The sequence below is a fragment of the Pinus tabuliformis genome, chromosome 6 (genome assembly GCF_031772625.1).
Source record: "Pinus tabuliformis cultivar Carrire ecotype Pingquan chromosome 6, CPIR1, whole genome shotgun sequence".
Classification (NCBI taxonomy): Eukaryota; Viridiplantae; Streptophyta; class Pinopsida; order Pinales; family Pinaceae; genus Pinus; species Pinus tabuliformis.
In genome coordinates this window covers 2042860175-2042932263 of record NC_142292.1, presented here as the reverse complement: position 1 = coordinate 2042932263, position 72089 = coordinate 2042860175, and the positions used below count along the sequence as shown (strand labels likewise).

At 37.6% G+C, this 72089-nt stretch overlaps 1 pseudogene across 1 annotated transcript; it reads left to right on the top strand.

Annotated features, from left to right (window-relative positions):
• Window positions 1-27469: 27469 nt before the first annotated feature.
• Window positions 27470-29570, top strand: LOC149267449 (uncharacterized; annotated as a pseudogene). Its single transcript, XR_016253102.1, has 3 exons — window positions 27470-27657; window positions 27783-28066; window positions 28555-29570. The product of XR_016253102.1 is annotated as an uncharacterized LOC149267449 (transcript).
• Window positions 29571-72089: the final 42519 nt, after the last annotated feature.

Genomic DNA, 72089 nt, shown 5'->3' with positions numbered 1-72089 from the left:
GATCTAATGTGAGATGAAGAATTTCATATCATGAAACCCTGCTAGGAACATTGATGCATAATAATGACAAACTCTAACCTAGTATGAAGTGAATTTTCTTAGGTACATGGTTTGCCCTAGAATGATGCAATGTACACATATATCAATGAAGCCCTACATGCCCATGATGCCTTTGAAGATGCCATAATCTTAATAAATAAAGAACACAAGTGAAGAAATGCTCATCTTTCAAAATTGCCTAAAAGATTAAAAATATGGAGTCCCTAAACTTTGTCAAAATCATAATGATAAATTCTGCTTCAAAAAGCTTAATCCCCCATTTTCTTGACATTTGTTTTTCTTGACATGTCCCTTGTTCGTCACACCCACACTAATCTTCCAACTAGGACACCTTTCTTACAAGCACAAGAAATGCTCTAGAGTCTAGTGTCCCATGTTTCCAGCACCGGAACCAAAAACTAAGGCTTTGGAATTTGCAAGAATGACACCAACAATAACAACTAGAAAGTTAAAGCGTAATGCCCCATAATATTGGCCATCTCGTTACCACAGGTCTAACTCAACTAATGGTCATAGCTCATCATCTAATCAAGAACACTCACTATTGACTTTACACCAGAATCAACGATGATGTGCGACCATAAAAAGTATGCCATAAACCATAACATGGAAGTACATCATCACCATCCATATTCATCAAAGTGCAACGAAGAAAGATGTAACAAAATACCATGCTTATTAACATATACACAGCAACTACAAGAATTTTGATGGAACAAAGTAGGTTATCAAACATTTAGAACAATGCTCCATTCAATATCCACACAATATGGCAAGAACCCTTCAATAGCATGCCAAAACTAAACAATGTTACCACTTGTAACAACCCAAAACTAGAAACAACCCTAAACTATTCAGAGCGCAAGTACTTGTACACCACTACCTGCTCAATGGCAATTTAGATAACCTTTACAACGTTCAGTTACCCTGATGTACACGCATCTTTCACATCCAAACTAGTAAGTAAAGCAGAGTCGTTTCCAAAGAAACGTTACAATGAGTTCGAAGCTCTCTTAAAACTTCCAAGTTTAAAATGAATATCACTTTACATTTGACCAAGTCAAATAATATATCTAAAATGGGGATTAATAACTCACCAACCAAGTCAAATAATATGTCTAAAAGGAGGATTACTCGCAGTACCATATAATTCATCTTTAGATCCTGTGTAATGCATAAAGAGGTGGAATACTATGTTATGGAGCCCATGTACTATTATCACAATCATCACTTTCACTTATATTAAGGTGTCAAGGTTATTTCTATATTATATGTTAATTAGAGTGTAGCAGTGAGTAGCTTGATTAATTCATACATCCTGAAGCCTTATGAATAATTGTATAGCTATGTTTTTATAGAGATGTAAAATTGGTTGTGTGAATGGCCTAGAGATGGCCTGTGCTCATGGTTTTTTGGAGCCAAGGCTAGTTTACATATGACATCACTATGTTTTCACAATCATAACAGATTATATCAGTTCATTTACTAAATGAACTAAATTATGGTGCATCCAGAAACCAGATTAGTGTGATATTAGAAATTTTATTCATTAGATTTTAAATCCAGAATGTTTCAGTGTAATTCCTTCTGGACCTATTTTCACAATCATAACAGATTAAATCAGTTCATTTACTAAATGAATTAAATTATGGTGCACCTAGAGACCAGATTAGTATGATATTAGAGCTTTTGTTCATTAGATTTAAATCCAGTGTAATGCCTTCTGGACCCTCTTTGGTATATGGGTTGTTATCTATGTAATGTCCATAATAATTGCAACTTTTACAATAATACTGTCTTTCCTCCTCCTCACTGATTGAAGAACAAGGATCCATTAAGCTGCCAATATCCTCCATAGACAAGATAACCGCTTAGCTGTATAGCTAGTTACACATATCAAACTAGTAAGTAAAGCAGAGTTGTTTTCAAAGAAACATTACAATGAGTTCGAAGCTCTCTTAAAACTTCCAAGTTTAAAATGAATATCACTTTGCATTTGACCAAGTCAAATAATATATCTAAAATGGGGATTAATAACTCACCGACCAAGTCAAATAATATATCTAAAAGGAGGATTACTCGCTGTACCATATAATTCATCTTTGGATCCTGTGTAATGCATAAAGAGGTGGAATGCTATGTTATGGAGCCCATGTACTATTATCACAAGCATCACTTTCATTTATATCAAGGTGTGAAGGTTATTTCTATATTATATGTTAACTAGAGTGTAGCAGTGAGAAGCTTGATTAATTCATATATCCTGAAGCCTTATGAATAATTGTATAGCTATGTTTCTATAGAGATGTAAAATTGGTTGTGTGAATGGCCTAGAGATGGCCTGTGCTCATGGTTTTTTGGAGCCAAGGCTAGTTTACATTTGACATCACTATGTTTTCACAATCATAACAGATTATACCAGTTCATTTACTAAATGAACTAAATTATGGTGCATCCAGAAACCAGATTAGTGTGGTATTAGAAATTTTATTCATTAGATTTTAAATCCAGAATGTTTCAGTGTAATGCCTTCTGGACCTATTTTCACAATCATAACAGATTAAATCAGTTCATTTACTAAATGAATTAAATTATGGTGCACCCAGAGACCATATTAGTATGATATTAGAGCTTTTGTTCATTAGATTTAAATCCAGTGTAATGCCTTTTGGACCCTCTTTGGTATATGGGTTGTTATCTATGTAATGTCCATAATAATTGCAACTTTTACAATAATACTGTCTTTCCTCCTCCTCACTGATTGAAGAACAAGGATCCATTAAGCTGCCAATATCCTCCATAGACAAGATAACCACTTAGCCGTATGGCTAGTTACACAGATCAAACTTTACAAAAAAAACTCGTTGAAAAACCATGGTGCTTTACAAGCCTTATCTTCCCAAGCATATACTAAAAGAATACAATTTTGTATAAATATAGTGAAATATGCTACAAATTACAATGACATTTGAAAAACTCCATCACTAACTCTGCTTTCCAAAGCAATGGGTGTCTCACTTGGAGGAGGCTCACAACACAAATAGCCATGGAACTGCTATTATAGCTCTGTTCCGAAGAATAGATAACTCTTGATACATAATATAGCCGAAAAGGTATAACAATAACCAGATCGTTCTGCAGGAAAGTGATCTAAGGTTAGACTAAACATCTGAAAACAAATCTAATATATTCTTAGTGTGAACAAGACTTTATTAGTTATGACTTCCACTTGTTGCACCTTGTCACCATCCTATACGAACCAGCTGACTCCTTGATCAGAGAATCTGTGAGATGGATTTCCAAACAAACTTGGAAAGGCTGATTTTATTCACTTTCATGGACATCAAAAGACAACTATAACTGCAAGGAGATGATGATTCTGCCATAAAAAATTAATAATCAGCTCAAGATTGCGGTCGATTGCCACGCAAACTACTAGGTGATGCCTGGCGATTAAGTTCCTAGAAACATGAAGCACAAAACAATTTAGAGAACTGATATTGTAGCATGTACTCTTTGCTTGAGTTTAAGTGTTGTTTGAGAATTCTAGGGGGTAGCTGCAAACTTTCAAAATTTTGAGTGCATTCTTTAACTCAAAAATTCAAGAACAAAAAAAGCCCAAAGCAGAAAAATATCAAGGTCAAATGTCACAATTTGGAATGAGCTTGATTAGCATACCTCTGAAAAAGTCCACGTTGTGTATAGGTTGACTTCACAATGGTTTCCCACAGTAAGCCAGTCTCTTCTGCTCTCACAAAATTCAATATCTTTCCATCATAGCTCTATTGTGCTCTACAATAACCCCCCAATTCATATAAATTTTTATTTTCATAACTATAATATGGAATGGGTCCCTTTTCATCTAAAATTGGTATCAACTTATTTTTATCTAAAAAGGTCCGAAACGAAATAATACATTATAAAACCTTTTTGATAAACCAATTAATCAGTCTTATAATAAAAATGAATAATCTTTTTATCATTGCGATAAAGCGATCGCAAGATCGCATATCGCAATGACAAGGGAGGCCTGACTTAAAAGACCCATTGATTTTCCCCAACGCGACAATGCACAAAAGGCTATCGGATATTGGGAAGGCAAGCAATCATAGCAAAGGGCCCCTCTTCGCTCCAATGCGATATCGCTATCGACGATCGGGGATATACCATGCCTGCATCTAAAGCCCTCGCTCAAAACTCCCGATGCGAATTGGCGATATTGCTATCGGCAATCGGGGATTTCGAAAGGAACCAATATAACAACTTAAGCTTTCCCCCGATCGCCGATTGCGATAAAGCTAAGAGCGCAGATTTCAAAAAAGATTGGTAAAGCTGGGATATTTTATGGTTATTTAGTATTAATGGCCTTTCTTTTCCCGATGGCGATTCACTTGCAATCAACCGTAAAAACATCAAAGCCACGCTTAAATGAATCATTTGGCCGATAAACGACATAATGAGCATTTAAAGGATTGACAGGTTTAAACGGCCATTTAATGAAACAGTAAGTCTAAAATCTCTTCAGAGATTGCATTCGTGGCCACCTTAATTTAAATCCTCCATTATTCATTGATTAATATATCTCATTCTTCTTTGGTTTGCGCCATCAATTCTCTGCATTACGTTCATTTTCACTCCTGTGCAGAGCTCTTCCGAAGCAGTAAATTCAAGCAAAATGGGGAAGAAATCTAAGAAAACCGCAACAGCTTCCGCTTCGCCAGCTATAGGAAAACCCACTGCCGATCCAGGAAAAAACAGAAAGGGACTGATATCCGACACTACATGTCTAGGACTCGGCAAAACTACTTGGATAAGCACCTATAATTTGATTGAGGCCGAAGAGCCTGAGGTAACAACAGTGCAAGCCACAGCAGACACGACTCGGAAATCTGATGCTACTCTAAAGGATTTAGCCGACTCTTTCCTTCATCGGATAGCAGCCCGGGAACAAATTCTCCCATATACAGATGTGGTGAAGTGGGCAATTGAAGAAATCCCAATCACAAACAGAACATTTTGCACCATGGACGGGAGAGTCTTCGGTTCATTTCAACCTGATGATTTGAGGCAAATGTACCATTTGCCTGTACCGGAGAAGAAGTACAACAAGGCATTCTTGGAGAAATTCAGAAATGAGAACGAAATTGAATCTGAACCCATTCGGGATTGGAGGCAAAACCCAACAAAACACAAGCATGAGTCTTCGGGTAAGTACTCTATCGATTCTTCGTGTTCTCCTTATTGCTATGTCGGGATAATGATGTGTAGATTGTGGGGGTTACATAATTCTGCAAACTTCACTATAGAGATGGTTCCTTTGATGGAGGCAGCATGTAATAGTGAAATAATGGATTGGGGAACTATACTGTTTGATAAGCTAGCAACCGCAGTCCTTGAATTTAGAAACAAATCCCGCATTACTGAAAGGGTCATTCCCCCATTCTACTATAGTGCCTATATCTTGGACACCCTGTGTTTTAATTCTGAATTTCCTGTGCTTGGATGGAGATAGACTCCACTAGACCCTATGCCCATTCATATATACCACCAGAAGTTATGGAAAGCCCACTATCAGCACCATTTATATCAAGTTTTCAATGGTTTTATGTTACCCATTCACTATTCCATTTTTGATAAACCTGCTCCTAAGATTTCCTACCAAGCGGAGGTTGACTTGACATTCGTAGGAAGATGGTTCGGAGAAGAAAAATTCACCTATGTAAGAGTTTTCGGCAGCCAAGCCAAGCCTCATGTCCTCCCTTTGTACATACCCGATAAACTGTTAGCCCGTGAGGTAGCCTATCAGATTACATCCGAAGGGGTTACACAGACTCTAAGGAACAAAAAGAAGCAGGTTTGGCCTCATTTTCCTCTAAGATGCGGTGTCTACGCTCTGCATGACTTTAAACATGCAGAGAAAGAGGCTGATAAGATCAAGGCACTAAATCTAGCCACTCTTCCTAATAGGCGATTTGATCCAAACAAAGTCGCCTACAATGCACTTGAATAGGCAAAATTAACTAAATTTGACCATAAAGAAGATATGTTTGATGACCTATTCTCCTCAGCCGAGTCAATATTCCAGGTTAAATCGCTGGCCAGAATGAAGTATCAGGATGGCGGGTTAGTTGAATTTAACAGACTTAGAGAACAGAGGTTGCAAACTCTGCCTCTAGATCTGTTAGCAACGACCCCAATGACAGAATCAAGCGAGCCTGAGCAGCGACTCATTAAGGAACCTCCTGCTACATCAAAAGAGCAGGAGGAAGTGCAGGGAAAAGAGCAAGAGGAAACCCAGGGAAAAGAGCAGGAGCAGAGCAGCACAGAGGTGAATGTAGATGCCCAGATTGACCCGAAATTGCTCCAGGTTCGGCAGCAATTCGACTCAATCATAAGCAATCTTGAGAGCTCAAAGGAAGCCGAAACATCAAAAGCTGCTGACACACAGGAGACAACATCTAAACAAGTTCCAAGTGGAACCAGCGGCCTACCCAGTTCTACAGGAATAGAGATAATTCCTAAGGATCCCTCCGATCAGATTGTTTTGCAAGTGGAAGAAATACCTCCATTGGATGTCTTTTACAGCCCAAAGCACAGGGCTGTAATAAAACGACAGCGGAAAAGGAGAAGGACTGATCAACCTTCCCTATTCCCGGAACAAACAGTGACAGCCAATGTGGTCTGGAAAGAGGAATTTAATCCTTCTGATGACCTTACTAAATTGTCCCAATATGCTGGGGCCTATTCAGCAGCCACCATGGACAAGGCATCAGAAGTGACTAATCTGTTAAGAGAAAAAGACCAATCAATCGCCTCGCTACAAGTACAGTTATCGGAGGCACAACAGAAGGCAGAACAACTGGAGCAGCAATTGTACACACAACAACAAATAAACAATCAATTGAATAAACAATTGCAGGAAGAGAAACAGAGAATTGATTCGAGTGCAGTTCAAAAGCAGAAAGAGCTGTCGGAAGCATTGGCAAAACTAAAAGCAATGAATGAATAGATCGTGAAGTCAAAACATGAGAAAATTGCTCAATTATCAGCCCAAATAGAGAAAACCAAGAATCTTCCACAGCCAGCTGAATTCAGAGCCGAGGCATTACAGATTAACAAAGCATTGGTGACACAAATAAGGCTGTTATGTCAACAAATCGCCCAAGCAGAACCTTTATGTGACTTAACAGCATCAATAAGTGATAAATCGGCTGATGCTAGAACAGACTTGGAGCAGGCCGATGAGACCTTGACTAATTTTCTTGAGTGGCAAGACACTGATGAGGGACAGGCAGCGAATTTGCCAAAAATCCTAGAATCACATAAAGAGATCCTATTTATGGAATGACAGTCCCAGTTAATGAAAGCAGAGAGAGAAGTTTCCAGATGCAAGTTAACCACAAGTAATTTTGTTGAATTGATTAATGATACTCTCTACTTATCTAACATGATCTCTCAATGTACCCCAGGTAAATTGCTATCGGCTAAAACATTGGAGCAGTCATGTTATCAAGAGCTGGAGAAAAATGGGAGATTAATCGCAGGAATTAATAGTTTGACATGGGACACCTATTGGTTGTTCCTAGTCAAACCATACAGCCAGAGAGCCGCCCTCAAGTGCCTTACAGATGCAATCGGGTGTATCATTCCCGATATACAAGATGCCACCTATGCTGCCCAACTCAATTCTCGTCTCAACCGACCACCAGAAGTGGAACCAATGCTTGCAATATGCCAACTCAGGTCTAAAGGCAAACAGCCTAAGTGATGAATCATGCTGCCGACTGCCAGATTGCCGTGAGGAAGATATTCCGAATCAAGTTGTACCAATTAAGTAGGATTTTAGTTTCATAGTTAGTTAGTTTTAATCAAGTATTTATAGACCCTTTCATGTATTTAGAAAGGGTCGTAAGTTTTTGTATATGACTTAAACCTGAAGTTGCACTACTGTACTTCAGGCATATTCTTTTATAAAGACTGGGCCAATTATTCCAATTTTGATAACGAAGCTTTTATGTGAATGTGCACTACTGCCTTTGTTTAAAAATATTTCTGCATCGGAAGAAGGAATCCAAATAGCGATTGATATTGGGAGTGATTTGCAGCTCATATGGTACTACTATCTATGTCTAAGTTCATTCCGTTTATGTGAATTGTTGTTTGATCGCTCTTGCTATTATCAGATATATGCATGTGTTTTTAACAACATTCTTTATACTTTCCACTACTGGATGTTTACAGCATGCTTTTCTTTTAATCATACATGTATCGGTAATATAAAAGGATAAGTGTAACAATGTGTTAATCACTTTGTTCAACTATTTGAACAAAGTAATCATTAAGTAAATGAATGTCTATGTTTATTGCTTAGAGTCATCTATATGCCTATCAATGAACATAGATCATCAAACGTTGCACTTCAAAGAATAGAAGCTTCCCGGGATAGAATAGTCATTTATATTTTTGCTGATAGATTAAGTCATCTATTCATTATCATTTATTAGAAACAATCACTCATCCATCCCCTTTTATTCATTACTGGGAAACTGGTCCCATTATATCCAGTCGGAGCCACCATCCCAAACGGAAAAGGAGCTGTATTAAGGTCCGGACCGGGTGGTCATCCCCCAATGTTAATACAACGATTTTCGGGGCATCAACATTTTTGGCACTAGAAGGAGGGCCTGAACTATGAATGGCGAGCAAATCTAAATCTACAGACCATTCTCAGAGTAAATCTCCCTCCACATCACCTCGTACTTCCCAATTGCATGCTGGTTCTCCAGTATTCAAGCAAGAAGAAGAGGAATCAACTACCACTGCTCAAACCCATCATACTCCAGAACGATTAAGTCCTGAGTCCCCTGAAGTTCAGTTACTCATCCAGAAACTTCAAGGCTTCTCGATAACACCACAGAAATCTGAAGTATCTCAAAGCAGTGAGACTTCGCAATTCAATTTACCTCATCCCCTCACTAGACTTCAGAGCGAAAAGCTCGGTATTGAACCTACTGAGTTCCCTTTACCTAAAAGGAAAAGGGCCAAGAAGAACACTGAAGGATTTGACAGTGAAGCACTTTCATCCACATCCTCCATCTCATCTTCCCCTGTGCGAAGTCAACCATCCACTCCCTCATTACATATTGTTGTTCATCAGGGATTAGGAACTTCAACATCCCAACCTGCGCAATCCTCAATATCAACTCCTTCCCAAACATCTGGAATTTCAATAGTAGTATCATCCACTACTGGTGTTACAATGGCAGATCCATGGACCAGGCCTGGTGCGGTCAATATGCCTGCACCATTACATGCATTACCTGATGCTCTTGAAAAATGGTTACCCAAGTTTAACTCAGATGATGGAACACAAGCTGAGGAACATATTAATAACTTCATGTTATCAGTTAATCTCAAAGGAGTAACTGAGGAAGATGTTGTAGTTAGGCTTTTCCCTTATACTTTGCAAGGATCAGCAGGATCCTGGTATTTTTCCTTGCCATCTGGTTCCATTACCAGTTGGACCACTTGCCAAGAACAGTTTCTCACTAAGTATGGTGATGATAGATCTTTAGCCACATTAATAAATGATCTCTCCAATCTTAGGATAGAGCATAGGGAACCGATTAAAGAATTCAATGCGCGATTTAATAAACTCTTGAATAAAATCCCAACGGCCTCCAAACCAAGTGAACAAATCAGAAGCGAATGGTATATAACTGCCCTACCTGCCAATATAGCTATTTTTGTAGACAAGGCTGGAAAACCAACTTTAGCTGAAAACATGAAAGAAGCACTTGCTGTGGAGAAACGTATTAATGCTCTAGAAAAGAAAGCTGCTCTTGAAGATAGAAAAACCAAAAAAGTTTCTTTTAAAGATGATTCAAAGAAGAAAACCCCAAAAGATCCATATGACATGGAGGGTCTACAAAAGGCCCTCAAGACTATGTCAAATGAAATGGTTGAAATCAAAAAACAAGTAGCTGAAACCTCAACAAAAAGGCCCTTTAGAACTTTCAAGAAAACTAAATCAAAACCACCAGATGTTATATCTAATGCAGATTCAGATCCTGAGGAAGAAGAAGAAGAGGAAATAATCTCACCAATTGATGATGAAGAGGAAGTTGTTGAATGCCATGGAATGTGGGATTTCATACTGCCTAACTCCGATACAGAAAATGAAGAAGAAGCTTTTCTTGTCACCACTAGGAGTAAAGGTGCCCCTGAACTCGTCCAGGCAACTTCAAAGAAAAGAAGTGCAGGTGCTACAACAACAAAGGAAAAGGTATCCATAAGGAAGCCAACTGCAACGGTTCCCAAAAACCAACCTTCAACCTTAAATATGCCTTCAACATCTAAAACATTGGTAGTATCTGATTCAATGGATTACAATATCGTTGATGATATGAAGAAAACTAAGGCAAACATTACTATGTTTGAACTTAGTAAACTAAAATATCAACAGAAATTGCTTCTCAAAGAATTGAATGTTGTTCCTTCTTCACCTCTTCCCAGTGCTAAAGCTGCAAATGATTCAGGACAACCACCTTCTAGCAGGATTGAAGCTACTGATACGATTCTGATCGGAGACAGATCCAATTCCCATACTCCTCCTTTCCTATTAACCTATGAGATTTATAATCGTAATCTGCACAATTGTTTGATTGATTCAGGGGCATCCTCAAATATAATGCCAGCTTCGGTTTGTTCCAAACTGAACATTGAACCCCAGAAATCTGCAATTCACATTGTATAGTTAGATAGAACCAAGGTACAGGTTGTAGGGGAAATTAACTCTGTAACTATCAGGTTATCGACCAATCCGCGAGTAGTTCAAAGAATTGATATCCTAATCGCCGATATACCTGAATTTTATGGTTTAATCTTAAGTAGGGATTGGTCTGAGAAGCTCCATGGGTATATTTCTACCGATTGGTCCCACATGTGGCTACCCTACAAGGGAAAGCAAAATCAAATAAAAATCAAATCGGGAAAAGCAAATGACCCACACTGTCACAGAGTTCGAACAAGAAAATCAACCCATAGCATTTAATAACAATATCTTAGGGAATTATTCGTCGGAATCAATCTTTGGCAACTTCACAGCCCAACCATCTCCTTTCTCAGTAAACAATTTTACATCTCAGACTGAAAATTATTCACAAACGGATAGGTCAAGATGTTTTAATGATACTGAGAAAACTGCAAATAAAATTGTTGATAATTCTTTATTTTGGTCTTTCATTTTGATGGCTCTAAGTCTAACGAAGGCTCGGGAGCAGGATGTATCTTGGTTAGCCCGCAGGGAGAAAAAACAATGCTGTCCTGTAGGTTGGAGTTTGAATGCACAAAAAACACAGCTGAGTATGAAGCCTTAGTCCAAGGACTATATAAAGCAATTGGCCTTAAGGTTCAATATTTGAAAGTGTTCGACGATTCTGAAATTATTATCAAACAAGTGAGAAATACAATTCATTGTCTTTCAAACCATCTTAAACATTATCAGTCGCTGGTACAAGAACTCACCTCGCACTTTTCAGCATTCAATATTTCTTCCATCCCTAGGTCTCAAAATTCAGCAGCCGACTTGCTAGCCAATGTTGCTTCCAAACTCCTACCTTCCGAAGATTATAGCCCAGATAGATTTTTAGTAGAATTGCTTTTTAGGCCTTCAATTCCTGACAATGTCACTAATTGGGGAGTTTTCAATCACAATGAAGACATTTTACAATTTTTGACTTCCGAAAAGTCCTATGATGATCAGATTATAGAGGAAAGCGATCATGATCTTCAGATGAGAGAAAAGCATGAGGAAAACTCAATATCGAAGCCTGTGGTGAAGCTGGAGGATCTTTATGATATTAAAGACAGGTTTAAACCTGTGACTAATATAAAGCTACAAAGTTCCACCTTGAGGTTTGAATTGATAAATCTTGGCACTGAGCAAAATCCTCAAAACATTAATCTACGATTAGGACTTTCTGTGGAAGAAAAAACGACATTCGTTAGACTGTTAAGGAAAAATAAACATGTCTTCGCTTGGAAGTATGATGATTTAAAGACATATAATACATCTATCATCCAGCATACCATTCCAATGCTTGCCGAACAAAAACCAGTTCAACAAAAGCTCAGGAAAATACATCCGAACCTAGAGAGTCAAATTAAATCAGAACTCAATAAACTCTTAAAGGCTAAGATTATTTTTCTTGTTCGGCACTCAAACTGGGTCTCTAATATGCTGCCTATTAGGAAGAAAAATGGCGATATCAGGATTTGTATAGATTTCATAAATCTGAATAAGGAAAGCCTAAAAGACAATTTCCCATTACCTACTATGGAGCAGATACTCCATTCAGTAGCAGGCTCTGAATTGATGTCCTTTCTAGATGGCTTTTCAGGATATAACCAAGTTTTGGTCCATCCTGATGACAGACTTAAAACTACATTCAGAACAAAGTGGGGAACTTATGCTTATCAGAAAATGCCTTTTGCACTGATTAATGCAGGAGCCACGTTCCAAAGAGTGATGGATATAGCTTTCAAAGGATTGATCAATAAAACAGTAGTTGTCTACTTAGACAATATTACTGTATTTTCTAAAAAGAGATCCAATCATTTGCACGATTTAAACCAAATCTTTGAACGCTGCAGAAGGTACGGTATTTCATTCAATCCCAAAAAATCCTTCTTCGCTCTTGATCAAGGAAAGCTCTTGGGTTTTATTGTGTCCAAATATGGCATTTATATTGATCCGAGTAGGATTAAAGAGATCTCTGAAATCCCTTTTCCTCATAATAAAAAATCCATGCAGTCATTTTTAGGCCAAATCAATTTTGTCAAAAGATTTGTTCCAGACTTTTCTCACATCATTTTGCCACTACAAACTATGATTAAGAAAAATTCAGTGTTTAGATGGGGATCAGCAGAAAAGGAAGCGTTTGATTTAATCAAACAATCAATAATCAATGCCCCTGCTTTAAATACTCCTAATTTTTCTAATCATTTCACATTGTATACTATTGCATCCGATTTGTCTTATGCAGCAGTACTCACTCAGATTAATGATCACAACTTGGAAGCACCCATTTCATTTTATAGTTCAAACTTGCAGGGTGCTGAACTGAATTACTCTGAAGTAGAAAAACAAGCCTTTGCTGTATATAAAGCTGTCAAACATTACAAACCCTTCCTTTTAAAAGCCCATACAAAAGTCATAGTTCCTTTTCCTGCAGTAAGGCAACTATTAATCCAAAAGGAATTAGGCGAAAAAAGGGCAAATTGGGTTACAACACTTCAAGAATATGACTTGGAAATCAAGCCAGCAAAGATTGTTAGAGGCCAATGTTTTTGCAGGTTATTGGCAGGAGCTTCCAACATTCAACAACCAGGTGATACAAAACATATCGACGAAATCAACCAGATAAGTATTGCTGATTATGAATCACAATATGCAGACTTGATGTTTTATTTGAAAAATGGATATGCACCTCCTAACCTGTCTTATAAAAGCAAGAGGGCCATTAGATTGAAAGCAAGAAATTTCACAATTATTGATGATGTACTTTTTAGGCAAAACTATGATTCAATCTTATTAAGATGCCTAGAAAAACCTGAAGCACAAAAGGTTTTGCAGGAATTACATGATGGACCAGCACGAGGACATTTTGGAGCTGACACAACAACCCACAAAATCATTCATGCTGGATATTATTGGCCCACCCTGTTTAGAGATGCTCATGAATATGTAAGGAAATGCCGAAGTTGTCAGAATTCTAGTGGAAGACAAAGAAAGCCAGCTTTCCCTTTGCAACCAGTCAACATTGAACAACCATTTGAGCAATGGGGATTGGACATCATCGGAGAAATCACTCCACATTCTTCCAAACAGCATAAGTATATCCTTACTGCCATGGATTATTTTACTAAGTGGGTTGAAGCAATTCCTTTAAAGATAACAAAATCTGAGGCAATTATAGAATTCATAGATCAATTCATCATTACCAGGTTTGGTGTCCCAAATGCTCTTGTTTTTTATAATGCATCTTACTTCTCTGGCAATGCTATGTTTGATTTCGCTATTAAAAGAGGATTTAAATTGAAATATTCTGCTAATTACTATCCCCAAGGTAACGGTTTAGTAGAATCTACCAATAAAAATCTAATTAAGATTATTAAGCGAACTATCGAACAGAATCATAAAAACTGGCATAAATCTTTAATATTCGCACTATGGGCTGATAGGATAACACAGAAAGCTTCCATAGGTTCTTCTCCATTCAATCTTGTGTATGGAAAAGAAGCAGTGCTACCAACAAATCTTGTCCTTCCTTCTCTAGCCCTAGTTCAGTTTATTGAAGAAAGCCCTTCTTCTTCTATTCAACTTAGACATGATCAAATCCTAAAATTAGAAGAGGAAAGAGAAAAAGCCAAAGTTACTCATGCAAAACATCAGCAAATTATCAAGTCATCCTTTGATTCAACTTCATCCGGTTCAAAACAGTTTCAAGTCAGTGATTTAGCTCTGAAATGGCACAAAGCCCATGAGGATAAAGGAAAACACACCAAGTTCCAGAAAATGTGGCTTGGGCCATTTTAGATCTGCGAGAAGATAGGCCATTCGACCTTCATATTACAAGATTTATCAGGTTTGAGAGATTCTCTCCCTGTTAATGGCCTTATCTTAAAGAAATTATGGCCTTATCTTAAAGAAATTCTTCAATTGAGGAGGTAACCCCTTCTCCTTTTTTAGTTTAGTAAAATTTGTAGTTTGTAGGACCATTAGGAAATAAAGTTGTAAGGTATCTTCCATTGACCTTTGCTGTATTTAAAAGTTGCTCAAAGAAGTAGTGTTGATATTTGCTTTTAAAATAATAGAAGCCTTAGACAAAAGGGACAATTTCTAGGAAACTAGGTATAATTGCATTCTGAAACCACATTTCAATTTTTGTGAACTCTTCTCAAGATTTAGAAGTATTGTAAATCATTTTATGTTTTCAAATTGGTCACAAAAAAGGTTATCAATATCAAAATAGAAACTAATCCAATTTCAACATCTTCAACTCTTACCTTGTCATCCATTCTCTCTTAAGGAGAAAATTGTCCATCCCATTCATCGAAGTTTGTAATTACTCAGAGTGTAATTCTAAAATATTTGATATAAAAGATAAGGGGTCTTATTACAAGCCTGCTTACCATGATCATCGGGAAATAGTTTAACCGACATTACCAACACTGCATACCAAAACAGGGTAATGGCTTAGAATTATAAGACAAGGGGTCTCATCACGAGCCAGCTTGTTCGGTTAAATTACTACCAGTGAATGGCATTGTCACTCAGCTGGCCACCAAACCAGGACAATGACTTTTTATCTTACAAAATAACAGAAAAGTAAAAGAGATACAAAATATGAAAGCATGTTTTGAATTCATTCTGTTAATCATACTCTGAAGTGGATGGGATAATGGACAATAATGTGGTTAAAAGGTATCCTTATCGAAACTATGAACGTTTGCTGGCAGCAGAGGCTCTACCTATGACAAAGGAGTTAATTCTAAAAGCTGATTTGGAAAGGTTTTCTGTTTTATCATTATCAACCAATAGAAGCCAATTTAAAACTTAGAATGTATCTAATTTTAATATACCTAGTTATATTAGAATTTTCCTCTTTGATGAGATTCCTATTCAGAGAAAGTTTAAGTATTTCAGTACTTTTCAGAGATAACTGTTTCTTCCAGCGAATCGCCAATTGTTGTGCTCTACAACAACCCCCCATTTCATATAAATTTTTATTTTCATAACTATAATATGGAATGGGTCCCTTTTCATCTAAAATTGGTATCAACTTATTTTTATTCAAAAAGGTCCGAAACAAAATAATACATTATAAAACCTTTTTGATAAACCAATTAATTGGCCTTATAATAAAAATGAATAATCTTTTTATCATTGCGATAAAGCGATTGCAAGATCGCATAGCGCAATGACAAGGGAGGCATGACTTAAAAGACCCATTGATTTTCCCCGATGCGACAATGCACAAAAGGCTATCGGATATCGGGAAGGTAAGCAATCATAGCAAAGGGCCCCTCTTCGCTCCGATGCGATATCGCTATCGGCGATCGGGGATATACCATGCCTGCATCTAAAGCCCTCGCTCAAAACTCCCGATGCGAATTGGCGATATCGCTATTGGCAATCGGGGATTCCGAAAGGAACCAATATAACAACTTAAGCTTTCCCCCGATCGCCGATTGCGATAAAGCTAAAAGTGCAGATTTCAAAAAAGATTGGTAAAGCCAGGATATTTTATGGTTATTTAGTATTAATGGCCTTTCTTTTCCCGATAACGATTCACTTGCACTCAATCGCCAAAACATCAAAGCCATGCTTAAATGAATCATTTGGCCGATAAACGACATAATGAGCATTTAAAGGATTGACAGGTTTAAACGACCACTTAATGAAACAATAAGTCTAAAATCTCTTCAGAGATTGCATTCGTGGCCACCTTAATTTAAATCCTCCATTATTCATTGATTAATATATCTCGTTCTTCTTTGGTTTGCGCTATCAATTCTCCGCATTACGTTCATTTTCACTCCTGTGCAGAGCTCTTCCGAAGCAGTAAATTCAAGCAAAATGGGGAAGAAATCTAAGAAAACCGCAACAGCTTCTGCTTCGCCAGCTACAGGACAACCCATTGTCGATCCAGGAACAAAGAGAAAGGGACTGATATCCGACACTACATGTCTAGGACTCGGAAAAACTACTTGGCTAAGCACCTATAATTTGATTGAGGCCGAAGAGCCTGAGGTAACAACAGTGCAAGCCACAACAGACACGACTCGGAAATCTGATGCTACTCTAAAGGATTTAGCCAACTCTTTCCTTCATCGGATAGCAGCTCGGGAACAAATTCTCCCATATAGAGATGTGGTGAAGTGGGCAATTGAAGAAATCCCAATCACAAACAGAACATTTTGCACCATGGACGGGAGAGTCTTTGGTTCATTTCAACCTGATGATTTGAGGCAAATGTACCATTTGCCTGTACTGGAGAAGAAGTACAACAAGGCATTCTTGGAGAAATTCAGAAATGAGAACGAAATTGAATCTGAACCCATTCAGGATTGGAGGCAAAACCCAGCAAAACACAAGCATGAGTCTTCGGGTAAGTACTCTATCGATTCTTCGTGTTCTCCTTAATGTTATGCAGGGATAATGATGTGTAGATTGTGGGGGTTACATAATTCCGCAAACTTCACTATAGAGATGGTTCCTTTAATGGAGGCAACATGTAATAGTGAAATAATGGATTGGGGAACTATACTGTCTGATAAGCTAGCAACCGCAGTCCTTGAATTTAGAAACAAATCCTGCATTACTGAAAGGGTCATTACCCCATTCTACTATAGTGCATATATCTTGGACACCTTGTGTTTTAATTCTGAATTTCCTGTGCTTGGATGGAGATGGACTCCACAAGACCCCATGCCCATTCATATATACCACCAGAAGTTATGGAAAGCCCACTATAAGCACCATTTATATCAAGTTTGCAATGGTTTTATGTTACCCATTCACTATTCCATTTTTGATAAACCTGCTCCTAAGATTTCCTACCAAGCAGAGGTTGACTTGACATCCGTAGGAAGATGGTTCGGAGAAGAAAAATTCACCTATGTAAGAGTTTTCGGCAGCCAAGCCAAGCCTCATGTCCTCCCTTTGTACATACCCGATAAACTGTTAGCCCAGGAGGTAGCCTATCAGATTACATCCGAAGGAGTTACACAGACTCTAAGGAACAAAAAGAAGCAGGTTTGGCCTCCTTTTCCTCTAAGATGCGGTGTCTACACTCTGCATGACTTTAAACATGCAGAGAAAGAGGCTGATAAGATCAAGGCACTAAATCTAGCCACTCTTCCTAATAGGCGATTTGATCCAAACAAAGTCGCCTACAATGCACTTGAACAGGCAAAATTAACTAAATTTGACCATAAAGAAGATATGTTTGATGACCTATTCTCCTCAGCCGAGTCAATATTCCAGGTTAAATCGCTGGCCAAAATGAAGTATCAGGATGACGGGTTAGTTGAATTTAACAGACTTAGAGAACAGAGGTTGCAAACTCTGCCTCTAGATCTGTTAGCAACGACCCCAATGACAGAATCAAGCGAGCCTGAGCAACGACTCACTAAGGAACCTCCTGCTACATTAAAAGAGCAGGAGGAAGTGCAGGGAAAAGAGCAAGAGGAAACCCAGGGAAAAGAGCAGGAGCAGAGCAGCACAGAGGTGAATGTAGATGCCCAGATTGACCCGAAATTGCTCCAGTAATGGCAGCAATTCGACTCAATCATAAGCAATCTTGAGAGCTCAAAGGAAACCGAAACATCAAAAGCTGCTGACAAACAGGAGACAACATCTAAACAGGTTCCAAGTGGAACCAACGGCCTACCCAGTTCTATAGTAATAGATATAATTCCTAAGGATCCCTCCGATCAGATTGTTTTGCAAGTGGAAGAAATACCTCCATTGGATGTCTTTTACAGCCCAAAGCACATGGCTATAATAAAACGACAGTGGAAAAGGAGAAGGACTGATCAACCTTCCCTATTCCCGGAACAAACAGTGACAGCCAATGTGGTCTGGAAAGAGGAATTTAATCCTTCTAATGACCTTACTAAATTGTCCCAATATGCTGGGGCCTATTCAGCAGCCACCATGGACAAGGCATCAGAAGTGACTAATCTGTGAAGAGAAAAAGACCAATCAATCGCCTCGCTACAAGTACAGTTATCGGAGGCACAACAGAAGGCAGAACAACTGGAGCAACAATTGTACACACATCAACAAATAAACAATCAATTGAATAAACAATTGCAGGAAGAGAAACAGAGAATTGATTCGAGTGCAGTTCAAAAGCAGAAAGAGCTGTCGGAAGCATTGGCAAAACTAAAAGCAATGAATGAACATATGGTGAAGTCGAAAGATGAGCAAATTGATCAATTATCAACCCAAATAGAGAAAACCAAGAATCTTCCACAGCCATCTGAATTCAGAGCCGAGGCATTACAGATTAACAAAGCATTGGTGACACAAATAAGGCTGTTATGTCAACAAATCGCCCAAGCAGAACCTTTATGTGACTTAACAACATCAATAAGTGATAAATCGACTGATGCTAGAACAGACTTGGAGCAGGCCGATGAGACCTTGACTAATTTTCTTGAGTGGCAAAACACTGATGAGGGACAGGCAGCTAATTTACCAAAAATTCTAGAATCACATAAAGAGATCCTATTTATGGAATGGCAGTCCCAGTTAATGAAAGCAGAGAGAGCAGTTTCCAGATGCAAGTTAACCACAAGTAATTTGGTTGAATTGATTAATGATACTCTCTACTTATCTAACATGATCTCTCAATGTACCCTAGGTAAATTGCTATCGGCTAAAACATTGGAGCAGTCATGTTATCAAGAGTTGGAGAAAAATGGGAGATTAATCGTAGGAATTAACAGTTTGACATGGGACACCTAATGGTTGTTCCTAGTCAAACCATACAGCCAGAGAGCCGCCCTCAAGTGCCTTACAGATGCAATCGGGTGTATCATTCCCGATATACAAGATGCCACCTATGCTGCCCAACTCAATTCTCGTCTCAACCGACCACCAGAAGTGGAACCAATGCTTGCAATATGCCAGCTCAGGTCTAAAGGCAAACAACCTAAGTGATGAATCATGCTGCCGACTGCCAGATTGCCGTGAGGAAGATATTCTGAATCAAGTTGTACCAATTAAGTAGGATTTTAGTTTCATAGTTAGTTAGTTTTAATCAAGTATTTGTAGACCCTTTCATGTATTTAAAAAGGGGCGTAAGTTTTTGTATATGGTTTAAACCTGAAGTTGCACTACTGTACTTCAGGCATATTCTTTTATAAAGACTGGGCCAATTATTCCAATTTTGATAACGAAGCTTTTATGTGAATGTGCACTACTGCCTTTGTTTAAAAGTATTTCTGCGTCGGAAGAAGGAATCCAAATAGCGATTGATATTGGGAGTGATTTGCAGCTCATATGGTACTACTATCTATGTCTGAGTTCATTCCGTTTATGTGAATTGTTGTTTGATCGCTCTTGCTATTATCAGATATATGCATGTGTTTTTAACAACATTCTTTATACTTTCCACTACTGGATGTTTACAACATGCTTTTCTTTTAATCATACATGTATCGGTAATATAAAAGGATAAGTGTAACAATGTGTTAATCACTTTGTTCAACTATTTGAACAAAGTAATCATTAAGTAAATGAATGTCTATGTTTATTGCTTAGAGTCATCTATATGCCTATCGATGAATAGAGATCATCAAACGTTTCACTTCAAAGAATAGAAGCTTCCCGGGATAGAATAGTCATTTATATTTTTGCTGATAGATTAAGTCATCTATTCATTATCATTTATTAGAAACCAATCACTCATCCATCCCCTTTTATTCATTACTGGGAAACTGGTCCCATTATATCCAGTCGGAGCCACCATCCCAAACGGAAAAGGAGCTGTATTAAGGTCCGGACCGGGTGGTCATCCCCCAATGTTGATACAACGATTTTCGGGGCATCAACAAGCTCTTGAAATTAAATCCCTGCGGTCTCTAATACTATACAATGAGACCCTGTCTGTTTAATAGAGAAGCTGATCATTTCACGCCAATATCACTATGCAAGCAATCCTCAGAGGTGTTTTGTTGCAACTATAAAACCAACCAGACCTACTGAAGAATAGCCCAAAAGTCATATCATGAGGAAGCAAAGCAATAAAACCCCAAAATGAAACACTTTGAATACACTGACCAAAAGAAATGACAAAACCATAGCAAGAAACAGGTAATGGCAATTGTTTGATTCCTCCCCTGAAAGGAACGCTACGAAGGATTTTAGTTGCAATAACAAACATGAAATCATAAATCATCTTTCAAAGCAGCACTATCCAATCCTAGCATGGCTCAAACAATTTGCAAGGTGAGATTCGAGATCAGTTTCAACTGTCACTGAATTTTGGGCAGTTGGGTTATTGGTCATAACACCATTAGGATCATTTAGGTTCTTTTCATTCCAATAAATATTTTGGCATAGAAACCCAACTGATCAGAAAACTTACTTGGCATAACTGAACCACCAACCCCTCCCCATGATGATGGCAATGCTCTTCAACAGAATTAAATTGCAGTCAGAGAACACGGTGTTCTAAGCTAACTTAGAAGTTAGAACCACCATTCCCTATTTGATCTAATCCAAAATCTCCACATATACTAACAGTTTACAGTTCCAAGGCCATCAAAAATGCAGGGAAACTGAGCAAAAAGGGCAACTGCAAATGGGTAGAAATGGATATGTAAACAGTAAGTCAGCAAGCATGGATCCTTGGGCCTGTTATCTGTAACTCCCAATGTTTAAGCAAGCAATATCATTATGGAGGCTTAGGAAATGATGAAATATGGTCAAACTGAAAAAGAATTCAAAAGAAATATGGGGAAACTCACCTTGTGGTAACTGGTAATGAGATGAACTGTGGTTTGAAGAGCATTTGGAAGGCTTGTGAGGCTGTTAAGATTTTTCTTTCCTAGAAGGATTAGTTTCTCAGATATGGCATGTCATTTAATGATCACCAGCTGTGGTGGTCCCCTCTTGTGAAGTTTGAGGGCAAGCTGCTGTTCGAGTCTCCCTAGGTCTTAACTTTAAGGTTTTTCAAGAAAGGCATTAACTCAACCAATGAATTCTTTACCAGATGATAAAATCCCAACGTGTAGATTGCTAGCTCTAACACCCTTTGTTTGAGCCAAAATTTTTGGCCTCCTAGCCATTGCCAACCAAAAAATGGACAGGCTAGGAATTGGACTAAACTCTGTCTCCAAACAAAGTATTAGATGGTATACTATTTTGCAAGAAGAGAGAGAATTTTTTGAGTATGGTCATTTTAAATTAGAGGATGCCAATAAGTTTAGAAGGGAAGTAATGGCTGAAGGGGTTTAGATTCCTTCTTCACCATATGTGGACTGTCTCCTAATGGCAGAATTGGATCTCTCTAAATAAGATGGAAGAGACAATACACCTACTATGTGGCCATGGACGACCAAGGAAAATGTTGGATGACGAAATTTGGTGAAGCAGGAATACCTCTATAACTAAGCTGCATGATATGGGGAAATGGAAACCTGAATTTGAAACAGAAATGTGATGGAAATGTGACCCCTCAAATTAGTAAACAGTGAAATTTTCAGTTTTAACATTATGGTTTAGAATATAGATTCATGATTTAAAAGATACCTTTTTATTTCAGATCCAAAATTCTGGTCACGCAGTTTTTACTCCAAAAGTAAGAAGCAATAAGATACTTTTTTCAGCCCCACTGAAATGTATTTTAGGTGTGTTTCAGCCGTGTTTTGGAGTTTTTGTACCGAAATGTGGCTGGTATGCAGGGGGTACATTTCCTGCAACATAGCTCTACAATAATTGTTTTTATCCTGCTAGGTCCATCCTTCCTTCATGAGTCATGACACATTGGACTTGAAAGACATAGCATTGAGTATGCATAGATGGGTTCCAACTCCACAATTTTGAATCATTTCTAGACACCAAAGGACTGACTTTGAGCATGTCAATAATTTTCACCAATTTTCACTGAAATTCATTTTGTATTGAAGCAACATGCCAAAATAACATCTACAATAATGAGCCAACCTGATATATAAGAGTTCCAATTCTGCCTTTATGTACAATACACTATACTATTATCCAAAAAGGATGTATCAAGCTTATAGTAGCAAAAAGGCAAATAACATTTTCCTGGTGTTTGTTAGAGTTCAGCCAACATTTACACTGAGATTTTATATGATTTGAGTTCAATAAAAAGATTTCAATAGCTCAATACGATAACCGTACAAAATTGAAATTAGATAATGTTGTACATATCCAGAAACATTTTCAACCCGTCATGCACACAACATGTTCTTGGATTAGGAGATCCCTTTATAGGGTTATGCCCATATTATATCCATGAATACTCATCGGCTTGAATATTTGTCATCTCGCCATTGATTTCTAGCACTTTGATTGTTCTCTTCACCCGCTATTTCCTGTATAGAGTGCAAGCGACGATACAATCCGACTGCTTGTACAATAGGGGGCATCACCCTAGGGTGTGGAACCAAAATGTTATGGGTTGAGGTAGGCTGTCCAATGAATGAATTTGGTGCAATTGGTGGAAACAACCAGGGGGTTCAATGATCAAACAGGAGAGGTGGACGCGGTGAATCAAATGGAAAAGGAATCAATGAACCCCCCATATTTGGATCCATATTATTCTCATGAAATAAACGAACTTGACAACTTGAAGTATTATGAGATGTGGAATCTTCAGCTGTAACAAAAAAAAAACACATTGTTATGCAATTGCATTGAAGTCGATGAAGATAATGATATTTTGAATTTCACATAAAATGATACATCAATTGATATTTCCATACCAGTATTTTGCAAAATAGAACCTTGTACCCTTCTAGATGTGTGGTCTAGATTGATTTCTTTTGTAGAAGAAATCTCCAATTGTTCATTCATGCTTCTTTTCCTTCCACGACACCATCCAACCTTTAGAAACTGTGGTCCATATTTTCTTGATTTCAACGCAGGAACACTTTGCCCCCTTTTTTTTGTTGGGCTCAAGAAACTATGTCGCCTCTTGGTAGTGACCTTGGATGGAGTTACAACATCAAATTTCTTATTATTGTACTCTTGGATTACATTTTTTACCAATTGATTTAGTGCATATGCCTGCTCCAAAGTTGTGGGTGTTATTTGTAATAAACCCCTCAATCTCTTATGAGTTGATGACATCACGAGTTTAATTTCCTCATCGATTGTTAGGGCGCTATCTGGCCTTACAATGGTTGAGTCAGTCAAAGGAGAAGCTGGAAGGTTCATTTCAATTTCTGGGCTCATTACAAACGATTCATTTAAATCAAGTAAATATCCAGGTCTTTCTGTAATAGACCTAGAGACATTAGGCAATTCATTGCCCCCCACAACATTGCTAGTCACTACCATCTCAAATTTTAAAATATGCTTACAAATATTGCCATTTAGGGCCCATTTGCAATTACAAAAGTTTAGGTTTAGCCCTTTATAGATGACATGATACCATGTATCACGAGTTGCCATAGTTTGGCTACGAACCAAATACTCACTTTCCTTGTTTCCATCAGCCATACAATCTTCATCTGGGATATTCTTTGCTTTGCACTTACTTAAATTTATTTGTTGCTCAATTTTTGAAGCTCGGACAAAACCAACTTTTTTTAGACGTTGCATGTGAATGTAATACAACTCAACCTTTTTTAATAATAGGTGCAACAGCCAATCCACCCTTCTATGGGACGCATTGTTCTTCTCACAAAGGTACCTTTGCTTTAGATACCGGTGATAAGATTCGATAGCATTATTAGTATCCTGGTTGGAATGTGGGAAGTCCCTATATGCTTTTGCCCACATATCTGGAAAAAAACATATATTAGATGCGAAGAAACAATAGAAAATGGTCAATTACAAAATAAACTGATAAAATGCAACTTTAAGAAACTTACATAATTTGTTGTTGTTTAACTAGTTGGTTGCAAAATAATCCAAAAACACAGTTTCTTCTTTGAATTCATCAAAGAAACTTTGAATTTCATGTTGCACAGATGCATCATCTTCACACGAATGCATGATTAATCCTAGAGCACGGAAGATACAGACTTTATTTTCCTTTCCCCTGACTTTAGTTCCAACATTTTTCAACCACGCTCTACGGACATGCCATACACACAATAATAGTGTATAGTTTGTGCAAGTCCTGAAATAATATAACATTATAAGAGAATTTCCTTGAACATTATTTCTTTTTATCTCTTCTAAAAAGAAAAAACTGGTTCACCTTAATGCCTCGATTTCCGCTGCTGCATCATCTGTGATGACAGCTCGGACATGCCAACCTGTGTTTTCCTTTTTCCCATTTGCAAATAATTGTGACATCCATTTACAAATATCAGGAGTACCACTCCGTGATGATATTACCCATGCCACTGGAATCCCATTGTGATGATCATCAAAAGCCATTATGGTGTACAGTTGATACTGCATTACAATAAGAAAACAAGATTATAAGCATATAAGAGGACAACATTGAAATAAAGTTGAATAAATGAAGTTTTGGTAAATATGTTTACCCCATATTTGTTAGTGCTAAAAGTGGAGTCCATTGATAACATGTTGTTGTGTGAGTATTTCACCATCATTGAAAGCATCCACTTAGTTTGTATGCCTATAATGAAAGGGATGTTTTTAACAACATCTTGTTGTTGGTAGAAGAAAAAGCTCTCTGGGCACTCACTTACCCAACAATCCACACTCATTGGATCACTTTCATGCTTCACATACTCTAGCCTCTTGATATTATTGTACATGTTTGACACATCCTTTCTTGTCATGAAAGAATCTCGAGGTGTCCCTGTGAACAACTCACCAGATCCATACCTTAAATCAAAGATAAATTTTTTCGAGATCATCGTAGCATTAAAACCATCATGAACCAAATCTTCAACAATAGTTCGTATAGGCTCTGTTAAATGCGGCGCAAAATTGAATTTCTTGGGCATGTCATTTGCCTCATTTCCATGACAAACCACATTTTTGTCATCAATATGTCTGCATGCTGTATATATTAGAACAACATCATTTGGTCTAAGAGCAAGTCGTCGTATAATAAAGTGACACTGACAACCAACTTTGATGCTGTGACGTGGAAGACGTTTTTTAGTTGTAGATCTAGGTTCAGCTACATTGCTGGATTGTACATGATTTGGACCATAGGCACACCAATATCTGTGATCAAGAATTTACCAAAAATTAAATAAAATATTTATGCATGTTTGACATAGTGAACTTAAAATCAAAATTATATATATATATATATATATAGAGAGAGAGAGAGAGAGAGAGAGAGAGAGAAACTCACACAACATAATATAGAGAGAGAGAGCGAGAGAGAGAGAGAGAGAGAGAGAGAGAGAGAGACTCACACAACATATTCTAGATATGTTGAAGAATTTGTCCTCTTGATATCCTTCACATCTTTAATTCGTCGAGTTTTAGCAACAAATTGAGTAGGTGCACTTTCCCTCATTTGCTCTCCACTTATAAAATCCTCAAGTCGACAATATGGAATAATCGTGACTTGGTCTCCTGCTACTTCTGTCCATGTCAAATCTTCCGCTGAAAACTCTATCATTCCTTCTGGGTCCTCAACCTCCAACTCATTGATCAAGTCCCACTTCTTCATTCTTCAAATCCCTATACAAATGAGGGAACACGAATATTGACTAAACATATGAGCAACAGTTCATGCTATAAATATTGAACACCACTTGAAATGTAATTTTTTCTAGTGTGTACAATTTACACTCAAGACCCCACCAGATATAAACACATTTAGAGCCTAATTCCCTATATCCCCTTCAATATTTCCTACCCATGCACAAAACAATATTATAGACTTTCAAATGCTTCATCTTGGTATAATCAATACGTTGCTGAAAGAAACATAATAACATGCAAAATCTGTTGCAAAGAAAATCTAACAACTCCTTGATAAATATGGATCATGACATGGGTTTATATTTTGAAGACCCAACCCTATTACTGAAACCTCTGTCTATGTATCTCAATTTAAAATAGAACCCTCAATCTCTTGGCTCCAAGTCGTCTGCAAAGATTCCCCAACTCATTGTTCTTTATCCAAATCCCTGAAACAAGAACTTCTTGCACAGAAGCTACTTAGTAGATGTTGCACAAGCACTTTTCTGAGTTTTGAGTTTTACCAACATAACTGTTTGAACCCAAGGAGTAGCTGGCTGCATTCGCTAAAGTCCTATGAAAATGGGAAATGTTTTTGTTCCCAAACCCATATCTGCTACCTTTTGAAGTGTATTGCTTATGAAGGTGTCAAAATTGTCCTAACTCCACAATATTAGTATGAAAAGTTAGTGCTGCTATAAGATGATGTTATAATGTCTGATTTCACAGTGGCTTTGACTGATTGCCATTTATCCCGCAGTTCCTGTAGTTCCATACCAGAGGGAAAAACAATTGGCTCCTACAACATCTCCAGTTGTGGCTATACTGAAAGGTATCCCTAGCTTGTGTTCAGAAATTATTGTTCGAAAATGCCATTTTAAAATATACTTCTAGGCAGACATGACAAGGTTTTCTAGACTAAAATATTACTGTAATGATGCATCTTTTATTATATGTTGTGTTAGTAGAGATGATCAGAGCATCTCAGGAGTATTGAGAAGAAAACACTAGGATAAACATAGCCATGGGTATGAGTAGAAGAAATGCAGAGGCTGACTTACAGTTGCCTCCTGGATTCAGATTCTTCCCTACAAATGAAGAGCTGGTTGTGCATTACTTGTGCAAGAAGGCAGCCTCTCAGATGATCCCTATTCCTATAATAACAGAAGTGGATCTCTACAAATATGATCCATGGCAGCTTCCAGGTATATTTTTCATTTCTCCCCTCTAATCCTTGTACCCATATTTCTAAACAGATTATAGAAGGTGTGATCAGATGGATTTCAGGACTTAACGAAGAGCCTGTTCTTTTCTTTTTTTCTGTTTACAGAGAAGGCCCTGTTTGGAGAGAAGGAATGGTATTTTTTCACTCCCAGGGATAGAAAGTACCGGAATGGATCAAGGCCTAGTAGGGCTGCTGGTTCTGGATACTGGAAAGCTACAGGTGCTGATAAGCCCATTACTGCTAAAGGTGGAAAGAAGCGAGTGGGCATCAAGAAGGCTCTTGTCTTCTATGCTGGGAAAGCACCCAAAGGCACAAAGACGAATTGGATCATGCACGAATACCGTCTTGCTGATGTTAGCAGACCTGCAAGGAAGAAAGGCAGCTTAAGAGTAAGTTCTTTTGTCCTCTTTGTAAGGTCTTGAGTCGGTAGTTTTGGAAATACAGTTCACTGGGTCAATTTGGCTTCTGGTTGTTATGTTCCATGCTTTCCCCCTTCTGTTTCTTCCCCTGTTTGCTCATATGGGCATTAGCAATAAGGATATTGGTGCTGAATGCTTGATTCCTCAATTACAGATATTGGTTCTGTATTGGATTGGAATAGAAATAAAAGACAGGGGACTTAAATGATTGATTACTCAATTGAAGCTATTGTCAGTGGAATGTTTGGATTTGCATTTTTTATGGGAAGAATTATTGTATTTTTTTCTATCAGTTCTCTGAGGCCCAAAGGCTGGGAATTGTTTTTCCTTGTCTTGGATTTGGCCATTTGAAAATAGTTAGAGAATGAAATATAAGTTAGGGACTGGATTCTATATTTTCTTGTCTGCTCTGTCATTTATTTTGTGTATACAAATTGAAAATATTCTTCTTAATGTAGTTGGATGATTGGGTTCTCTGTCGAATATACAACAAAAAGATCAGTGCTGAGAAGTTAGCACAAGGGCAGAAGGAAAGCTCCCATGATGTTGTACCAATGGAAGCCATCGATGAAAAGGATAGGGATAATCAACCCTCCTCAACTTCAATTGAGCACAGTGGAATTGAACAGAACAACCCATCTTCTGATCGTCTGATGAAATTGGAACCTTCTCCAACAAGCCACAAAGTGGTTCCCCCTCGTTCTTATCCCATGAATTCCAATTTCAATTTGCAGAACCCGGATTTCTTCCAAAATACATCAAACCATTTCAATGCCAGTACCCTCAAGGCTCCAGTACAGAATACAACATTCAATCCAATTTCCCCCTCCATCGACCACCAATGGGCAATTCAGCGGATTTAATTTCAGGACCGCATACTGATTCTAGCAGTTCCAAGCCATCATCATCTTCAGGTCCCATTTCAGAGAAAGAAGAAGTTCAGAGTAGCTTCAGAATGGAGAATTTCTTGCAGGAGCAGCCACAATCAACATATAATTTCAGTATGGAAGGTCTACAAAATCCCTTCCCTCAGTTAGACCAAATAACTTTTCTTGATTTTAATCAAGATTACTTTACTGGCTTAACCACTTCAGACTACCTACCAAGGTTCAACTCAAATGACATACAATTCCAATGAGTTCATGGTTTTAGAGCAAGGCTTGTCGGTCCCTGGTTAAATATTTTTTTATAAGAGTCTGCCTGTACAGCTTATCCGGCTATAGTTATTTTCAAACCATATTCTGAATCTCTCGTTTTAGCTTCAAAATCATGTACAACCTGATTCTTTGGAGACAACCTTTGACATAAAACAGGATTGGATGCCACAGATATTCAGTCTATCTTAGGTCCCATGCTATTTTTAGCAAAAGGCCCACCTCTGTTTTAATCAGAAGTTCCACTCTTTCTGTCCGAACTACTTTTTGAATGGTTGTAACAATATAATATTTTTAATGTAATATAAGGTTGGAATTGAAGGAAAGGAAAGTTTAAGGATAGGAGCTTGCCATGTACTTTAGCATCTTTGTTGAATGAAAGGAAATTCAATCAGTTTTTCCCACTTTGTTATACAACTTTAATCAGTTTGTTCCACTTTGTTATGCTCAGATGAAGTCCAAAACAATTACTAAATTTAGAATTTTTATTTAGAGTATTAAATTGCCTCACTTAAGAAAATATATCTAAAGCATTGTTGGCATATATTTCATTTTAAGGGTTTCATACCCTAATCCATTTATTATCTGGCTTGGTAATGACTTTAAAATTAAGTTATTATTATTATTTATATAAATCTCAGTATAACAATTTGCAGAAAAATTAAAATACACACCTGACAGAAATGTGGACTACTACTGCTTACAACTACTTATGACCAAGGTTACTGAAACCAAGACTATAGGTTCGAAGTTTCACCATAAGCTTAATACATCAATTGGATCTCACCCCAATAGGACAAAAACAAGACTCCTAAAAAGCTAACAGTGAAGAACTTAGTTTGTTGGATCCTATCACTGAGAACCCTCCATGTTGGTTTGGCTCAAATCTCAGTTGGATCAGAAGTTGTTGCAAGTGGTTGAGCGTTAAGCAACTTGAAGCTTTGAAGTATTGCTACCTCCAATGTAAACTGATGTTCAACAGTCATTCTTGCTAACATAGATAATAATCACAGTTATATATGCAACTAAAGGAAAAATATTAACGTGTAAGCGCATCTGATCTCATTTTGATTCTACTCTGCTATTTTCACAACTAATGTGAGCTTTCATATGCATCATGCTTATTTGGTGCTTATTGTATGCAGCGATAACAAGCAAAGGATAGCAGATTATCTAAACTGCATAATTGGAATGTGAGAGCATGATGTCCCTTATCATGTTCACTTTGATTATGCTTTTGTAAATAAAATCTAGAGTTTGATTGGTTGCATTTTAGATTGATATTTTTCCGGCCTTAAAAACTTGTTGACAAGCTGGGTGGGATCCAGTCTTGGTTGCACCTAGACTCTGTTGCATACACTATACTGGTTTTCAACATTGGTGGGTTAATGATACATTGCACATCTGATACTCTTGTAATGATAAGCAAGAGGTTTATAGAAACATGCATCCTTCAATTCAGACAGGTATAATGGCTTACTGTCATGTTTTTAACATGCTTTTGAGTAAAGAATGACTTGTCTCCGCATCATAAGTCCCCATTTAACAGCTTTTGCAACAAGAACTTGTATATAACCAAAAACCTTACAGATCAGATAAGGTATTTTTAATTTACCTCACGCCCGGGATTGCCTGCGAGGTGGGTGCAACTGTGAGCGCGGGCGGTGTTTCCTCCAGACGGGTTGCAGAGGCCGTGTTTCCTCCAGACGGGTTGCAAAGGCAGAGCAGAGCATGTCGAACGGGAGCGAATGTTCGGAAATGAAAATGGGTCTTTTGGCGCGAGGGGAGGTTTGAAAATGGGTCCCGATGCAAGCTGGGGGCTGGTGGGTCCCGCGTTCCCGGAAACGGAATGCTGGCTGCCGGATTAACGATGCATGGAGGATGGATGCGCCCATGACCCCCCTCGACATCCATGGTAGAGTCGGCCTCCATACAGGCATTTAATGCCCTATGGCAGGCTGGTTAGCTCTTGCCAAACCAAATCCCCTTATGTATGAGTAACACGTGGTGCTGGAACCGATGACGTAGACGTAAATGAGCTACAAAGCACTCCGCAAGATTTAATTTTGGCATACTCAATGTATCATAGAGAAACTAGTTGTACTAATAGGTGTAACTTTTTACCAACACGTGGTAGCATACATGTTTGTCGGAACTCTAACCTCCCTAATTGGCCACCTTCCATTCTATGTCGAACAAGAAAATTCAGACGATATTATGCATAATTCTATAGTGATAATCTACTATTGAAATTTCCATCATATTAGAGATGAAACTCAACAACTGCATACCTATAATCCTTTGTATCGACTCAAATATTCTCCTTTAGGGTTGTTGACAAGCCCAAACCATGAAGAAAATGGAGGAGAGTAATGAAACCATAAAGAAACCATAGCACTCAAATGAGAAATTTTGTCAAGAAGTTGACGAGGTTGCAGAAAAGGGAGTTAAAAGTGACATGAATGAAACTACTTATGGTTCATCTGAGAAATTATCAAATATGCATGTCAATAATGAAGACACAAGCAGTGAATCAAAACCCTTATGTAAAAGTTAAAGAAACCCTATTTGGTGCCAAATATAGGGTTTTTGGTGCATTTGACTTGAAGTCCAAGGAAGGAGGGAAATGATGGGGAAATGGGCATCAGATGGGATTAAATATGCCAAGGAAAATGTGTCTGAAGGGTCCATCGTTTCTCAAGAAGAAAAGGGTTTTGCAGGTGAGGTTAAAAACCATGGTAGTGAGGGTGTGGGAACTGTAGTTTGGTCTTTCAGGATAGGAATGCCCATAGGGAGATTGAGGTGTTGGCTAAGAATGAGCCACTTGCTAATATTATAAAAGATACAATATTGGAGTCATAGACAATACTCGAGAAAATAACATGGGTTTTTGTTTCTTATCCTCCAAGAGTACATGTAGTAGAGCTAGGGGTAGAGACAACAACATAGGTTATGGTTTCACATTCTCATGGTGATTGAACGAAGTTGATTGAAATAGAAAATATTTCATTTATACTCATTTTCTAGGTTAGGGCAATGTTTAAATCATGTCAGGTTGGGTTGCCATAAAACTTTGTAAATCTAAGATTAGCGCCAGTCTAAACGATTTTTTCTTTTCTTTTCATATCATAGTATTTTTATTTTAAAATGTAAATGAAAATATTTTTATATTAATGAAACTAATATAAGTTTAAATGAGAAAATGTTTCAGTTTCAAAGAATAAAAGTACATTAGCTTTACAACATAGTATACTTGAAAGTTTTTGAAATGTAATATACTGGGGGAAATGAGATCAATTAATCAGTATTTACATCTATAATATACAAAAAGATTTCATTAGAGAACCAGACCATCTCAAGGCACAAAAGCATATTCTTTAAATCATATTGCTGCTCTTCATTACTTTGGAAACTTACATCTTCCCATCGTCCTTGAAGGCAGTGTGTGGTGTGGATCGATTCAGGGACTCCATGGAGAAACTCGATGATTGTAATTTGTTTCAAATGGTAGGGCTCGCAAGCGAGGCTATGGAAATGAAGAGGAAGGCGATGATTGTAATTTGTTTCAAATGGTAGGACACGCAGGCGAGGCTATGGAAATGAAGAGGAAGGATAATTGACTGGTCGGAGAAGATCAAAGCATTCGTTGAAACCTCTACGACGTTGACCTTAACGCGTGCCACTCAGTGGCTCACAATTTTGCACACTTTCAATTTACTAATGGAATCCTTTGCGCTCCCCTCCATGGCTGCCGTCGATCTATGTATCAGACGAAGGATATTCGAACAACATTTAATCTACGCCATTGATAAATGAATAAATATATTTTAAATTTAAAGTCAACGATGGTACTTCCACCACATACTCTAACTTTGGTGGATTTGGTTTGACAATTTGTTGTGGTATGCATTGGGGTTGTTAACCTATTGGCAGGCTCCAAACTCCCCTTCACCCTCCCCACCGTTTCCACCATATGAAAAACAAAAATAAAATTGATCTGATCAATTTTATGCTTAAAAATGAAAATTCTCATAAATTATTTAAACCAGCGCCAAATCAAATATTTCACCAATTTGAATCCAACACAACTTGAATCGCACAAAACTGATATTGTATGCTCCTAATATCAGGTTTTGATTGTTTTCCCAAAAAGGTAAAAAATTTGCAGATTGGTTGCAGGTACGTTGACTGTGCATTCCATACAATGACAAGGCAGGGTGACTAGACATGTTGATTAGGTTTCTCGGACCAATGGCAGGTTGCCACTTGTCATCTCTGGATTGGTTCGAATTTTGCTGTGTTTTTATTGGTCGAAGTGGATTTGAAATGGTCCAATGGATGGAAGCCACGTGGACCAATGGATGGATGCCACGTGGCCTTCCAACAGTGGTGTAAAATTTATGTTATGGCCGAACGGGCCTCAAAAGAATTGAACACGAGCACGGTTGAACAACAACACAACACCTTACCGCCATGCCACATGCTGGTTCTTAATAAACGATGTGGCACGTTTATATATAAAGTTTATATGTTTCATATTTTGTGGATGGGGCCAGGGTCGGGGCTAAGCCCTAGCCCCCATTCACTCCCATGCCCATACGACCACAGGCGTGGGAGCCAAGGGTGCAGACTTGGCCTCGACCCACGGTTTCGGCGTCCCTAATAGCCCACAATCCCAGACTAGGCGCCAAACATACAGAGGTGTTAATCGTTTGAGGGAAAAGTTGGGGAACAACCCATGGTTTTACCATCGCCATGGAACCACATGCTACAAAATCAACGGAGGTTTATGAAGGGTGTTAAGGTATGGTCCCAACCGAGGCCATATGCCCTTGACATGACCACAGGTGTAGGGTTTAAGCGTTAGGTGAAAAGTGCCAAGGTTTAGAGCCAGCCCTGAGGTCATATGACCTTTAACGTGACCACACACCAAAAGTTGGAGGCTATGATAGGTAGGGCGGGCCGTTGGCCTGGCCCTTAGACACCAACACCCTATGTGACCTCGCATCCGAGTTTTAGGGGCTTAACCAGCGGGGGCAGGCGTTAAGGCCCGGCCCTCAGCCTTATGTGGCCCATGTGGCCATAATTTTCGGATTAAGGGGTCCAAGGCTAAATTAATCATCCAATAGAATTCATCGACGGGTAGCGAAATGATCGCCCCGTTAGTGATTTTTGGGTTGTATTTGTAGAACCGATAGACAAAAGGGCGAATTTGTAAGATGGTTAACAATGAAATTCATGAGAGAGCTTGGAAGGTCATAATTTTTTGAGTTTTTATCCAAATGGAGCTCAGAAAGAGGCTACTTAGGGTTTTTTGGATGTTCCAAATCCATTGGTAACCTCTAATTTATGATTTGAGCATATCTACAAAGTCATTTTTCAGTTTTGAGACTAAAGGTATATGGATTAGTCAGGGTTTGGAAGCAGTTCTAGGAGGTATTTGGGCATGGAGAAGACCTTATATGTGTATTCTCACTTTCATAAGTCTACTGTAGAAGTTTTAACTTGCAGGGTTCAACTCAGGTTCAACTTCTCTTAACATGAAGTTTTGATTATGTGCTTCAATGTGGAATTGAAGGGTCCACATGATGTTTTTAGGTCATTTTAGTTGAACTATGACGTCTTTGTAGGAGATGTTTTGTGTTGCTGCTGTTTGTGAGAGTTATTTGTAGGAGAACATTACCTTGTAGGGGTAATAGCCACATATTTACCTGAAAAAAAACTTTTATGTACTTCATTTGATACTGAATATATGAGTGGTCTAGTCATGTTAACCAGACCAGAGATGTAGCCTAGTAGGGGTGAACACCATCAACAAACCTTTGTCTTGCTCTTCTTTATGCCTGCATGGATTATGTGTTGTTATGTTCATTATGTTAAATTACATATGAAGACTAATTCATGATTTGAAGAGATATTGGAAACCTGTTTGTTTTTAAGACCCATTTGCAAAGTGTTGACACGGTCCTAATTTTTGTTTTATTTGATTTTGGAAAAGATGAAGAAGTCATCTAATCCAATTTCAGATCAATATGGAATTGACACTTCTATTTCATAATAGGGATTTGTGGTGTATTAGTTGGTCTTTGTCTTCTTTTTACAAAGAACATGGTTCAAATCTCAGTAGCTCTAGCTAACTAGTTCTAGAAAACGTTTTAACCACACTTGGGTGCCATGGGGCACCATTTGATTGGTCCCTGTAACACTCTACCATTGAATCCTTTTATGCCTAGTTATTGCCACTATGCTGCCTAGTCATTGCCAACTTAGTGCCATTTGTCAAGCTATGATTTTCCCATGTCATCAATTCATATAGGCCATGTGGCACCTCTTGGTGCTACCATGTGGCAACCCTCTAGCTCTTTCTTTCATTATTTGCCTTAAACTTCAAACAATGATATCTTCATCATACAATCTTCATTTTACCCTTCTAAGTTGTATTGGATTCAGTTCGCTGAGCTCTATGCAATGGCATAACTATGCAATTTCATAACTCCTACCCAAATCTGGAGACTTTGCATTTTTAGCCATTCATTGGAGCATTCCTCTCCACTAAGATATTTTGAACCTCAATAAGGTTCTTAATCAGACACCAAGTGTGAGATTTGCCTCCCCACTTGTCTGTCCACCTTGTTATGTGTACCCTGGGATAGTTGAGATTTAAATTTTACATACCTAAGGAATATTTTTAGTAATAGTGAGGAATAGAAGGTTGATATTTATCTCAAAAATAAATATTCCCTTATGCCTTTTCAATTTAATTACAAAATATTATAAACTTAAATTAATCTCTCTCTCTCTCTCTCTCACACACACACACATAATAATAATAATAATAATATCCATTTTTAAGGTCACAGCCAAGCCAGACACCAAATTGGTGTATGAGACCCCCTTTTTTGTGGGACAAGGGACCCACCTCCGCGCAGCGATTTGACTGCTAAGTCTACGAAGGCATACATACTCTACCCCCCTCTGGTTTTGAACCTGTGACCTCTTAGAATGAAACACATGCCCTTAACCATTAGGCCCACTCAAGCTGTTTTTATGACATTTTTACTATGAAATGAATTATGGTTTCTTGAGAATGTGGTATTGAAAAATTGACTCATGGTATTGTAACAAATAATATTTATATGGAATCTCTTGGGTAAAGTGGAATTGAAACTCGTGGGTAAAGTGGAATTGAAACTTCATGGTTAAGAATTTCGTTTCTTGTTTTTTTTTAAATATATAAATATATGCGTGTATTTTTAACAAAATTAATAATAATAAAAAAGTAGTTAGAATTTAGTTAAATTTTATGATTTTTTTTTATTTTATGTGGTATGTGTTTTTCTGCCTAGACTTTCTATAATTTTAATTGAATTATCAATAATTAATAGATGGATGGTACTAATTTGACTCTACCTATATCCACATAATATTTTTGATAATAGTCATGCATAGAGTGTTGAGATTTAATTCAAAGGTAGTTATGACCTTTTTTTATTTTAAATTTAATTAAAAAAATGTTATAAAATTAAATTATTTGCAAGAGATGTTGTAATGTTGAGTCCTATCCTGAAACATTTTCACTTGGTCAAAATACATAAAAATAAAAATAACAATTAAATTAAATAAAAAAAATTAACGTAATGTAAACATTTTAACTTAGTCAAAATAAAATAGTAATAAGCATGTGGTATTGATTAACTATAGCATTGACCCATGGTACTATAATAAAACCTATTTTCAGTTAGCAATCTCCATAGTAAAGTGGGATTGAATCTCCATGATTAATAATCATATTATACATTTTTTAAAATGTGAGTCTATTTAACCCATATATCAATTCTTTTTGTAATTATTATTAATTTAGAATAATTTAAATTAGAGTTACAATATAGTTAATTTGTATGATTTGTTTAATCTTGATAATGTAAGATGTATCATAGGTGATCATCTTGTTATGTAGAATGATGTAAACCCTGAAAATCAAGGCTTAAGTTCGACAATGCATATATATATATAATGCCTCATGATGTAAATGTCTTAATTCCTATCCATCTTTATCAACCATTCAATTTATATAATTTGACTAATTAATATTATTAGTTGTGATAATTATTATAATTTTATTGTCAATTAATATTATTAGTTAATGTATACTAACTCATTAGTATTATTTAATTAAACCACATTAAATCTGTAAAAATGTATTGATGAAAGCTATATTAAATCTGTAAAAACGTATCAATGAAAGCTATATTACCATAAAGGTAGATTTTTTTTTTTTGGTCAAGTAAGAGTGGAGCTTTCAATTAACCGAAAACAAAGATTACATATGGTACACATCCTTATAAGTGTAAAGACCAAAAAAAGACAGTCCCGTTGATGATAAACAAACAATAGGGTCAACAAACCCAAAACCTTACACACAAAAAATAATAATTAGACCATTGGTCATTATTCCTAAGTGTTCAGACTGTTGATCTCTCCCCAATTCTTATTGCTCAATCTCCCTAATTCTTATCGCTCAATCTCCACTGTCGATCTTACCTTCAATCGAACGACTGATATTCTCTCCGATCAACAGAGTTGCACGGTGATCCTGCACCGTGGATCAAAACCCATTTGATCCGACGGTCCTCAATGATATCACATCGGAAACTTGTGTGACACTTACCTGCTACACGAAGCCGATATAGATTATAAACCTTGGTCTATAAAACTTCGGGTCCACTCTTAGGCTTAACCTCTGACCATTTTGAAACCCGATATCCATTCGATAACGAAGGCCATCAAATCCTCTAGCTTGCGACCCTTCAACTAGCACACTGTTTACCAAATACTCAACCCCCATAGTTAGCTATGACGTAAGCATTGACTGTAGGATTGACAGTTAGGATTTACTGTGGCACTTCAACCAGGTTCAAGGACTTCCACTCTCTCCTACTCCTGCTAGTCTTTCTCCTACTCATTATTCATGGTTTGGAAGTACGCCATGTCTTTGGCTGCCTGTTGCTGACAATCATCACGCAGTTTACCAGAGGGTATAGAATCCCAATCGTACCGAATATAACTTTCCTTACATAGCACTCCTTCATTCGCCAGACGATCATCTAACATATTGGATTTTCTTCGCACATGAATGAAGCTGACGGTTCTTAGGGTTCGCAAGTGGGAATGAATACGCTGAAAGACCTTCAAGAGCCTCCAATGTTTCGACACTTTTTCAGGTGTCGTTCCATTACACATTTTCTTGGCCACATTAATGACCAATTCAAATTCAGCTTCAATGATGGCATTGTTTAAATTTGACTCCATCAGGATTTCCAGGCACTGCTCTAAGGCCATGAGCTCCGCCATGTTATTAGTGGCAGTCCCCAAATGATTGTGAAAGATATCCTTTATGTGCCCCTGCTCATCCCTTATGACACCGCCAAATCTAGCCATCCCTGGGTTGCCCTTAGAGGCCCCGTCTATATTGATTTTCAAAAAACCATGAGGAGGAGGCTACTAGATATCTTTACCAACAGTTTTTTTTCTCACACCCTTGATAGTGCCTTGAGGAAATAGAGAATGGAGACCCAACTACAACAGTATGCGAGCATCCTGGGGTGAAGGAGGGTCCTTAGGAATTTTCCACATAAGGGCTCCTATTGCATCTTCGAGTTGTCGTAAAATTTGGACAATGATGTTCTGGGTCGAGCTTGTTTTGTTCTTGAGAATCCTGCCATTGCATTCTTTCTAGACATTCCAGATAACAAAGCTTGGGACCAGAGTCCAAGCCTTGTTAATGATTTCATTACCTTAGAAGTCTTTCCTCCAATTCTTCAAAGTGTTGGTGATGTTGAGTCTGTCCCTATCAGTTTGCCTTAAGACGGAGGCCACCCAATCCCACAAGGTAGAGGTGAAGGGGCAGAGGTTTAGTAAATGTTCCATCGTCTCCTCTTGTAAGCCACATAGATGGCATTTGGATGGGCCAACAAATCCCCTTTTCAGAAGATTCTCCCATGTGAGAATTTTCTTTTGGTGAACCAACCACATAAACAACTTGATTTTCATCCATTGCGAGTTCTACCAAAGGTCATTCCAAGCCTGATCAGGGTTTGGATAATCGAAACCTAGGGCCATGCATTTAGCTTATTTGAGGTTGAAGGTGCCTTCGGTGTTTCGACCCCATCTCAGTTGGTCAGACGAGGATGACACCAAAATCTTCCTCTGCTCCAAGTCAAGAGCAAGAGAATCTGCCTAGGCCTTCAAAGGACTCTCTTCACTATAACCAAGATCCTTCCACATTCTCCATTTACCATTGTTCTTAACCTAATCCCAGAAGTCACTTACCATAAGTAAACCTTTATTGCAGTGTCATTTTTGAGAGTGGTTAGTTCTTCCCTAAATAAATTTGGTTCCTGCTGACAGTTATCCTCCCAAAACTGTGCTAGGTTCCCAGCTCGAGTCTCACAGAAACTATGCTTCTGGACAATAGCTCTATTCTCCTAAGCAAGGTTCCAAATGTGGGAGCCCTTGATGAACCCTGACATTCAGATATGATCCCTCTCCTGCCAATTATTTTCATATTTTTGCTTCCAAAGCTTGGCCCAAGGGGTGGCCAATTCCTTGAGCCACCTCCACCCAAGTTTGGCTCTCGAAACTCTGCTGAGGATTTCAGGGTCATGAGGCCCCAAACCACCATGGGCCTTAGGTTTACAGAGCTTGTCCCAAGCTACCAAATCCCACTTCTTTTTCTCTTCCCCTTTGCCCCAAAGAAAATCTTGTTGAATACTCATGCTTTGTTGCATAACTTCTTTAGGAGTAGGAAGAGATGAAAACATGAAAATGGGTATAACCTGCAGGATAGCCTTAGTAAGCACAAGACGCCCCGCCAAATTCAAAGACCTGCAGGTCAATTTCCTGACTTTTTCCTAAATTTTATTAGTTACCAACTCCCACACTCCCTTGCTTAGAGGTTTGTCAATAAGAGGCATTCCAAGGTACTTAGAAGGTATCTGATCGCTTTGAAACCTAAGAATTCTGGTAAGGTTCCTCTGAATAGAAATGTCAGTGTTAAAAAAGAACACCTTTGATTTGTCAAGGCTTACCTCTATACCAACGACCAATGCAAAGTCATTTAGGATTTCTTTGAAAGCTCTGGCTTCCTTGACTGTAGGAATGCCCAACAGCATTGTGTCATCAACAAATTGTTGGTGAGTAGAAGCAACACCATTCGGAGTAAGTTTTAGACCTTGAATTCTTCCTTCTAAATTTTCCATTTTGATCGCTCTGCTTAGCTCTTCCATCATGAGAATAAAGAGGAAGGGGGAGAGTGGATCCCCTTGTCTAAGACCCCTAGAAGGCATAAAGGTTCTAGAGGGAGAGCCATTAAGCAGAATGGAGAAGCTGGCCATGGATACAAGGACCATAACCCATCTTATCCAGTTGTGGTCGAAGCCATAAGCTCTTAGCACTGCCTTGATGTAAGACCAACTTAGCTTATCATATGCTTTTGCTAGGTCAAGCTACATCATCATACCAACTTGCATATTGCTCTTAAGAGAGTGTACCACCTTGTGAGCTTGTATGATGTTGTTGAGAATTTGTCTTCCTTCCACAAATCTAGTTTGCTCGTCTGAGACGAGAGCAGGAAGAAGAGGCTTGAGTCTATTAGCGATCACTTTGGAAATAATTTTGTACACCACATTACATAAGGCTATGGATCTGAATCTGTATGGTGTCATAACTTTTTCCTTCTTTGGAATCAAAGCTACGAAAGAGGCATTAAGAGCTTTCAAAATAATTTTGGATCTTCTAGAGTCTTCCACAACATCAAGGATATCTTGTTTGATTGTTTTCCAACAAGATTTGAAGAAGTCCACATTGAAGCCATCAGGGCCAGGAGCTTTCCCATTTTGCATCTCATTGATAACTTCACTAACCTCCTCTTCAGACACTGGCCTGTTAAGATTGTGGTTGTCTTCCCTGGTTACAAGCTTAGGAATGAACTTGGTGAATTTGTTAATGAACCGAGATCTGTCAATGAGAGGCTCCTCTATTATGCTAAGGAAGTGTTGAACTAGGACAGATTCCATTTCTTTGTGAGAGATGAGCTCTTTCCCTTGAGAATCTTTAAGTTTTGAAATTCTATTATGAGATTTGTGATCCAAGGTTGATCTATGAAAAAACTTCGTGTTTCTTTCTCCTTCTCTAATCCACTGCACCCTCGATTTCTGTCTCCAGAAAATCTCCTCTTGCATGCACTGATCATCCCATTCATTTTGAAGAGAGTCAGCCTGAATTTTCCGTTCCTCGATAAAACCTTCTGAGATGATGATCTGATTAATCTCTTGGAGTTTCTGCTCAACTTCTCTTTTGGCTTTAAAAATATTACCAAACTCTTTTTTGTTCCAATCTTTAAGCCTAGATTTGATGTGTTTAAGTCTCTGCTGCAACATGAACATTTTAGTGGCTTGAATAGGCATATCTTCTGCCAACCATTTGTCAATATTGCTGGTGAAGTCAAGGTGAGAGAGTCAGACATTTTCAAACCTAAAAGGTCTCTTCCTCGGTGTACCCATGAAAGTAGCTTCAAGCTGGACAGGCCAGTGGTCCAAGCCTTCGAAGGGAAGGATTGAAGCTGACATATCAAGGCCTTTGAGAAAGAGGTCCTCTGAGATTACGAATCTATCTAGTTTAGAGGTGACTTGAAAAGCCCCTCCCCTCTTATTATTCCAAGTAAAAGTGCCATTTACTATTTTGGTGTCCACTAGCCCCATGTTATTCATGAAGTTCTGGAAGGCAATGGAATCTCTGCCTAGTTTTCTGGTACCGCCTTTTTTCTCTGTAAGAGATTTGATCATATTGAAATCCCCAACCAGAATCCAGGGCATATCAGGATATCTCTCTCTTAGCTTCTCAAGGGAGGTGAGAAGCTTAAGTTTGTCTTCTAGTTTTTGAGGACCATAGACGTTAGTGATCATGTAGATCTCCTTATCACCCAAAGGTTGAATCACCAGCGATAGATAGTTCCTAGAAGCTTCAGCATCCAGGATTCCAAGTTTTTGAGGATCCCATAGAGTAAGAATCCCACTCGTCGAGTTATCCGCTTTAACCTCTAGATACTCATACTTGATTAACCATTTGTTGTGTATCTCTCTGATCTTGTCCATCGAACATTTTGTTTCCTGAATAAAAACCATATCTGATTTTTCTTCTTTCATTCTACTGCTAAGAGTTCTTTGTTTCCTTTTACTTCCTAGACCCCTAATGTTCCAGGTTGTAAGCTTCATTAAGAAAGGTTTGTAAAGGAGTAACTAGTAAGATCCCTCATCTTACCTGAGTTAATCATAAGTTTCCCACATTCGGTCAGCAGCTCATTCTGTGCTTTTCTTCCTCTTTTCCTACTCAGGTTCTTGGAAGAATGCATCGGTGTATCCTCCATTGTTTTCACTCCCATATTCTCCTGGCTATCATGGTTTCTTTTGACTCTAGAACACTTCGTTTGTGATCTCTAGAGGAAGAGCTGTTGAACCTTGTCAAACTCCTCTTTTGGCAGAGAGTCTACCCCTTTGGTGATTCCATGTTCCAGAAACTTTTCTAGATCTAAATTCTCCCTCTCTAGAATCTCCTGCAGTTCATGGTCTTCCGTTCCAGCCTCACTTGGGGTCATCTCGTTGTCCCTACTAAGCTCTATAATGCTCGGCATATCATCCTTTTGTTTGCTATTTTATGGTATATCCTCCATATTAGTATCACTTTCCTTCTGATTGGGAATATTCTCCAATTCCTGGTTAGTCCAGTTGTTTTTGACTTCTTCTTCTAAGATCTTGAAACTATTGTGACTCTGTTGTCCGTCTTTATTAATTTTCTTTTGGTATTGCTTGCCTCCTTTCCCTTTACCCTAAACCTTAGTAAAACCTTCAGGATCCTTTCCTGTAGTGGCTTTCATATTTCTCTCCAGCTTGTTCAATGGGAAGTCCTTGTATAGGTTCCCATGCTCATGGCACTTACGACACCTAAATGTGACATGTTCATAGTCCACCGCCTGCACCCATTCTTCGTCATACACTTCTAAAATGATTGCATCCAGAAGTGCCCTAGATAAGTATTTTTCCACACATATCCAAGCGAAGGAAGTGTATTTGCCTCTTAGAGTAGCATCTAAGATCTTTATAAAACGCATTGGCTTGTTGCCGATAGCCTCTAGAGACTCCTATAGTCAATAATCTAAAGGAAGGGAATAGAGTCTTATCCATATCGGCACCGAGGCGAAAGTTTCTCGTTCTAGGACAAAGTTCATTACCCATGGTCTCATATAAAGGCCTACATAAGCATAAAAATAGGGTCCTCCCTCGAACACTCTGTCTCTATCCTCTAAGCTTGTGAACACCACTGTGAAGAAGCCCTTGGACCCAATGTGAAGGTCAATTTCCCCCTTTGGTTTCTAGTGGTTCCTTATCCATGCTTGCAAAACCTTCTCCATCGGCCAAATCCCCATAAATTTACAGATAATAGCATACTCCGACATGTGGTCTCCATATACCTGCAGCACTGGGTCACTTAAAACGACTTGAGGAATAGTGGTCGAATTGGGTTTACAGACCCCTGATGTACTCATAGGAGCAACTTTCAGATTGCTAACCTCTGTCCTCTTTTCCTTACTAGCTTCCTCATGATTCTCTTCTTGTCCTTGAGGTCTGATAGTTTCCAATTTTTCTGTATTCTTAGCCTCTATTACCACCTCTGTTGGTTTCTTGAAGCGATGCAATCCAACTCCCTTGTTTCTATTCACAACCACTTGACTGTAGGAGGGATCTGATCTCCCTCCTTCGCGCCCCGCCCTGGTGACTAGTGACAAAACCCTAAAGCAAAACCCTCATGGACGGTAGCTCCCCAACGAAATCCTTGTGCATCAAACACTTACCTGCAATGTCGAATTTCACAAGCCCGATACCATAAAGGTAGATTTAATAGGATAAAATTATTTCTTTTTTTTTATCTTACAATACCTTATGCTTATCTTTTGTAAATTGTTATTCTATTTTTATGTTGATAGGCATGGCCATACATCCATTTATGAAAGCTATATTATCATAAAGGTAGATTTAATAGGATAAAATTATTATTATTATTTTTTTTTTTCATTTTACAACACCTTATTCTTATCTTTTGTAAATTGCTATTCTATTTTTATGTTGACAGACATGGCCATACATCCATTTATGTCATACATCTTTTTTTTTTAATATATTATTATTATTATTATTATTATTATGATCCAATTTTAAGGTCAGGCCAAGCCAACACCAAATCGGTGTATGAGACCCCCTTGTTTGTTGGACAACGGACCCACCTCCTTTACATGTTTTTTAATATATTATTATTATTATTATTATCCAATTAACACCAAATTGGTGTATGAAACCCCCTTGTTTGTGGGACAAGGGACCCACCTCCTCTACATGTTTTTTTTAATATATTATTATTATTATTATTATCCAATTAACACCAAATTAGTGTATGAGACCCCCTTGTTTATAGGACAATGGACCCACCTCCTCATTTAACTGCTAAGTCTATAAAACATACATACTCTACCACCTCTAGTTTTGAACACGTGATCTCTTAGGAGGAAACACTCTTGACTATTAAGCCCACTCAAACTATATAATATATATATATATATATGTCATTTTTATTATTATAATAATAATAAAGTAATAATTTTATTATTTTTGAATTTTAATAATATAGAATGTATTATAATATAAATATTTATATGTTAATAACACATGTTTATCCAATTTAACATGCATTTATATTTAAATTTGACCAACAATATTTGGACTAAATGCTACACTTCATTATAAATGGTTTATAAAGATGTTATCACTCATTCAACCTATTGAAAGTCAACGTCAGTGTTTTGTTAACCCCTTACGGAAATCAGGTGAGCCAAACGGAACATAGATAACAGAAACATGAAACAAAATAACATTTTTGTCAACTGTTCTAGGGTCGCCAACGTTAATCGCAACGTCTGGCTTACCATTAGTTTGTGCATTAAAATGACTGTCATCTATACTTACAACTATCATGCAGATCACATAGATTAGAAAACTACCATGGATCACATAGATAATATAGAAAACTACCATGGCGATCAATTAGATAATATAGTCCGTGAAGGTATGGTGATCACAGGGTTGCTACTTCATGTTGAAAAAGAATGGATTTCATAAGTTTGGGGAATATATTTGAAGCTCGGAGTTACTTTCACATGCGAATTTGGATGTCAAACTCTATTTATTCATAGCAGAAGTTGGTATTTACAATACACAAGCCACATGGCTTCATGTTCTCTTGCAGTATTATTTCTGAAATTCACATCCACACCCACACCATCAAACCCAGAACTGAAAACTAGAACTAGAACTAGACGTTACCTACACACAAGATTATAGATAGACATAGATGATTTTACATGAGTTTTTTAATGGTTTACAGCGGCCTTCAGAATCGACCGTGTTGTCACCGAATCTGACTTCCTTCTTGTTGGGAATTTTCTGATAAATTCCAAAACAAAATCACTGAACAGAGAGTAATACTCTGTTTTTGCCACAGAATCTTTAACACAGGGAAGCAGAAAAATTTCTCCAGAGAATAGAGGTTCAGCGACACACATAAAAACTTTGTATTTATTAATCAAAATCCCTGATACAAACTTCTTCCTCTCTCTCAGAGGGATTCACCAAGAACTTAAAAAAAATTACTCTGTCTCTTTTGAAAATTTTACACTACTGTGTGTAAAAATTTCTTTTACATTTACTGCTGTAAAAACAATCTTTAACTTCAGAAAATTACATTCATTGCTGTGAGAAAAGAAATTTATTCAATACATATGCTGGAGCACATTTGCATTACAATGCCCATTTACCCTTTGCATATTACACTGCATACATTACATATTAAAAAAAAACATTACCCTCACACTGCTGTGTGAATTGGGTTTTTCATTCTCCACAAAAATGATTCTGCGCTGCCCATGTTTTTCACCCACTTCGCATTTCTGTGCGTTTCATATCATATATCCTCAAAAAAAAACATTACTTGTTTTAACCAAAAAAACATATTATATTACATGCCGTGTAAAAAAAATAAACTTAAAGACTTTACCAAAGAAATCTACGACCATAATAAATTCAGCATGGTGAAAATTAAATTCCTCGTCCTTTTGCTGACAAACCTAGCGGTCAACCAAAACATTCATTCGCACAAGTTCAAAAGGTGCAGGTTCGTTGATTTAATCGAACGGCTATCATTAATTCCTCGGGAGCCCCTTTTAATCGAACTTTACATTCTGGGGGATTGGTGGTTTTGAAAAGTCAGCTCAGACACGTGGCAGCTAGTCGGAGTGTTCGGAGCCCTCGGAGGTAAAACCACAAATTGCAAAAGGCGGTGCGGGGAGCTGTATTGGCGGTTTTCCGGAAATAAATGACGCGGCACTGTTCAACTATTACTGCAGTTGAAATTATAATTTCAACACTCCCCTTTAATTTCAACTGCTGGGTTATCAGTCATACCGAGACATTTCCTCAAAAACTCAAAACTTTTCTGCCCGAATGGCTTGGTCAGAATGTCTGCAACCTGCTCTTGAGTCCTGCAATGTTTTAAAACAATTTCTCCATTGCTTACCAATTCCCTGATGTAGTGGAACCTTGTGTCAATGTGTTTCATTCTCTTATGAAACACATAATTCTTGGATAATGCAATAGCTTAGCTATTGTCACATAAATTACAGTTCCTTTTGTTTGTTCTTGGCATAAGCTTCTTAACATTCTTCTCATCCAAACTGCTTGACATGCTGCTGCTGTAGCTGCCACATATTCAGCCTCTGCTGTAGACAATGCTACAATAGGCTGTTTCTTAGAAGCCCATGAAATGGCTCCTGAACCCATGTGAAAAACATAACCGGATGTGATTTTCCGATCATCTACACTTCCAGCCCAATCACTATCAGTGTATCCAACTAAATCTGAACATTCTGAGACAGTATATAAAATTCCAAACCTTTTTGTACCATTAACATACCTCAGAATCCTTTTTGCTGCCTGCCAATGTGATTCTTTTGGCCTCTCCATGAATCTGGAAATTAAACTAGCAGCAAACATTATATCTGGCCTAGTTGCAGTCAAATACATGAGGCTGCCAACTATGCTCTTGTACAAACTAGGATCAAAATTCTTGCTGCTGTCCTTTTTGCTGAGTTTTAATCCCATCACTGTGGGAGTGATTGCTGCCTTGCTGTCCTGCATGTTAAATCTTTCCAACACTTCATTAATATATTTCGCCGGTGAGATAAAAATCCCATTTTCATTTTGATCTACTTCTATTCCTAAGAAGTATCTCAGCAAACCCATGTCAGACATTTCAAATTCTTCTTTCATAACTGTTTTGAAGTTTTCAATAAGGTAGTCATTATTACCTGTGAAAATAACATCATCAACATATAACACAACAATTAGTATTTTACCATCCTTTTCTTTGATGTAGAGGGTGGGTTCTCCCTCACACTTTTCAAATCCATTTTCCAGTAGATAGGAATCTATCCTACTGTACCATGCTCTTGGTGCTTGCTTCAGCCCATAAAGAGCTTTCTTCAATCTGCACACTTTGTGCTCTTGGCCTTTCTTTTCATAGCCTAGAGGTTGTTCAACATAAACCTCTTCCATTAACACTCCATTTAGGAATGCTGACTTCACGTCCATTTGGTAAACTTTCCACTTGTTTTGTGCTGCTATGGACAGCACTGCTCTCACGGTTTCCATTCTAGCAACCGGTGCAAAAGTTTCCTCATAGTCTCTCCCATACTGCTGCTTGTATCCTTTGACAACCAGTCTTGCCTTGTGTCTTTCTATTTTGCCTTCAGCATTACTTTTGGTCTTGTAGACCCATTTAACTCCAATGACTTCTTTTCCTTTTGGTAGTTCAACCAAATCCCATGTCTTGTTTCTATCTATGGCATTGATTTCTTCATCCATATCTTCTATCCATTTCTTATCCTTAATTGCATCTTCGAAATGAACAGGGTCATCAACATGACAATATGAAGCAAACAAAGAATTCATACCTTCATCATAAATGTCACTTAAATTTCTGAACTTCTTACCTCTTTCATTTGGTGTGCAAGTGCTTGAAGAAGCACTTGAATTTCCTCCTTGTGATGTGCTTGGAGAAGCATTTTCATTTCTCCTCAAGGGTGTCTCTTGCTGCCCTTGTGTTGGCGCTGCTGTTTGGGGATGTATTTCAGCCATCTTCTCATCATCTTCATCATGAGACAAATAGTTTTTAACATTCACTGTTTTCTCTATGCTTCCATCCCAAGCTTCCTTCTCAATGAACTGAACATCTCTGCTCACAAAAAACTTCTTGGTAGATGGGATATACAACCTGTAAGCTTTGGATTCCTCACTGTATCCAATGAAAATGCATTTCTCCCCTTTGCTGTCCAACTTCTTCCTTAGCTGATTTGGAATGTGTGCATAAGCCACACATCCAAAAACTTTCATGTGGGTGACTCCTTGCTTTCTCCCACTCCATGCTTCTTCCGGCACTCTGTTCATGACTACTTTTATTGGAAACCTGTTCAAAATATATACTGCACAGTGTACAGCTTCAGCCCAATAATCATTTGGCAAATGCTTTGCTTTTAACATACTCCTTGCCATATCCATGATGGTCCTATTCTTTCTTTCAGCTACTCCATTTTGCTGCGAAGTGTACCTTGTGGTAAACTGTTTGTGTATTCCATTTTCTCTACAAAAACGTAGAAATTCCTTGGAGATATACTCACCTCCTCTATCAGTTCTCAGAACTTTGATATGCAGTGCGCTTTGGTTTTCTACCAGTGCCTGAAATTGCAAAATCTTTCAAACACTTCACTTTTGTTCTTCAGAAAATAAACCCAAGTTTTTTTAGTAAAATCATTAATGAATGTCAGAAAATATTGGCTGCTTGTAGTGATGGAGTTTGCATTGGTCCATAAAAATCTGAGTGGACAATTTCTAAGGGTGCTTTTTCCCTGATGGTTTTCCCTGATGGAAAATTTTCTCTGTATTGTTTTCCCAAGATGCAACCTTCACAAAGGCTGTCTGGTTTATCTATCAATGGTAACCCTCTTACCATTCATTTTCTACTCAACAAGTTAAGACCTCCAAAGTTGAGATGTCCAAATCTCAAGTGCCACAACCAATTTTCATCCTTTGGTACGCTTTGGAAAGCCTCTTGGGTAACTGCTGTAATTATTTATTTGTTTTTCAAATCTACCTTTATTCTAAGAGGGAACATCCTGTTCCTCGTCATCTTCACTTCAGCAATGCATCGTTCGCTGGGTGCTCTATCCATGATGGTGCATACATCATTCACAAAGAAAACATTGTAACCCTTTTGAACAAGCTGTCCAATACTTAAGAGGTTACACTTCATTCCAGGAACATAATAGACATCTGCTATGGTTTTCTTTTCACATTTCTTTGTAAATATTTTAACTTTTTTTTTTCCCATAACAGAAAGTTTACTATCAGTCCCAAGTGTGACTTGTGACTTCACATTTTGATCTAAAGTAGAAAATAGGGCTATGTTTCCTGTCATATGGTTGCTGCAACCGGAGTCTAGAAACCATATATCATCATTATTTGTTTCAGCGATGTTACAAGCTAAAAGCACATTATCTTAGCTGATATTTTCTCTAGTGATATTTGCACTAGATCTGTTATTCATATCATGCTACTTCTTCCTACATTCATTTGCATAATGCCCATATTTTTTACAGTAATAACATTGGACATTGGATTTTTCATACCTTTGTCCTTGAGCATGATGTTGTCCACTTTGTTGGCTGCTGCCTTGGCCTTGGTTCTGATTTGGATTGCTGCATCTTCCTTGAGCATTTGCTGGACTGTTTCTTTCACCTCTGTTTTGGCTTCTGCCTCTTCCTCTCTTGTTTCCTCTGCCTTGACCTCTTCCTCTTCCAAAGGACATCTGGGTCTTGAAGGCTTATTCTAGAGATGAGTTTTCATTTCTACTCAACCTTTGCTTATGTGTTATCAGTGATGCATGAAGTTCATCAACTGAAAAGTTTGAGAGATCCTTTGTCTCTTCTATGGTGGTGACAATCACATCGAACTTTGAGGGTAGGACTCTCAACAGTTTCTCCACAATCCTCCTTTCTTCAAGAAATTCTCCATGAGTCATTATCTGTGTGACCAGACCAATCACATGTGTGAAGAATGAGTCAATATTGTCTGACTCCTTCATGCATAGATTCTCAAAATCTCTCCTCAGCAATTGTAGTTTCGCTGTCTTCACTTTCTCCATGCCTTGATAGGCTGTCTTGAGAGTTTGCCATGCTTCTTTGGATGTCTTGGCTGCTGTTATCCTTGGAAACACACTCTCATGTACTGTTTGATACAAAAATACGAGGGCTTTTGAATCCTTCTTATTGCTCTTCAACAGATCTTTCTCTACCTGAGTCAAGTTATTAAACTCTTCTTCATCTCCTGGTTCTTCAAACCCATATTCAACAAGTTCCCATAAATCTTGTGAGACAAACAGGGCTCTCATGGTTATTGCCCAATAGTCATAGTTTTTCCCATTAAACTGTGGGCGCTGAGTATTAAAAATACCTACGCTAGTGCTGGAGCCAGCGATCCCTTGCACTCTCAGCGATGCTTCAAATATTTGACTGTGTATTTTAAAAAAAACTGACTGTCTTCAACAGCTACACAAAAAACTTTGAGAAATACCTGGATCCTTTCTTGACTGAGTCTTCACTCTGCTGGAGAAGCTGTTGCAGCCAAAAAACCTTCCTTCAGCTTCTTTGACACCTTCAAAGAGCCTGGACAAGCTCTGATACCACTGTTGAGAATTTTCTGGTAAATTCCAAAACAAAATCACTGAACAGAGAGTAATACTTTGTTTTTGCCACAGGATCTTTAACACAGGGAAGCAAAAAAATTTCTCCAGAAAACAGAGGTTCAACGACACACATAAAAACTTTGTATTCATTAATCAAAATCCCTGATACAAACTTCTTCCTCTCTCTCAGAGGGATTCACCAAGAACTTAAAAAAAATTACTGTCTCTTTTGGAAATTTTACACTACTGTGTGTAAAAATTTCTTTTACATTTACTGCTGTAAAAACAATTTTTAACTTCAGAAAATTACATTCAATACATATGCTGGAGCGCTTTTGCATTACAATGCCCATTTACCCTTTGCGCTTTTGCATTACAATGCCCATTTACCCTTTGCATATTACACTGTATACATTACATATTAAAAAAAAACATTACCCTCACGCTTCTGTGTGAATTGGGTTTTTCAAAAATGATTCTGCCTGCTGTAGCTTTTTTTCACCCACTTCGCACACTTCTGTGCGTTTCATATCATATATCCTAAAAAAAACATTACTTGTTTTAACCAAAAAACATATTATATTACATGCCGTGTAAAAATAAATAAATTTAAAGACTTTACCAAAGAAATCTACTACCATAATAAATTAATTAAATTCCTCTTACTTTTGCTAACAAATCTGGCGGTCACCCAAAACATTTATTCGCCCAAGTTCAAAAGGTGCAGGTGAGTTGATTTAATCGAACGGTTATCATTAATTCCCTGGGAGCCCCTTTTAATCGAACTGGTGTTTTGAAAAGTCAGCAAGTAAAACCACAAATTGCAAAAGGCGGTGAGGGAGCTGTACTGGCGGTTTTACTGCAGTTGAAATTACAATTTCAACACTTTATGTCCATTGTACTGCACGCTGGAAGTTTGAGGATAACCAGCAGTGTCATCCATGGAAGCACGGCTCTGAGGTCCATAGTAGAACACTCCTGAACATGCCACCACTATTGCTGGCACCCCTCTCTCGTATGCTTTTCTCACGTCATCTGAATCAGGCCTTTCTTGTCCCGGGAATGGGTGAGTGTGGAAGTCTGCCACCACCACGTAATTCCTCCCCTTTGCAGTCGGCAAACCGTCTTTCTCAGGATTATCTAGTTCTATTTCGCTGCCTGCAATTACAAATCATAGTATACATAATTTCGCATTGGAAAATTTGCTTAATTCACAATAGACATTCATGTATATATAAAATTTCATTATATCGTGTATATATACAAACAAAAAGGAACACCAGTACTTACTATCGTGTATATATACATTGGACCTTCCTGTTTATATAAACATTACATATGTTGTGTATATATAAACAAAGAGAAAGTATAGCACTCACTCTGAGTTGCTTGGGTGGAGCGTTGTGAGCTTGCGAGTTGAACCACCAGAGAATTGTCGGGATTGTTGGAATCGGCGTGAACCCATCCTCCTCTCTCTTGGTACAAATTATTCCCCCAGAAGCTCTCCTTCCATGTTTCGCCCGCAGCTACTTGGAACTCCTTACTCATCAAGAGATCTGTGACGCTTGGACCATTATATCCTCCTCTCCCTAAGAACCTCTCCTCCCGTGCCGCACTAGACACATTAATGCAGCCACACACAACAGTGTAAGCAGGAGAGCAGAAGAGGAACGAGCCATGATATAGTATGCTCAAATATGGTTATGAATGTTGTGTGTAAATGAAAGGATGAATGAATGTATTTATAAGTGCTTGAACACTGCAGCAATTATTTTGAATAGTGGGTTTATTTCAAAATGGGAGGCATGTCAGCAACCACTTTGCCGATATCATTCAAATTTTAAATCGGATTGAGGCTCCTTTGCTTTTTCTGATTGACATATTCCACTGATCCCTCCACCCTTTTCTCCCTCCACCCTTTTCTGTTGCACAGTGCTCCTGATCAAGACCCCTTACGCTACCGAAAGGCTCGGTATGCGAAACAATATCGAAAAGTGGGGTAACTAATTGATCTATCTCTCTGTCAATACTCAGCAGAACCAATATAAAGAGAATTCTGAGTTGTTCAGTAGAACGCCTACGCATAAATGATCTTTATCTCTATGAATGCTTCATTAACACCACAATTAACAGTGTTATGTTCAGTGTGGAAATAGGGATACCGCAATGATAAATCACGATCCAGAGAGCGCCCTCGCCAGATGCCAAATTATGTGATTAAAGATGTATCAAACCATATAGTGATGTGCGGTCAGGCTGCTGTTTTTTTTGGGGTGAAACTTATCAGGTCAGGGTTCAAATTACATTGCTTATATTGTTTTGCTCTAAATCATATGAAATTAGTATATCTGGCTTGCAGGTTGTTGGATATATTCTGGGTGTTATAGTCTCTTGGTGTTATAGTCACAGCTATTAAAATTGATTCTAGGTTTTACATAAATTACGGATTTTAGGTCTTACTTAAATTAAGTCAGGCAGTTACCCATTCACCAGTGTTGGGTAATTATTTTTTCATGATGAAATTGAATCAAGCATACCATGCTAAATTCTATGAGGTGTAAAGTAAGTGAAAATTCCAGGTAATTCTAGTTGTATGAGAATATAATGGTAGTGATGCTAAAGTACAAAGACTAACCTATTTGTCAATCTTCTAGCGGTATAAAAAAATATTTTAAAATTAATTATTTTTATTTTAAAATAAAGATTTAAAAATTTCCAAGTAATAAGAATAATAATTTAAAATAAACTTATAATTTAGTTAATTTTTTAATATTAACAATGTAAAAATATATTATGAAGTATTTTGATATTTATGATTGATGGTTACTTGTAAATATTTACCAATAATTTATATTGATATTATTAAACCAATTATTACATTTAAATTCAATAAAATCATAATATTTTTAATAGTATCAATATTTTTTATAATAACTTCTTAAATAGTTCAAATTCGATTTTTCTTATTGTATGATTGATTCACATTTCCATTATAGAAAAAATGATTATTAATTTGAATTTGTTTGTCCCCTCTCTCTTTTCTTATTAATTTAAATCTTTAAAGAATTTTACTTTACCTTAACAAAATAAAGGTTATGATAATTAATTCAAAAAGATCATTTTTGATATTTTTGTATATGATAATAATAATTAAGGTCATGATAATTAACTCAAAAAGATCATTTATGATATTTTTGTATATGATAATAATAACTTGGTGGAATTACCTTGATATCAAAAATCTTAGAATTGATATTCAACACAAGCTCAATTGAAATTATATATATGTATACATGTGATGCATGAAGTGAGTAGAAGTATTGAGTTAATTTAAATCACTTTAATATTAGAAGTTGAAGTTTATTCTATATTTGGAAATATTAAATTTACTGAGTGTTTGCATATTGAAGTGAGTTTTAGTTAAATGGTTAGTTAAAAGTATAAATACTTTATATTGAGTTCATTCTAATAAAGTTAAATATGTGTGATTAATAGAAAAACAATCACTCTTATTAGAAGTGAGTAATTGAATTGAGTTGACTTAAAGTCAATTCAATATTAAAAGGTCAAGTTCAAGTTCTTTTTATATTTGGAAAGTTTAAATTTAATGAACCTTTGTCTATTAAAATAAATTTTAATTGAATTGTCTAAAAACTATAAATACTTTATATTAAATTTATTCTAATAAAGTCAAATTTTTCTGATTAGCAACCACTCTTATTGTTTGTTTAAGTCCATTTGTAATAATGTTCGTAAAAATCGTACAGTGATGTGTGGTTTGATGGTAAGTTACTTGGGCGAAGCCTGGGAGACTGAAATTCAAATCTCATTGAGTACACTGACCTGCTGTGGTGGAAGCTAAAGGGGCAGATTCCCCAATCCGGTCTTGGCGGCGTAGGATCTTAGTATACCCGACTTGGAAGCTAAAGGGGCAGATTCCCCAATCCCATCTTGGCGGCATAGGATCTTAGTATACCCGACTTGCAGGTGGTTGGATGTACTCCTGGTGTTATAGAGGCAACTACGAGGATTGATCTTGGGTCTCCCATAAATGGCGGCATAGGATCTTAGTATACCCGACTTGCAGGTCATGTTATAGAGGCAACTACCAAGATTAATCTTGAATCTCCCATAGATTAGGATTGGCAATTACCGATTCATTATCTGATTCAAAAAAAAATAATGTTAAGAAAAATCTATCTATCGAAGAAGTCAACCTACCCAAAAGTGTCTAAAGTTCGACTTAAAAAAATTATTAGCAAAGGTTGATTTTTGAAGCTATTAAAAAGAAAGGTGAAAGTTGGTATAAAGGTTAAAATTATGTCCACTAGTTTAAAGATTTATGTTAAAAGGGCGAAGACAACTTTACGTACTTTTATTTGAAAGGGCTTCACATTTTTTATTCGAAAGGGTATTGTATGGTATTAAAATTATTTAAAAAAAATGTTTTTTATATTAAAAATAGTGGAGGATATGAAAAAAATTATAAAGGAAATCTTTATAAAGTTATTTTTTTATTACTAAAAGAGAATTAAAAAATAAAAAGATTGATTTGAGTTTAGGGATTTGGGAAAGGTGTGGTTTATAAAGTTTTGTTTTGTTAAGCATGAAAATTGTGTCGGTACATATTAAAAATTATATTTTTTAGAGTTATATGGAAATATTAAAAATTATATATATATATTTTTTTCCCGGGGTCATATGGAAAGAAGATTGGTTAGTAAGATTGAAGTTGATGATGACCCGTTTGCATTAGAGGTTGAGACATTTAAGTTTGAGAATGACAAAGACAGTTTTTCATAGGAAGTAATGGTTTGTGGATGATCCAGAGCTCAAAATTTGCTAAAAATTCAAAGTTTTCAGATTGGTGTGGAACCTAAATGACCGCATAGTGCTTGTCATCCTGAATCCGACGTAACTCGTTTCATGCGAAACGGACTTTGTATGCTCCCAAAAACATGTTCTATTCGTTTTTCTAAACAGATGAATTTAAAAAAAATATGCAGGCTGCCCAGTCAGTAGTCCATACTGCTGATGTGGTGCTGATTGGGCATGCCTATGTGGCAGGGTGACTATGTATGTGACTATTTACCTCTGGCGAATTGGATGGTGCCAAGTGGCACGATTTCATTTTTGGAGTTTTGGATGATTTTGATTGGTTGGTTGGTGGCCAACCGCAGGCTGCCATGTGCCCCAGCCAGGGGCTGCCACGTGGCAGCCCGAGGGCCACCAAAAATCAGGTTAAGCTCCAAGCAGCAGTAGGTGGGGGTCAAACCCACAACCTCCAAACTCCAAGTCTAAGTCATTGCTAATACATCATACATTTGTTGCTTATTATATATGATATGCGACTTATATTTAAAGTGTAAGTCGTGCACCATCCGGGAAAAGGGCCAGCCAAAGGGCCAACCCTTGGGCATGTGCTACCCAAAAAGACCACTAGTGGAGCGGAGTGGGGGCTCGGTCGGTGGGGGTGAGTTGTCGGCCTTAGCCCCGGGCACATGGCCCCCCATGTGGCCAAAATTTTCGGAATTAAGGGCTTATTGGACGAATTAATGCACCTACAAATTATCCTGGAATCTTGCAAATTTGGCGCTCAATTAGCACAATTCGAGGCAATTTGTAGGACCGGTGCTATATTTGGGGGAATTTGTAGAGTGAATAGTGCAAGAGCTAAGAAAGCTCATAACTTCTTTAGTTTTTGACCAAACCAGGAGCAGAAAGAGGCTAGACAGGCATTTTTGGGTATTCTAGTGCCATTGGAATAGGTTTCAGAGCTATCTGAGTATTTTAACTTGATGTATTCAAACTTTTGAGCATAATAGAGAGTGCCAAGCCTTTGGATGCTGGACCAAGGATACCTAGCCCAGGCGGGGTGAACTCCTTCATCATGTGTTGTTGTGATACTGTTTTGGTGATATTCATGTCTGTTATATGCTATTTTTCAGTCATTTATTTATGTTAATTTGTACATGATTTTTTCATAAAAACACTCAAAAACTCATGTGAAAACTTGTAATTAACCTCATGAATCCTTAAGCACTTTTACATATTTTGAAGAGAAATTTAGCACAACAAAAATAATTTTCCCATTCAGATCAAGTTAGGTATCATAGCTCTTGGTTTTCTTTATGCAAGGAGTATTTAACTATTTGTAAGTGAATGTGAAACTTACAAGTTTGAAGGTCAAGAGAGGAGAAGGTTTGGACAAGAGAGAAAAATTTCCACAATCTCCACCACCAATTCTACCTCAAATTGTAGGTTGAAGCTTCAGTGAGCATGGGCATGAGTTCAAAGCATGATAGTCTCCAAGATTCAGAGGAAATTATTGCATTTTTCGAACAAGAGAACATGAAGCTCAAAAGACTACTTGAAGATGCTGAGGAAGAGAAGCAAAAGATGTGCTTCATGTTGCAGAATGTTGTGGAGGAACAAATTGATGAATGTTGTTCTACCAAAGCAGCAAAGAATCCCTCCAATACTAAGAAAGCTTGTGGACATGGCAAGAATGCAACCTATGGCTTTTGTCAAATGGAGGACGCCTCCTATGTACCAGGGACACAAGGAGGTTTCCTTGGAGCATCCTCCATTGCTTCATCTCAAGCAGAGAAGAAGGAGGAAATGTTGGATGAGTACCCACAAGAGGCTAGTGCAGAAAGTCCCTCAGAGAAGGAACATGGCCAAATTTGCACCTTTTATCCACATGATGTTGAGGTTTAGGTTCTATCAACGCCAAAGTCCAAGGAGCTGAAAGACGAAAGATCAAGAGTCCAAGAAGACACCTTAAGAATTAGGAAAGAGTGTAAGAGCATCTTTGTCCCTTAGTCAAAAGATGAGGAAAATGTTAAGATTTACATCCAGTTTATTTACATGAAAACTTTGATTTAAGTTCTTTTGCAACCTTTGAGAAGCATAGGAAAGGCATATGAACAACGCTCTTGTCCAAGATGGGTTACAAGGGAGGAGGCCTTGGAGTGAACAATCAAGGCAGTGTCTATCCAATTGAGGCAAATGAGAGACCTCGATATGAAGGTTTCGATTATGTTGAAGAGGAAGAATGGTCTTCCATCGATAGCTCTTGGGTATCTTTTTCTTTTTGTCATAAGAGAGGACATGAGGAGGAAAAGTGTTGGGATTTGCATCCGAAATTGGTACCAGCTTGGTTTCTAAAGAAAAAGGAGGACATGAAATGCAAGACTTCTCCAAAGAGAGATGAGCAAGTTGAAGAAGAGACTAAGACAAGTTCTTCTCGCCATTCAAGTTCTCCTCGCCAGGCTCATAAGCCAAAGGACAACCATAAGAGGTATAAGCGTCCTGATTATTCAAAGGCTTTTGATGATTACAAACAACATGATGATTTGAATAACATGTTGTGGAATGTTTTTCCATGCACTTTTTGTCATGCACCTAACCATTGTGTAGCTAAGTGCCACAAAAGGAAAGCATTAGTCAAGAAGATGAATATGTCAATTGGAATTGAGACCAAGAAGGGAAATTCTCATCCAAGTTTAAAGACATTTGTGCCAAGAAAATCTCACAAAAATTTTGCACTCATTGCAACATAAGTGGGCATTGGATCGAAAAGTTTTGGAAGTTGAATCCACATCTTCATCAAAAGAAGGACAAATAGGTAATGGAATCACCTAAATAGGAGAAGGTAGATGAATGTGCAAGGCACGCCATAACCATTCCAGAAGCAATTCCAAAAGGAATTGAAGTGCAGAAAGAAAATTCTCTAGCAATGTTGGGTAAGAAATGGTTGAACTATTTGTCTAATTAAAGACTGTATTTATTTTGTATTTAATTTGTTGCATGTCCCCACAATTGGGCATTTTGTAAAAAAATGATGTTTGTGAATAAATGACTTATATGCAACAATGTTTCCTTTGGCATTGTTATGTTATTTTGGCTTCATGATGAGTCAATTTGTATGGGAATTTGGGAGTCAAATTTATTCCATATTAAAAGATGCATTTCCATTTATGGATATTTTAGTAAGCATCCTAAACTTTGAGATGAGTAGTTGCAGCACATTCAATATGTTACAAATGTGTCAAGCACTCATTTACACAAGTATTTCCATGTGAAGCTTGTTTGGATTATTTGCCAAAGTCTTTTTGGATTTTATCCTTGGTAAAGATTTGCCAGAATATCGTCATTACATTTCATTCTTGGGAAGGATGTTGCTATTGATGCCCATAGCAACATAGACAAAGCCAAGAAGTTCATTGAGCAAATCCAATTGGTACATCAAATAGATCAAGATCAGCTTGAAAAGTTCCAAGGTCAAATGGACCGAGATTGGAAAGGCGAGGGAACTATACCATTAACTGCTGAAAAACTGAAAGTGAGCTTTTGGGGTCCAAAAGCTTATAGTGGGGAAGAGTGATTTGGAGCTGAAAATTTTGTAAAAATTCAAAGTTGTTGGATTGGTGTGGAACTTGAACAACCACGTAGTGGTTGTCATCCTGAATTCGGCATAAGTCATTTCATGCTAAATGAACTTCGTATGCTCCCTGAAACATGTTCTGTTCATTTTCCTAAACAGACGAATTTAAAAAAAAAATGTGCAGGAAGCCCAGTCAACAGTCTGTAAGGATGGAAGTTTCTGAAGACTAAGAAGAAAGCATTGAAATAGTCTTTTAGCAATGGAGTCAAGAAGAGATCAGATTCTGCTATCAAGAAATATGGTAGAAAGAAGATGAGGAATATGAAGTGCAAGAAGCAAAGCAAAGAAGACAATTTGAAAATGAAGAGTTGTGACAACCTTTGAAGAGAAATCTATAAAAGACAAGCTCAGAACAAATACAATCAGAGTCAATGAAAAATTACAACAACCACAAGTGAAAAATGGAGAGATCAATGGAGTGGAATATAAGTGAAGAATGGAGACATCAGTGGCATAAGAGGTGTACACTAGCAACTTACCCCAATAAAGAATGGAGAGATCAGTGCAGTACAATATACGAATCACATAAAGCAAATGAGTGTCAATCCAATTTAAAAATGGATCGACATCAACAAAGTGGTGCTGACATGCCTCCCATTTTGAAATAAACTGACTATTCAAAATAATTGCTACACAGATCCTGCTCTACTTAGGAACTTATAAATTCTTGGTTGTATCCCTTCATTTCCACACAACATTCATATTCATATTTTCTCATAGTATATCAATCTAATCATGACTCGTTTTTCATCTGCTCTTCTCTTGACACTGTTGTGTGTTGCAGTCTTAATTTGTATGAGGGATCAATTTTCTTGAGGTAAAAAATTCTTTTCGAGTGAAAAACTTGAAAAAAAATGGCATCTCAAGGGATTTTATTCCTCTTTGACCTTCCTAGATTTGTGATTAAAATGAATATATATATATATTCACATAAAGTGCTAAGCTAACTAAATACACTCAGAGTTATACAAGTTAAATGATATATTAAGTGTCACTAGTATACATACATCTTAATCATAGATTTAGTAAGCAACGAGAAGGATCAAATTTCTTGAGGTACAAACTTATTTTCGAGTGTAAAGCTTGAATTTTTTTTTTTTGCATATCAAGAGATTTGATTCCTCTCTCACCTTGCTAGAATTGTGATTAAAATGAATATGTATGTGTGTGTGTGTGTGTGTGTAAAATGGCTGTGAGATTACTTTAAATGTTTTAACTATAAGAATTTATATTTATTAATTGCTTATCTATATATATATATATATATATATATATATATATATATAAATATATAATTTAACATGAACATTGAAATATTTTATTTATAGACCACATTGTTTATATTTAAATGTTTTTTTTTGTTATTAATATAATTTAAAAATATATAATTTTAAATATTCTGTTTTGTTATTAATATAATTTTACTTAATCTTGTATTTTGAAATATTTTATTTATTACCCATATTTTTTTAATTATTAGTAATATTTTGCAAATGTAATAATTTTATATTAAGAATTAAATAAATTTTACATCTCTTATTAGATTAATACTTTCATAGTTTTTTTTAATAACTCTTTTTTTTGTATTAACTTGTTTTATCATGGTCTAAATATATACATGTTTGATATTGAAATAAATTAATTATTATGGATATTTGAATAATTTATCTAGTTGTATTGAAATAATTTATCTTGCATTTATCTCAATTTTGTATTAATTTTTTTAGTCAAAGTATAAAAAACTATGCATCTTCCTCACACGATAAAAAACGAAAATATAATGTTTTATTTTATTTTTAATTAATTTATCTCTTTTTAAAATTAATATAAAATTATGTTATCTTACATGGACATTGAAATATTTTATTTGTGGCTGAGAATGAGAGAAATATTTTACCATATCTCTTTTGGACTCGGCTGTAATATAGTAAGAATAAGGTTATTGATGTTTTATAATATTTTTAGTTAAAACTAACTAAATATGTATATCCATTTTAATTTTTTTATTATAGCTAAATTTTCTTTCTTCTTTTTTCTTTTCTCGTGGTTCACGGACACCTTCAGTCAACGGGTGGCGCTACATCCACTCGAAAAATCTGGGCTGACGCCCCTCGGTCTACTACAAGACCTGACCCCAAGAGCTTTCAGGAATTGATCCTGTGACCTCCCATCTGGTGAGGCCCTGACTTGACCTATTGAACTAACCCTTGGGGCTCTAAATTTTCTTTCTTACTTAGAGAGTATTTTGTTTTCATTTTAAAAATGAGACACGTCAACTCCATGTTGAACATGAATGGAATAACACATCATCCTCATATTGGGTTGTAGAATACACCTCTCAGCGCAATAAACAAGTAATTTATTTTATTTTTCTTTAAACCATGGTTTTAAAGTAATTTACACAAGTTCAAGGATCAAAATTTTTAATTTCTACTATAATACCAAAAGTATATTCAATAACTTTTTTTTAGATTATGGTGTTGGAGTAACCTAAGCAAGGTCTAGGATCAAATATTTTGACTACGATTATGACATCAAAAGTATATCTAACAACCCACAAGCCAGATATACCAATAATTTATGCCTTAACACCAGCCAAGGCATCCCGACCCCACTAGAGTGGAAATCTATCCTAAGGGTCACCTACTATTCAAGCATTATCACAATGGGTCGAACATGTCCCATAAAAATGAACCCAGGTGAATGGGAATGTTAGAATTATGCTTCCTTTAAAATTGGTTGGGGTTTGTTGGAGTTTGTCGAGACATTCTCTCAACCTTTATCTCCAAGTTTGGAATAAGTTAGATTTGACAACGCTTACAGAAATGTATTGTATCTCGGTTTGTTGATGTAATAATAATTGATATTGTTTTCTCTTTGCATGAATCTTTCCAAATTGGTATAAGAGCATACATTTTTATATTTAACTGCCTTACAGAAGGGCCAAAAAAATATGTAATATTAATTTGTTGTAGATTAGATTAGAGGTGTGAAATTTTCGATGTGTTCTTGTGTGTTTAATTTCATGGATCTGTGAGTTATGGATGTGTTGAACTACATAGACTCATCTGAATCGAGGTAGAAACAATGCTTAAAACTTGCGTAAGTATCTCCATTCATTACCATTGACCTCAAAATTATAGATCCCATTGTGTGCATAAGAATTGATGTGATCTATTCACAGTATTTGACTTTGTGAGATTGTGCCATGGTGGAAACAAGGTGTAGGGTGTTTCATTGTATTCGGCCACATCAGACATAAAATTCCATGGGATATAAAACATCCACTATGGAAACATTAGCTTCCGCGGACATGATTGAAGCATCAATAGGAGATGACTCTAATGGGAAAATCTGTGTATTCTTCTGCTACTCAACTATTTCTTCCATATCCCCGTAGGACTCTGTTGCTTCAAACAATTTCTTCTCTTCTAACATCTTAGTATTTCTCTATTTATTGTATATGCGGCATAACACCCAATCATCCAACTGCCATCACAGAGATTTCAAGAATGTTGTGTTGTACGTTTGAATATTTTTAGAGAAAATCCTCACCACATTGCAACCGGTTTATTTGCAGTTACAAAGGGGATTATGCCTACTTCACCATTCTTAGTATTTCTCTATTTATTGTATATGTGGCATAACACCCAATCATCCAACTGCCATCACAGAGATTTCAAGAATGTTGTGTTGTACGTTTGAATATTTTTAAAGAAAATCCTCACCACATTGCAACCGGTTTAGTTGCAGTTACAAAGGGGATTAAGCCTACTTCACCATGGTTCATTTGATAAACACTACAATTCATATACCTGGTCTCGGATTATGGCATTCAATCAAAGAACTAGGTGCTTCTTCTTTCTGTGATGCTCAAGATTCTTTTAAGCCTGTAGAGGTTCAGTTCATTTGATCAATTTGTATAATAATTTTTTTTGTGTAAACGTGTATGATGAATAACCAATTATATATGAGAATAAAATAATTTAAGTTGGTGGTTCTTGACATTCTTCAGTGCTAGAAGAACACATCACTATTTAATTATGTCTATAGTATGTCATAAGATAACAGTTCCTATTCTACTTCGGTGCTCCAAGAACAATGATTACCAATTATATTTGTGTGTTTATGAGCTTGTGTACATGAAAAATGCCAATTTGTATGATTAACCAATCGATACATTCAATATCTAGACTAATTTCCTATATAATTGTAAAAATATTATTTTGCTATATTTTTACAGATGGAATGTAGAAATTACGATGTAGATTTGCAGCTGCTCATGAATTTTTAATAAAAATCACAAGACACAAACCTACTCTACTTCTTTGCGGAAAGTAATTCAAAATATAGAACAAAAAATTTAGACATGCAATAAGAAATCAGACACATGCAATAAGTATTTTTCCCGGGGAAAGAAAACTGCTAAAAATCCCAATGCCTACTTGTATTGAATTATAAGAATATATATGTATTACAATTTCTTTTCTCAACTGAGCACAGCCTGCAAGTGCATAACCTATCTCTCTACTCACTGAAAGGCTCTGACCCAGACTTAGTAAAAAATTTCTTTTATTTGAGCTCCTATTTCCTTGCAGTGTTCCTTGAGGAATTATGCCCCTATTATTTACGAAATTCATCAAATTGATAGCGTGATTCCTTTAGGCTCATCATTTGAATGCATGCAACACCTGCACACTCAAGACTACTCTACAATTGATGTTACACTGCCTTTGAATCTCCACCAAGCCCATAGATCTCGAATTCTTTGCATGCACTAGCTATTTGGGGTTGATTGATCAGTTAATTAGATGATCTGAGTTTGACTGAAGTCTCACTGCTTAACTGACTTTCCACTAGTTCCTCCAAAAGTTGGAACTAGTTTAACTGAAAAAAAAACTTGAGATAACATACCTTGATTGCTACAAATTAGGAATCACATACGATGAAATAAACTCTAACTCATCCAACTCGAATTTAAGAGTAAATGGGTGACATAAGCCATGTCACATAAGTTAACAACATCCAAGTTGTCTCTTAATGTGGAAATTCAAATTTTCTCAATTTAATCAAGGCAAAATCAAATTGAAAATTTGTTGCTGCATTTTTCAACATTCCCTCTCAACAAGAAATGGATTATCAACCACCCCTATCCTGCACCTATGGAAGTCAAACTTCCCTCTTGACAAGATCTTTGTCAAAATGTCAACATCTTGCTCCTCTATCAAAATGTATTGTAACAACATTATCTGTCTCTGCACACAGTCCCGTAAATGGTGATACCAGATATCTATATGCTTGGATCGATCATGAAAAATAGGATTCTCAGAGAATTTGATACCAATTTGATTATCACAGTAGATCACAGTTGGATCCATCATCTTACCAAATAGTCCAACAAATATCTTTCTCATCCAGATGGCCTCACATGCTACTTGACTTGAAGCCATGTATTCTACTTCTTCTGGGCTAAGCGCTATAGATATTTGCTTCTTAATGTACTAGGAAACCATTGCAAACCCAACAATGAAAATTCCACATGATGTACTCTTTTGGTCTCATGGACTTCCCGCCCAATCTAAATCTATGAAGCCACACATCTTCACTCCCTCTATCTGTCTATACTATAGTCCAAACTGGGAGTGCCTCTGAGGTATCGTAAAACATGCTTAGCTACCCTCGAAATTAATTTGGTTGGCCTAACCATAGGTTGGCTCAGCTGGTTGTTTTCATAGCACATATCTAGTCGTATCCCTCACATCCTGCACAAGTCTCTCATCTTCCCTGACTCTTCTTCTACCTTCTTTGGATGGTTTTTCTTGAGTGGCTATCTCTACTCTCTACTCCTTAATTTGTGGCTAGTCCACAATTTCTTGAGGTTCCTCCTTTGGAGCTAAAAGCTTCTCTTCTGGTGGGATTTGATTCTCCCTCTCAAGAGAGCACTGCATCACTTTCTCCTCATCAAATTTTACATCCCTTCACACAACTGCCATTCTGAGGGATGGGAAGTACACACTGTCGTTATGGGGAGTCTCAGTGTAACCCACAAATACCCCCAATTCTGCCATCGACACTAGCTTCTTCCTTGATTCTTTTGAGACATGGAAGTATACAGAGGCTCCAAAGATCCTAAAGGGCGACACATCCTACTTTCTCCCCGAGAAATCCTCCTCCGGTGTAATCATTCCCAGAATCCAATGATGACTCTGATTCTATAAATAAACTTTTGTGTTGTATGCCTCGACCCACAGGTGCAAAGGTATGCCTTCGTCATGCAACATCGCCGTCACTGCTCCCACAATGCTACTGTTCTTTCTCTCAGCCACCCCATTCTGCTGTGGGTTGTGGGGTGCTATCAACTCTCGTCAAATTCCTTCTTTTTCACATAAAATTTTTAAATTCATTTGACATGTACTTATCTCCATTATCGCTCCTGAGAACCTTCACCTTCTTGCCAGTTTATTTCTCAATTAGTGCCTTAAATTCTACGAACTTGGAGAATGTGTCATCTTTCTTCTGCATGAAGAAGATCCAACACTTCTGTGAGAAGTCATCAATAAAAATGACAAAAAATCTGTGCCTGGCAGTGGAGGCTATCGAGAAAGGTCCACATACATCAGAGTGGATCCTTTTTAGGACTGCATGCGCTTTGCTATCTCGATCATGGAATATGGATTTTGTGTACTTCCCCAAAGTACATCCTTTGCATACATCTTGCTGCTCAAATGTTCCTTTGGGAAGTTGTGTGGTTATCTGCTGCATAATATTCAGGGTGCCATGATGCAAATGGCCAAGTATTCTGTGCCAAATTTCACCGACATTGCTGCTCTACACCTTATCCACCTTAGTGCTTAATGCAACACAATCCTCCACATCTAGCTTATACAAGTTCTTCACATGAACCCTTCTTCACTTGTACCATGGCTATGTGTCTCAAGAATGCCTTTCCTTTGCTGAAGATCACATCATAACCACGATCTTCCAAAATTGAAACAAAGACAATATTTTTCTTTATGCTCTGAAATAACATGACATCCTTGAGCCTGAGGGGGAGCCTAACTCCCTTTGAAAGGTGACTGTACTAATCTCGATCATGCTATACCTTCTGTCATCCTCCATCTCAATGTGCATCTGCAAGTCTTTTTCCTCCAGGTCAATGAAAAAGTTTCTACATCCTGTCATGTGAAACGATGCACCTGAGTACAAGTACCAAATTCTCCCCATAACTATGCTGGCCATGCATGCAATGAAGGCAAATTCAATCTCGAACTGTGGAGCCAATGCCTCACTTGCTGCTCCTCCTAAGGTCTTCTTTCCTTCCTTCTTGTGTGGACACTTCGTGGCATAGTGCCCGAATTCATGACAATGGAAGCATTTAATTTTGGACAAATATTTCTTCTTTCACCCTTGACTGGATTCCGGTTTGGATTGGGATTTCTTCCATTTTACCTTCTTTGCCTTTCTAGCTAATGCAGATTTTTCTTCATCCTTGCCCTTGGATGAAGTCCCATCTCTAGTATTCCACCTTATTTCCTCCTTTACCAAATCAGACCATAAGTGCTCCCAATTTGGTAGTTTCTCCCTCCCATTCACCGAATCTTGATAACTATGCCCGCACTTGGGAAGGACCATAAGGGCTAGGATTACCAAGTCTTCTTCAGGGACATTAACACCGACCTCGCCAAGTTCATCACAACACTATGTAAACTTGCTCAAATACTGCAGAATTGTGTCAGTCTTCTACATCTTGGTACTTCAAAGTTTATCCTTGAGTGCCAACTTCGTGTGGTCACTAAGATAAAAATCACACTTTGAATTAAATGAAGGAGTTGCAGCTCACAGGTCTGTACGGCACCTGGGAGACTGCACTCAAAACAAAGAGGAGACTCTCTCTCACGTTCACTCTACATTACATCAAATGAATATTACAATATTAAATACATCACTGAAAAATAGGTAGTTGTAAACAACCTCCTAAACTCTAGGAACTAATCCTAAACTAAGGAGATACGTTACAACCATATAACCATTTCTCCATTATTTTTAACTCCCCCCCTTAATGGAGAAAGGGTTATTTTGCACTCCTAACATCCCTCTAAATAACTCAAACTTTACTCGCCCTAGAGGCTTAGTAAAAATATCAGCTAAATTATCACAAGTGTTACAATACTCCACACATATTTCTTTTGACTGTATCTTTTCTCGAACAAAATGAAACTGAGTGTCAATATGTTTAGTATTTTTATGGAAAACTGGATTGTATGCAAGCTTTATTGTGCTCTGGTTGTCAGTTTTGATGCTGGTTGCTTCTTTCTGACTTTCGCCTGCATCGCTAAGCAATCTCCTCAACCAGATGGCTTCGCATGTTGCTGCACACAACGCCTGGTACTCAGCTTCACATGATGATAATGCTACAGTACTTTGCTTTTTTCTACTCCACGAAATAACCCCGGATCCAATACTAAATGCATAACCTGTGATGGATCTACGATCATCCAGGTCACCTGCCCAATCAGAATTTGAATAACCTGCTAAAGTAACATCAGAAATGTCAGTGTATAAAATACCATAATTACAAGTACCACTAAGGTATCTCAACACACATTTTGCTGCAATCCAGTGACTTTCAAGTGGTTTGGACATAAATTGGCTCAGCACACTGACAGAATATGCCAGATCAGGTCTAGTTGTTGTGAGATATATCAAACTTCTCACTAGCTGTCTATACAAAGTGGCATCCACCTGTCCTGTGCCATCATCACTGCTTAACTTGAGATTCTGCTACAATGGTGTTGCTGCTGTTTTACACTGTTCCATTCTGAATCTTTCCAATAGGGTTCTGGCATACTTTCCTTGAGTTAGAAAAGTTTGACCAGAATCTTTCCACACCTCCAAACCTAGGCAATAATGAAGATCTCCAAGGTATTTCATTTCAAATACCTGTGACAATTGCTGCTTGATTTCTTTGATAAAATTATTTGCATTTCCTGTTATAATCATGTCATCCACATACAAAGAAATCAAAATGATTTGCCTCTGTTTATTTATCTTGGTATACAGGTTTGGGTCGTTAAGGCTCCTATGAAAACCATGCTATATAAAAAATGAGTCAATTTTCTCATACCATGACCTGGGTGCTTGTTTCAAACCGTAAAGTGCCTTATGCAATTTACACACTAAATGCTCCTGCCCCTTTTTCACAAAACCAGGAGGCTGTACTAAATAAATTTCTTCCTTTAATTCTCCATTCAGAAATGCAGACTTAACATCTAGCTGGTGTAGCTTCCATTTATGTTTTGTTGCTAAAGAGATTAGCATTCTAATTGTATTTAGTTTAGCTACAGGGGCAAAGGTGTCATCGAAATCTATGCCTTCTTGCTGTGAATAACCCTTTGCTACCAGTCTAGCTTTGTATTTTTCTACACTCCCATCTGCATTTATCTTAGGTTTATACAACCACTTACAACCTATAGGGGTTTTTCCTTCAGGCAACTCAACTAAATCCCAAGTATGATTTCTATATATTGATTTAATTTCCTCATGCATTGCAGCCCTCCATTCATCTGATTTTCTTGCTTCTTCATAAATTGAAGGTTCTACAATGTTTAAAATTTTGGAAATTAAAGCATAGCCTTTCAATCTTTCAGGTAGTCTAGTCTTCCTACTTGATCTTCTAGGTAGAGGACTTACCTCAACTCTATCTGTTTCAACACTTTCTGGGCCTGCATCATCACTTATTACACTATCTGCTGCTACTTCTTCCTGTTTCTGCTCCTGCTCCTGCTCTTCATCTTCGTCACTGTTCATCTCTATCAGTAATGGAATGTGGCTGTCATTGCTAGAGTCTTCCTTTCCATCTTCAGTCTGTTCATGAAAAACAACATCTCTGCTTGCAAAAACTTTATGAGTCACAGGATTATATAACTTGTATGCCTTATACTCTGTGCCATATCCTACAAATATACATTTCAAGGCTTTGGGGTCTAACTTCTTTCTATCTGCTTTTGGTATATGAGCATAAGCTTTAGATCCAAATATTCTTAGATGACTAACTGCTAGTTTGAGTCCAAACAATGCTTCAAAGGGGGTTTTGAAGCCTAGACATTTAGTAGGACTCCTATTCTTTAAATAAACAGCAGTATTAATGGCTTCTGCCCAAAGACCATTTGATATACCTTTACCTTGAAGCATACTTCTCGCACACTCCACAAGAGTTCTGTTCTTGCATTCTGCTATTCCATTCTGCTGTGGAATGTGTGGCACTGTGAATTGCTGCATAATCCCATGCTGCTTGCAGAAGTTCATGAACTCTCCTAACCTGTATTCTCCCCCTTGGTCAGAGCGGAGAATCTTTATCCTCTTTCCTGTTTGGTTCTCTATCATAGATTTGAACTCTTTAAAGTACCGAAAGGCTTGATTCTTTTTACTTAAAAAATACACCCATGAAAACCTAGTGCAGTCATCTGTAAACAACATAAAATAATATGCACCTCCTAGGGACATAGTTTGCATAGGTCCACAAATATCTGTATGCACTAGTTCTAGGATGTCTCTTTCCTTTCTGTTGACATGCAAAGGGAACTCTTCTCTATGCATTTTCCCTAATGCACATCCATCACATTCCAGCTTGACATTATGAAAAACAGGAAGTCCATCGACCATACCTTTCTTCTGAAGTAAGATGAGGTCTTGCAAATTGAGATGTCCAAATCTCTGATGCCAGAGATTTTCAGCTGTTGATCCAGTTGCAACCATTGCTTGTCGTGGCATACTCTTTGCATCCAATCTGTACAAATTCCACACGCACACTCCTATTGCAACTGTTTCCATCTGGCTATCCTTAATGACACAACCATTCTTAAAAAATTGCACCTGCATGTCCTGGTCTGTAATCATTAAGACATAGATCAAATTTTTCTTAATTCCTGGAACATATAATACATTTTTAAGATGTTTAATGTCACCACTAGGTAGCTTCACAGGAATATCTCCATACCCTTTGATCTCATACCCACTGTCATCTCCTAGATAAATTTTTGATCCACATGCAGATTCTTCAAGAGATTCAAAACAGTCCTTCTTACTAGTCATGTGTGAGGATGCGCCAGAGTCGACATACCATATGTCGTCCTCATCTCCCTTTGATGCTGAAAGAGCACAATCGACTGTGAATAGTCGAAGATCATGGCTGTGGTCCTCCTCTTCTCCAGCAAAACAGCCCTGATGTTTCCTCTGTTTGCCTTTTATTTCATCCGCCTGCCTCTTATAGCATTCTTTAATCTGATGACCAGGCTTCCCACAATAAAAACATCTCTTAACGTAATTATTAGTCATAACTCTGAATGGTCTCTTTTGAAAAGAGCTGGCCCCCTTCTGCTGCTGCTGCTGATGTTGGTGCTGGTGCTGCTTTCCTCTGTACTGTCGCCTCTTCGCCATCAGAGCTAGGTCATTGCTCTGAGTTTTCAGATTCTGTCTTCGCTCCTCCTCCTGGAGCAGAATCGCTGTCAGCTCATTAAATGAAGGGGCTTTCTCCCTCACTGACAGTCCTGTGATGAATGTCTGATATTCATCCATCATTCTGTTCAATGTGAGTGTAACTAGATCTGATTCAGACACTTTTTCTCCAATAGCTCCCAGTTTGTCTCTCAGATCCTTGACTCTGGCCATGAATCCACCAACGGACTCATTCTCGTCCATCTTCAATGCAAACAATTTTCCCTTGAGTGCCAGAACACGATTTGTATTCTGAGTCTCGTACAGGCTCTTAATCGTTGTCCATATATCAACGACTGACTTGGAATCTCTGATATGTGGGATAATATTGTCCTTAACGGACATCTTCAGTATAACTTTTTCTTTTGTTTCTCTTTTATCCCAGTCCTGTTCTTGGGTCGCTGTTCTAGATCTCGGCTCATTTCCTTCAACGATCGCCCATGCATTTACGCTCTCCAGCAAAGTTTGCATTTTGAATTTCCAGTTGGAGAAATTCGTTCCATCGAGTTTGCCAGACTCATGGAGGTATGATTCTATGCTGTTGTTCATTTTCGCCCAATTGAACACTCCAATTGGCCACCACCGGGCAAGTCCGATCTGCTACCACCGAACAGATCAGGAACTTCACTGTGCCACCACCGGGCAAGTCCGATCTGCTGCCACTGAACAGATCAGGGACTTCACTGTGCCACCACCAGGCAAAACCGATCTGCTACCACCGAACAGATCAACAAGCAAGCTCCAACACGCCACCACCGGGCAAAGGCGATCTGCTTCCACCGAACAGATCAAGGAGCTGCACTGTGCCACCACCGGGCAAAAACCGATCTGCTTCCACCGAGCAGATCACAGAGCTCTGGTTTGCCACCACCGGGCAGGTCCGATCTGCTACCTCCAAGCGGATCACGGAACCCCAATTCACCACCACCGGGCAGGCCCGATCCAGGCGGATCAAGGAACCTCAATTCGCCACCACCGGGCAAATCAAATCTGCTGCCAC